Raw genomic sequence first — 72,089 nt, 5'->3', positions numbered from 1 at the left:
CGACTTGCCCAACGAATCATGGTAAAGCGCCTAGCAACATCGCCCCATGATTCCCTAGGTATCACTGATAGTGCTTACAAGAACCAGTAGATTTTGGTTAGCGTACAGTACGGTCCCTTCATCCATATATCCCGATCGAATCAACAACCATTGGTATATCGAGAGTCGCTCAAGATTCGATAACTATGCAATACATCTTGAAGATCAAATTAGTGACATCGCATGTGCTACTAAGAAACCATTTCTTAAATCACATCAAGTACTCTGGCCAGAGATTTGTCACACTAATATCTCCTCAGATCGCATAGGATATCCATACTCGCAAGTATGTGGTGAATCCTTGACAACAATGCATTGACTCCTATATGTGTCGTAACTGTACCCAATCTCGACACCTGATGACCCCCATAGAGTCGGTAAACGAGTCAAAGCACAGCACTAGCATATAGAGTCTCCATGATGTTTCAAGTCGTAAGGACTAATGGTGTACAACCAAAACCGCGGACTTTATCCACTCGATAAGTGATAACCACTTGGAAAGTCCGGATAGGGTAGTTCGATTATTCATCCTATGAATATCCATTTGCATGCTTCGAACATCTCCATGTTCCCTACCAATGAAACGTGGTACTCCGCATCGCAAATGCTAGTCTCAAACTCGAGCGATCCTTATCCTTATTATCGGACGGCTCAATCGACTAGGAACGGTTTTTAGAATATACAGTGACTATAAGATGTATTTCATGATAGACATCTCCATGTTCTACCACATCTTACATACACTATAGTATATTCAAGGTCTTTATCAAAACAACAATAGTATATCACAATATAACAATATGAAGTAATATAAAGTCATTGCCATAAAAGTGTAAATAATATTAAACAAAAGATTGTTTATACAAAGAGTCATCAAAGCCCATAGCCACACAGTTGGCTCACTGGGCACCCACTCTTACAATCTCCCACTTGCCCTATAGCCAACTAGTCATACTACGTAGACCCATTGCTTCGCGATGTTTGTCAAACAATGGTCCTGGCAAGGGCTTAGTAAGCGGATCAGCGATTTTGTCTGCAGAGGCCACTCGTTCGACAATGATGTCTCCTCTTTCCACAATCTCCCGGATTATGTGGTATTTCCTCAGTACGTGTTTGGATCTTTGATGAGACCTTGGTTCCTTTGCTTGAGCAACGGCACCCGTGTTGTCACAGTACACCGGGACTGGACCAACAAATTCAGGAATGACGCCCAACTCTTGGACGAACTTCCTCATCCAAACGGCCTCTTTAGCAGCAGCTGATGCTGCAATGTATTCAGCCTCAGTGGTGGAATCCGCTGTGGTGTCCTGCTTGGAACTCTTCCAAGAGACAGCACCGCCATTGAGCATGAACACAAATCCAGAGGTTGACTTCGAGTCATCCACATCACTTTGGAAGCTAGAGTCGGTATAGCCTTCCAATTTGAGTTCTCGTCCTCCATAAACCATGAACATATTCTTAGTCCTTCGCAAGTACTTAAGAATGTCCTTCACGGCTTTCCAATGCATTTGACCAGGATTAGACTGATATCTGCTCGTGACACTCAGAGCAAATGCTACATCCGGTCTGGTAGATATCATCCCATACATGATACTACCTATAGCTGACGCATATGGTACATGTGTCATATTCTCTATCTCTTCATCAGTCTTGGGACACATAGACTTGGATAGAGAAACTCCATGACACATGGGTAGATGTCCTCTTTTGGACCCATCCATTGAAAACCGTTTCAATATGGTATCGATGTAGGTTGATTGAGTGAGTCCTATCATTCTCTTAGACCTATCTCTATAGATCTGTATCCCAAGAATGTAGGATGCCTCTCCCAAATCCTTCATCGAAAATCTACCTGATAACCATATCTTTGTTGACTGCAACATCCCTACATCATTCCCAATGAGTAGGATGTCATCAACATAAAGTACTAAGAATGTCACCGCATCCTTAACTACTTTCTTGTACACGCAAGGTTCCTCCGGGTTCTTGATGAAACCAAAATCTTTTATTGTTTCATCAAATTTCTGGTTCCAACTTCTTGATGCTTGTTTTAGACCATAAATTGATCTCTGAAGCTTGCATACCTTATGCTCGCTTCCCATGGATGTGTACCCCTCAGGCTGCTTCATATAGATTTCCTCCTTAATGTCTCCATTAAGAAAAGCAGTCTTCACATCCATTTGCCATATCTCATAGTCATACCATGCAGCTATGGCAATTAGGATTCTTATGGACTTGAACATTGCAACTGGTGAAAAGGTTTCGTCATAGTCAACTCCTTGCCTTTGAGTATAACCTTTAGCCACCAATCGCGCCTTGTAGGTCAATACCTTACCATCAGGCCCAAGCTTTCTTTTGTAGATCCATTTACACCCTATCGGAACAATTCCATCGGGAGGATCTACTAAAGACCAAACTTGGTTTGTATGCATCGAATCCAATTCTGACTGCATAGCTTCAAGCCATAAATTCGAATCCGCATCAGAAATTGCTTCCTTGAAGTTTCTTGGATCACATCCAATGTCGGGTTCATCTTGATCCCCTTCAAGAAGAAGACCATATCGAACTGGAGGTCTAGAAGTCCTTTCGGATCTTCTAGGTGCAGGCGTGTCCAGCAATGGTTCCTGAGGTGTAGGATCGTTATTTTGTATTTCGGGTTCTTCTCGAACTTCTTCGAGTTCCATCATCTCGCCTTTCTTATCCAATAAGAATTCCTTCTCCAAGAAGGTGGCATTCCTAGAAACAAACACCTTTGTTTCAGCAGGATAATAGAAATAATATCCGATTGAATTCTTCGGATACCCTACAAAATAACATAAGCTGGATCGACTATCCAACTTATCTCCCACTGTCCGCTTCACGTAAGCAGGACATCCCCAAATCCTCAAGTACGAATACTTAGGAGCTTTGCCATTCCATAACTCGTATGGTGTTTTGTCCACTGCTTTAGTGTGGACGTTGTTCAACAACAATACCGCCGTTTCAAGCGCATAGCCCCAAAACGAAGGTGGAAGCTCAGTGAAGCTCATCATAGATCGAACCATGTTCAACAAAGTTCGATTACGACGCTCCGATACACCATTAAGCTGTGGTGTCATAGGAGGAGTCCACTGAGAGAGAATCCCATTCTCTTTCAGATAGTCCAAAAACTCGGTACTCAAGTATTCTCCACCTCGATCCGATCGAAGTGCTTTAATACTTTTACCTAGCTTGTTTTCTACTTCAGCCCTGAATTCTTTGAACTTTTCAAATGCTTCAGACTTATATTTCATTAAATATAAATACCCATACCTTGAATAATCATCAGTAAAGGTAATGAAGTAGGTGTGGCCATGTTGAGTCCCTACTCTAAATGGACCACAAACATCTGTATGGATCAAATCCAACAGATTCTGACTACGCTCAGGTTTCCCCTTAAAAGGAGATTTAGTCATTTTTCCTTTTAGGCAGGATTCACAAGTAGGTAGAGAATTAATATCAGACATATCAAACATGCCCTCTCCCACTAGCTTGTTCATCCTCCTTGAGGAAATATGACCTAGCCTAGCATGCCAAAGGTTTGCCGGGTTTTGACTATCGATTTTCCTTTTGTTTGTTGTCGCCGGTTTATCAACATAATTCACTGGAACGTCTTTTAGTTTTAAGTTGTATAGATCGTTTTCAAGTTGTCCATTTCCAATTAAACATTCATTCTTGTAAATATTGCAAATCCCATTCACAAAATTGCAAGAATAACCATCTCTATCAAGCATAGAAATAGAAATAATGTTTTTAATTAAATCTGGCACAAATAAAACATCTCTTAACAATAATTTAAAACCGTTCTGCAAAGTCAAACAAACATCTCCAATGGCCGTAGCTTCAACTCTGGAACCATTCCCGAGCCTCAGCTGGGTCTCACCCATTCTAAGCCTGCGACTTCTTGTCATCACCTGCAAATCATTGCAAATGTGAGATCCACATCCGGTATCCAATACCCAAGAAGTTGTATTAAGTGACATGTTTATTTCAATATAGAACATACCCTTTGCAGTTCCCAACTGCTCAAGATATTCCTTGCAGTTGCGCTTCCAATGACCCGGCTTCTTGCAGTAATGGCAAACATCCTTGGATTTTCCATTGTTTGAAGCCTTTGTCTTTTGCTTCTTCTCGGGCTCGACTTTCTTGGGTGGGGTAGAACGTTTCTTGCCCTTCATACTTGGCCCCTTCTTAGCAGAAGATGAGGAGCCCACCAAGAAAGCTGGCTTATCCTTCTTAAGTGTGGATTCATATGTAACGAGCATATTGACCATCTCTTCAAGGGTGGCCTCTATCTTGTTCATATTAAAATTTATCACAAATCCATCAAATGAAGAAGGAAGAGACAGAAGCAATAAATCCACATTGAGTTCATGCTCCAACACCAAATCTAGGGTCGCCAACTTCTGTATGAGCCAAATCACTCGTACCCCATGATCACGGACCGAAGTCCCTTCACGCATGCGGCACGTCATCAACTCCTTAACAGTAGCGAACCTTTCAGCCCTCGACTGAGCCCCAAAAAGTTCCTTGAGTTGCGTGTGAATGTCAGCAGCATTCACCGTGTCCTCAAATCGCCTCTGGAGTTCATCAGACATCGAGGCTTGCATATAGCATTTGGTCTTGATGTCATGGTCACACCATGCATCAAGTTTGGCCAATTCCTCCGGACTTATGTCAGCTGGTGCTTCCTTCGGAGGTGCTTTCTCTAACACGTAGAGCATTTTCTCCGAAGTTAAGACAATCTTCAACTTCCGGAACCATTCCGTATAGTTGGCGCCAGTCAACTTGTTTTGTTCGAGGATCGAGAATAATGGATTTCGCGAATTCATTGTATGAAATACTGAAAAGAAAAACAGACATATATCAATGATTGTTTAACAATTTACTAAGACATAAAATAGGCGAATTTAATTTTATGAATCTCACTCCCACTATTTTAACGATTTCACCACCCTCTAGTGAAAACGGGAAACTTTTTCCTTAGTGAGAACATGGAGTCCAATTGACAAACTTATGGTCCCGAATAATATCAGCCAACCATAATTCTCAAAAGGTAGAGCCCAATTGCTTCCAAAGCAACCCCCATGTATTTACCTCATGTCCAATAAGGGCCCAATAATATGACGCCGTTTAAAGTGACATGTCAAGATGACCCATCAATATTAAGTTGTGATGGACGGTCGCCATGTGGATCCCCCAATAATATGAGCCGATCCCATGGGAGTTCCACCCAACTTACAACATTTGTCGATCCAATGTACAGCTTTCCGACGGACGGGCCCCCCCAATAATATGAGCCGGACCGTATCCGCGGGTAGCATCACATACATTGACCGTTGATGGAAGGTGGGAACATTTAAACAAATTTAAATTTCCTTTATTTATCTTGATATAAATTTTAAATCATATTTAAAATGAGGGATTTTTAATTATAAAAATATTTGTCTCATCATATTCATTTTATTGCATGCTTGCCGGATTCACGCAATTTATGTCTAAACATGCATACAATCATAATATCAAATATTATATAGGATGATCGATTCCATTTCTAATTGACCCGTGGTTGCCAATCACGGGTCTTAGTCCAATCCTAGGTAATATGCAGTATGCAATGCAATCCTATTACATGTGCTTCCAATTTACATTTCTTCAGTCTTTATTGTCTGCTGGGCCCACCGTCTTCAAATCTTGATCTCCCACTAAATCTAATGTATTTACAATAAATAACAATGACAAGTAGGGATACATTTTTAGGGGTGGGAACGGGCTATAAACCAAGCCCACTTTTATTACATATGACATTCATATCGGGCCATAAACCAGGCCCATTAATAAAACCAACAACAATAAAAACAAAATGTAAATTCCTAACATACACCTACAAAATTGGTCATGGCAATCGATCATCCTTATCCAATAACATTTAATTCAAAATTAATTTATTGGATAACATGCAGTGGCAATTCAAATTTAAACAAGATAAAATCATATTTTATATATAAAATCTCATTTCACATATAAAATCATATTTTATCTCTATATCAAATAAAATCATATTTTATCTATAAAATCCAATTTTACCCGGAAAAAAAATTTTTTTTTTTTTATTTAAAAATATTTATTTTGTTTTCCAAAAACCGAGATTCAAAAATTTTGTACAATCGATTAATTTAATCGTTTGATCTCAGCAACCTGGCTTTGATACCACTGTTGTAAAAACTTGCGGTCAGATCAATCACGATTGATACCCGGTGCAGCGGAAGTTTAAAATTTTTATCATGGAACAATTCCATGGTGTGGGTATCAACCATTCAACGATTAAATTATTGTGTGTGTAAAATTCAAATAACAATTATTAAATTTTACCTTCAATCTCGCAACGAGATTACTGGACACCAACAGATTTTATCTGCTCTTGTTGTCTCTCCCTGGAACCGATGAACTCCTTCAATCAGGTCCACGAACAGAGGTTTAATCCCTCTGATAGATTGCACTAGAAAATCTATCAGAAGTTTTCTGCGAAGAGAATAAACGAATCTGATTCGTTATTCCTTACTGCGATTCAAAATCACAGACCGGAAAATCTCGGGCAGAGTATGGGGAGGGTTCGGCCGAAACAATCTTTGAGAGGAACTAGGGTTTTCGATTTTTGCTCTAAAAAATTATGACCTGTTGTGTGTAATTTCTGTACTGAAATAACTTATTTATAATGCAGGCCACTAACACCTTAGGGCCCATTAGTCATAAGCTAGGGCCCGACAAGCAAAGCCCGCACGTTCAGAAATTAATATAAAATTCATCGTGACTCCGATCGATGAACCAATTTCACCAATGTGCACAGAAACCATTTCTGCACATTTTAAAGTCAAAATAAATTTTCCTGAATCCGAATTCAGTGGTTTCCAAAAATGTCCATCCCTATGTCATTTTAGGAAATCCTACTCCCTAACTCTTATTTAAGAAGTCCAACTCCTTAGTTCATTAAATTTAACTCTTTAAATTTAACTATCTCAACGGGGATTAAAACTCCATTACACTGTGTGACCCTCAATGGTTCAGGGATACAGCTAGCCGTGGGCTCACAACTCCTTGTGACTCGGAACAACACTTTCCGACTTGCCCAACGAATCATGGTAAAGCGCCTAGCAACATCGCCCCATGATTCCCTAGGTATCACTGATAGTGCCTACAAGAACCAGTAGATTTTGGTTAGCGTACAGTACGGTCCCTTCATCCATATATCCCGATAGAATCAACAACCATTGGTATATCGAGAGTCGCTCAAGATTCGATAACTATGCAATACATCTTGAAGATCAAATTAGTGACATCGCATGTGCTACTAAGAAACCATTTCTTAAATCACATCAAGTACTCTGGCCAGAGATTTGTCACACTAATATCTCCTCAGATCGCATAGGATATCCATACTCGCAAGTATGTGGTGAATCCTTGACAACAATGCATTGACTCCTATATGTGTCGTAACTGTACCCAATCTCGACACCTGATGACCCCCATAGAGTCGGTAAACGAGTCAAAGCACAGCACTAGCATATAGAGTCTCCATGATGTTTCAAGTCGTAAGGACTAATGGTGTACAACCAAAACCGCGGACTTTATCCACTCGATAAGTGATAACCACTTGGAAAGTCCGGATAGGGTAGTTCGATTATTCATCCTATGAATATCCATTTGCATGCTTCGAACATCTCCATGTTCCCTACCAATGAAACGTGGTACTCCGCATCGCAAATGCTAGTCTCAAACTCGAGCGATCCTTATCCTTATTATCGGACGGCTCAATCGACTAGGAACGGTTTTTTAGAATATACAGTGACTATAAGATGTATTTCATGATAGACATCTCCATGTTCTACCACATCTTACATACACTATAGTATATTCAAGGTCTTTATCAAAACAACAATAGTATATCACAATATAACAATATGAAGTAATATAAAGTCATTGCCATAAAAGTGTAAATAATATTAAACAAAAGATTGTTTATACAAAGAGTCATCAAAGCCCATAGCCACACAGTTGGCTCACTGGGCACCCACTCTTACACTGATGGTAAGGTATTGACCTACAAGGCGCGATTAGTGGCGAAAGGTTATACTCAAAAGCAAGGAGTTGACTATGATGAAACCTTTTCACCAGTTGCTATGTTCAAGTCCATAAGAATCCTTATTGCCATAGCTGCATGGTATGACTATGAGATATGGCAAATGGATGTGAAGACTGCTTTTCTTAATGGAGACATTAAGGAAGAAATCTATATGAAGCAGCCTGAGGGGTACACATCCATGGGAAGCGAGCATAAGGTATGCAAGCTTCAGAGATCAATTTATGGTCTAAAACAAGCATCAAGAAGTTGGAACCAGAAATTTGATGAAACAATTAAAGATTTTGGTTTCATCAAGAACCCGGAGGAACCTTGCGTGTACAAGAAAGTAGTTAAGGATGCGGTGACATTCTTAGTACTTTATGTTGATGACATCCTACTCATTGGGAATGATGTAGGGATGTTGCAGTCAACAAAGATATGGTTATCAGGTAGATTTTCGATGAAGGATTTGGGTGAGGCATCCTACATTCTTGGGATACAGATCTATAGAGATAGATCTAAGAGAATGATAGGACTCACTCAATCAACCTACATCGATACCATATTGAAACGGTTTTCAATGGATGGGTCCAAGAGAGGACATCTACCCATGTGTCATGGAGTTTCTCTATCCAAGTCTATGTGTCCCAAGACTGATACAGAGATAGAGAATATGACACATGTACCATATGCGTCAGCTATAGGTAGTATCATGTATGGGATGATATCTACCAGACCGGATGTAGCATTTGCTCTGAGTGTCACGAGCAGATATCAGTCTAATCCTGGTCAAATGCATTGGAAAGCCGTGAAGGACATTCTTAAGTACTTGCGAAGGACTAAGAATATGTTCATGGTGTATGGAGGACGAGATCTCAAATTGGAAGGCTATACCGACTCTAGCTTCCAAAGTGATGTGGATGACTCGAAGTCAACCTCTGGATTTGTGTTCATGCTCAATGGCGGTGCTGTCTCTTGGAAGAGTTCCAAGCAGGACACCACAGCGGATTCCACCACTGAGGCTGAATACATTGCAGCATCAGCTGCTGCTAAAGAGGCCGTTTGGATGAGGAAGTTCGTCCAAGAGTTGGGCGTTATTCCTGAATTTGTTGGTCCAGTCCCGGTGTACTGTGACAACACGGGTGCCGTTGCTCAAGCAAAGGAACCAAGGTCTCATCAAAGATCCAAACACGTACTGAGGAAATACCACATAATCCGGGAGATTGTGGAAAGAGGAGACATCATTGTCGAACGAGTGGCCTCTGCAGACAATATCGCTGATCCGCTTACTAAGCCCTTGCCAGGACCATTGTTTGACAAACATCGCGAAGCAATGGGTCTACGTAGTATGACTAGTTGGCTATAGGGCAAGTGGGAGATTGTAAGAGTGGGTGCCCAGTGAGCCAACTGTGTGGCTATGGGCTTTGATGACTCTTTGTATAAACAATCTTTTGTTTAATATTATTTACACTTTTATTAATGGCAATGACTTTATATTACTTCATATTGTTATATTATGATATACTATTGTTGTTTTGATAAAGACCTTGAATATACTATAGTGTATGTAAGATGTGGTAGAACATGGGGATGTCTATCATGAAATACATCTTATAGTCACTGTATATTCTAAAACCGTTCCTAGTCGATTGAGCCGTCCGATAATAAGGATAAGGATCGCTCGAGTTTGAGACTAGCATTTGCGATGCGGAGTACCACGTTTCATTGGTAGGGAACATGGAGATGTTCGAAGCATGCAAATGGATATTCATAGGATGAATAATCGAACTACCCTATCCGGACTTTCCAAGTGGTTATCACTTATCGAGTGGATAAAGTCCGCGGTTTTGGTTGTACACCATTAGTCCTTACGACTTGAAACATCATGGAGACTCTATATGCTAGTGCTGTGCTTTGACTCGTTTACCGACTCTATGGGGGTCATCAGGTGTCGAGATTGGGTACAGTTACGACACATATAGGAGTCAATGCATTGTTGTCAAGGATTCACCACATACTTGCGAGTGTGGATATCCTATGCGATCTGAGGAGATATTAGTGTGACAAATCTCTGGCCAGAGTACTTGATGTGATTTAAGAAATGGTTTCTTAGTAGCACATGCGATGTCACTAATTTGATCTTCAAGATGTATTGCATAGTTATGGAATCTTGAGCGACTCTCGATATACCAATGGTTGTTGATTCGATCGGGATATATGGATGAAGGGACCGTACTGTACGCTAATCAAAATCTACTGGTTCTTGTAGGCACTATCAGTGATACCTAGGGAATCATGGGGCGATGTTGCTAGGCGCTTTACCATGATTCGTTGGGCAAGTCGGAAAGTGTTGTTCCGAGTCACAAGGAGTTGTGAGCCCACGGCTAGCTGTATCCCTGAACCATTGAGGGTCACACAGTGTAATGGAGTTTTAATCCCCGTTGAGATAGTTAAATTTAAAGAGTTAAATTTAATGAACTAAGGAGTTGGACTTCTTAAATAAGAGTAAGGGAGTAGGATTTCCTAAAATGACATAGGGATGGACATTTTTGAAAACCACTGAATTTGGATTCAGGAAAATTTATTTTGACTTTAAAATGTGCAGAAATGGTTTCTGTGCACATTGGTGAAATCGGTTCATCAATCGGAGTCACGATGAATTTTATATTAATTTCTGAACGTGCGGGCTTTGCTTGTCGGGCCCTAGCTTATGACTAATGGGCCCTAAGGTGTTAGTGGCCTGCATTATAAATAAGTTATTGCAGTACAGAAATTACACACAACAGCTCATTATTTTTGAGACAGAAATTTCAAACCCTCCTCTCTCTCAAAAGGTAATCGGCCGACCCCTCCCTACCTCTGCCCGAGAAATTTCGGTCTGTGATTTTGAATCGCAGTCAGGAATAACGAATCAGATTCGTTTAATCTCTTCGCAGAAAACTTCTGATAGATTTTCTAGTGCAATCTATCAGAGGGATTTAAACCCTATTCGTGGACCTGATTGAAGGAGTTCATCGGTTCCTGGGAGAGACAACAAGAGCAGATTAATTCTGTTGGTGTCTATTAATCTCGCTTCGAGATTGAAGGTAAAATTTAATTAATTGTTATTTGAATTTTACACACACAATAATTTAATCGTTGAATGGTTGATACCCACACCATGGAATTGTTCCATGATAAAAATTTTTTAAACTTCCGCTGCACCGGGTGTCAATCGTGATTGATCTGACCGCCAGTTTTCCCAACAACATGTCTTAGTTTGGGCGAGGCCAGTGGTTCGAGACAGGGTTGAGAACGGATCAGTGGCTGAAGTGTTGTGCTTCTTCTCCAGGGTTGTTCAATAGGTTTTGATACTGATTCTATTTAGTTGTATAACACTATTATTACTTTAGTTTTTAGTCACTGATTGCATACTGTCGGTTTGGGTTGTTAACTCGTTTTATTTTTCGCTGTTTGATTACTTTTTAAGATTATCTCTAATTTCATTCTTAATAAGTGATTTAGTAGGTGATCCGGGTTGGGTCCATACATTTATGATATCAGAGAATGCTTGATATTTAGGAATTAGTGAGGCAATTTCGGGTGCCATCCTATGGAAATGAAAAACATGATGTGTTGTCTTCGTTATCTACTCTAGCTAACTTCTGCAATTTAGGTCAGAAAATTGAGAATCTCTGATTTTTGTATACAATGATGGTTTGAATAAGAAGCTAGACACCAGAATACATTCCATATCTTTCTTGTGACAGAAATGAAATTCTAGCGAGCAACAAGCCTGAATGGTACTTGCAACCACACTGGTCTATAGAGCAGATAATCTTACCTTGCGACTAAGAGCATCCGTTGTAAGATTAGCTAATCCAAGATGGTACTTGATTTCACAATCATAATCGTTCATAAAATCCATTCATCTCCTTTGGCGCATATTCAATTCTTCTTGAGTAAACATATACTTCAAGCTCCTGTGATCCGTATTTCAAATCTTTCTTCGTAGAGATAATGTCACCAAATCGTTAAAGCAATCACAATTGCTGCCAGTTCTAGATCATGGACTGGATAATTCTCCTTGTATTTATTCAACTGTATGGATTCATAAGCAATGACATGGCAATTTTGCATCGGAACACCGCTCAATCCCAGCTTGGATGCATCGTTGTAAACAACATAACCTCCGGATCCTGACGATAGAGCTAACACTTGCGCATAATTGAGACGCCTACGAAGCTCCAAGAAACCCTCTTCACTGTCTTATGACCATTCAAATGGGTACATCCTTTCGAGTAAGTTGTGTTAAAGGCTTAGCCAACTAAGAGAAATTTGTGATAAATCACCTACAATAACCTTCTAGACCAAGAAGACTGTGGATTTCATCCACTGAAATTGGACGTAGCCAATTCAATACAACCTCTATCTTGCTTGGATCAACAAAAATTCCTTCCTTGGATATCACAGGACCAAGTAATAATACTTGATCAATCCAGAATTAACATTTTCTCAGCCTAACATAGAGCCGATTCTCCCTCAGTGTCTGTAGGACAATACTCAAGTGTATTGCGTGATCATTCATACTGTTAGAATATATCAGGATATTGTCTATATAAACTACAACGAATTTATCCAAGAAACCCCTAAATACACATTTCAGCAAATCCAAGAATACCGCTGCATGTTAGTCAAACCAAATTCCATTAGTAGGAACTCATAATGCCCAAACATGGTGCAAAACACCATATTAGGGATGCCTGGTTCACGAATCCTCATCTGGTGGTAACCGGATCTTAAATTAATCTTGGAATAGTCTGAAGTACCCTGCAACTGGTCAAGAAAATAATCAATACGAGGCAAAGGGTACTTATTCATTATTTTTACCCAGTTCAACTGGCAGTAATCATTGCAAAGATGCATATATCCATCCTTCTTCTTGACAAATAGATTAGTGCTCCCACGGAGACACACTAGGATGGATATACAATTTCTACAAAAGATCCTAAAGTTTTTGTTTCAATTATCGCATCTCTAACAATTCCATACGTTATGGGGCTCTAGAAATCAGGTTTGTACCTGGCATAAGCTCAATCCCGAATTCCATGCCTCTCGAACAACAAGAAAACCTGAAATCTCATCGGGAACACATCATGAAATTCACTAACGATTGGTATTTCTCTGGACTAACATTACCGATGGTTGCATCTTGTAGTAACCCGTACCCCGATTTAAGTAATTACATAACGAATCAAGGTTTAAATGGGTGTTTAAGCAATCGGAACTTCCGGTAGGAGATCAAAGCTTCTGGTAGAGAACGGAACTTCGATGCAGGATTGGAGCTTTCGATGGAGATCGGAGCTTCCGATGTAGAACGGAGCTTCCGATGACGTGCACCTATGACTAAGCTTCAGATTTTGACAAGTGTCGTGCATGCGGAGAATGGAGTTTCCGATCTGCACCAGATTTTGCCTATAAATAAGGGCATTCGGATGTTAAATTTGATAAGAAAACATTCCGAGTGTTCAGTCTATAGTAAGAGATACACTGAGGGCCCTATCGATTTATTGTAAGGTTCTGGAATAACCAATGTGTGGTTATAGGCATCTGGGACTAGCGACTCCAAAGGGCTTATTACGGACAAAGGTATGGTTCGATAATCTATTTAAGTTTTGGGAGTACTTATTAGCATAGTTAAGGCTTATAGAACTTGTGTAGTGATACGGTAAACTTTTGAATATAGGCTTGCAACCTAGGATCCTACTAGACTTGAACTAGCCTAGAGGTACGTACACATTGACTGAGATTGCCAGTGAGTATACATGTTTATATGTTGCATTTATTTGGCATTATTATGTGGCATGATGTATGTTTTACCCTTTTCTATATTCATATATCATGTGCACATACACGTTGAGCCTATACCTTGATATACCTGATTATAGAGCCGCTCAGCTCAATACTATATATTTTGTCACTGAGAGTACCGCGAAGGCGGGGACATGTATGTCTGACTACTCTGGTGTATTAGACGAGTGTGGTTGCACCCAGAGGTTGATCCGTGCGGTGGCAACACATATGTGGCGCCGGTACTGAGCATGACTTTTTCTAATGACCCTTTACCAGTCATCATGTTGCATGCATCATATATATATATGTTTACTCATGTTTATGTACTGGGCATTAGCGCTCACGTCCTAGTTATTATCTTGGACATCCTATTCCATGGGGCAGGTCGCAGGATGGACGGAGATGGTAGTTCAAAGCAGGACTAGGGAGCAGGAGCCTTGAGAAGTTTTTATACAACAGGATTTGATATAGCTGTATAATGTTTACTTTTAAGCTTTTCGATATGGTTGTATCACTACAATATTAAGTCTGGTTATGTTTTACTAAGCTGATATGTAAATTATGGATTATGTTTCCGCACGTTTTACTATGTTAAGCATTTTTGCTTTATTAAGTTTAATGCATGCTATTAGTTGTCAGTTAGTAGGTGATTCAATGCAGGGTCACTACACATCTACTGCATAGACTAGGCAGCATTCCTCTCCAGACTCCAAAGCACGAGAGGCTCAGAGAGGATGCCAATGACATCGGGGGTCGCGCTCCTTATCCGTAGAAAAAACAACTGTCACAATATTTCGGGTAGAAATGACAATTTTCTGGTATAATCCACTGTCACTCGGTAAACTGTCAATAGATCTATACCCAAGATGAAATTTGTAGTGACCCAGCATTGAATCACCTACTAACTGGAAACTAATAGCATGCATTAAACTAATTAACCAATTACAGGGTTCAATCGGAATTCAGAACTTAGAATTGGGATTCAAATAATTGGGCCAGTTTGGACTGTCCGAAGATGACTTCGGACGATCCGAACTCAGCAGTCCGGGGGCTCCGATTGTGCATTGTTAACTTCGGAGTTAAGGGATGATCGGGCTGTCCGAACATCCTTATGCCAAGCAAGCAGGATTACTCAGCAATGGATTTTGAAAAGTTTCGGATATAGAACACTTCGGACGGCCCGAAGTGGCGATCGGACGGTCCGAACTTGACATGTTTTGCATGCAGGCAGTGATTTGGATCGGACGATCCGAACCCTAGTTCGGAGGGTCCGAACTTGACCGGAAATTTTCCTAAAAATAGGGGTCTTCAGAATTCATTTTGACATATGAATTCCGAGTTTCCTTCTTCAGTTACATAGTGTGAGATATACACTTGAGGGCCCTATCGGTTATTATAGAAGTTCTGGAATAACCAAGGTGTGGTTATAGTCATCCGGGACTAGCGACTCCAAAGAGCTTACTACGAATGAAGGTATGGTCCAGGAATCTATTTAAGTTTTGGGAGTACTTATTAGCTTAGTTAAGGCTTGTGAGACCTCGATTCTAATCGTCTAATCAAGAGTTAATCCTATCGATAATCAAACAAGATCCAAAAGATAAGACATTAAATTATTATTATTTTTTAAAAGGGGTTGCGCTCGATCGCATGAACTCGCGCGATCGAGCGCAGCATCCAAGCCTCAAGTACTGCCGGAGACATCTCAAGTGTTGCGCTCGATCCATTGAACTCATGGGATCGAGCGCACCAATTCTTGAAATGCCACTGCCTCAAAAATTTGAAGGGCCGCGCTCGATCCTAGGAACTCGTGCGGTCGAGCGCGCCCTCTGCCCAGAAAAACATCAAAAAACAGGGCATGCTTTCTACAATTCAAACCACCATTCAAATCTAGAAATTACAACATGCAAACATCAATATAGGGTAGTTCTAGAGTTATACAATCTCAAACTATTAGAACATGCTTTAGTCTAGCTTATTCAATGCAATACAATACAATACAATACAAGTTCGAATACAATCTAAGTTCGATTTCATATTCGACTTCTAAAATGACAAGGCCTCACTCTATCAACTCGACCACCTAGCCATGCGATCTCTGACTCGGTCCTGTCCCACCTATTGCCAAGCACACATACAAAGACAAGACAACAGCCGGATAATCCGGTGAGAATAATATTCCCAGTAAAAGAGACTAACATGCAACATCATTCAAAACATCAACTAATGATATATAAACTCAAGAATGATACACAATTTCAGTCATGTACTTCAATAAGGAATCTAAAATGAAATGCATGACTTTAAATCTGGGATTATCAAGTCTGGATAATCAAATGGTAATCAGCTCTTCTCTTCCTCTATTGGGATCCCGAGGATGAACTATCACACAAATCGCACCGACCCTCCCCTCGGGGTGGATAGTGTATAAATCAATCCTCTAGACTCTGGAGCAACTATAGAGGGTTACGTCGGTCATTGCAGTAAATCGCCTGCCAATGCCCCCTACTATAATTCTCAGATCGTCTAACTCAAAATGAATGAATTCAAAAGGCTCAATATGAATGTAAATTCAAGCATAACTCATTAAATAATCCAAGTAAATCAATTAACATGCAAGTATGTGATTTCTTCGAAACACTCGAATCAAGTCGGATTCAATTTAATCGTTCCATTCAAGTCTAAGTCATCTTATACCTCTTTCAAACGTCGACAACGATTCCTCAATCAAGATTCATTCTAACATCAGATTGATAAAAGAAAGTCGATACTATACCGGCTTCAATCTTCAAAGTGATTCCACTCCTGAAAATTCGCAAATCAACAATCATCGAACGAATCTGTAAAAGAAGAAATAAAGGCTCGAGATCAATTTCGACAATCCAACTCGAATGAAAACGATTCAATTCAATTAAAATTAAACTATAGCCCAAAAACTCAAAACGGCGGCATAACGGCTATATACTGATCAAACTGAAATCGCAGACATCATAATATCAATCCAATAAACTCAAATCAACCAACATTCAACCGTAACAATCTGATTCCAACAAATCACAAAACTCAAACTTTCAAATAATCTTCCAAAAATCATAACAAATCCGAACGACGCTCTATTTCGAAACCGACAGAGAATAAACGATCAAAACTCTGTCAAGAACAACATAACCAAAACTCAATTGATTCTAACGACATCTGAAAATAGAAGTCTAGCTGATCGAAGAAAAACTTACTATAGAACGAAGCTCTTGCAGCCGTGATCGCTAATCTGCCTTCAGAAATAAATTCTAACGGACGGATCGAGCTCGGGAAGAAATCTGGAAGCTTGAAGAAATGTTGGAGGCGTCTTCAATGGAGGGAGGAGGCTTGAGGGAGGTGACGAAGTGAAGAGAAGAGTCAACCCTTGCTTAAATATCTAACAAAGTCCAAAATTGCGTTTTAGTCCCTGAAAAATCCAAAATTTGCAAAATGACCCTGCTCAAAATCAAGTCGGCTCTCGAACTCTGTAATTTTTTATTATCTCAAATAAAGTCAATTAAGATAAATTTGGGGTATTACAATTCTCCCCCTCTAAGAAAAGATTTCGTCCTCGAAATCAAACATTGTTCAATCTTAAAAGTAAAGGGATAAAACCCAAAACTGCAAGAGAATTCATCTCTCAGAATAAATTCAGTAAACACTGCCTCAAATCGGACTCTAACCCCCAAATCTCTTCTTTAAATCCGTAATGGCTCAATTGCACTGTTACACTGAATCGGTCTGTTTCGGAGCCGATTCAATTCCGATCTAAACTCTGAAATAGTCGTCTCAAGAAAGTCGGCATCTCATCAAATTCGGTCTCATCATCAAACAAATCTGGAAATTTCAGCAATAAGAGACGTGGAACACGTCGAGAAAACACGAAAAATACGGAACAACGCATGTCTAAAGGTAAGAATGCCTATATTCTTCAAAATAACCTATAACTCGATCAATCTCGAAGACGATTCCTCACTCTCGAATCCAAAAAAATCATCGAAAGAAGAATTCTTCTGAATTACTCGGTTTCTTGATCAAACACAAAGATCTGTGACTAAAAACTTCGAATACTCCAGTTGTCTAGTCCAAGTCATCTTCAATCTCGACAGACAATCTTCGTCTGTTCAAAAACCTCGAATCAAGATCTGGTCCCAAATCAAGTGACACGGAAAATCATCTCAATTCAAATGAGATTTTCATTTCTGTTCATACAACTCGTCGCAAGGTACCATCAAGAAAGTCAATTGATAGTTATCGCTGTACAAAATCTCCAAGAATAAAGAATTCTATCAACTAGTGCAAAGTCAAGCACTACAGGTCATGGAATCTTCTCTAACGCTCGACTCGTCTAATCTGCTGTCCATAGTTCTGAGGGTATTGAATAAAATACGTTGCAATCAACAACAAATGTCTCTTCGAAATCTATGCCGAAATGAAAGAATCGAGGATCTTTGTCTAAATTGACAGAATTAGGCAAAACATGACGTCTGACGACTTCTGACAAAATATCCATCCTCTGATCCTGACTAAAAGTCATTCTATACGTAATAAGGTAGCAGATTTCATCAATCTATCAATCATAATTAGAGATTAGATAAAATAAAAACGAAATTTTCGACTCAAAACATCATATGTTGCATTCATTTTCTTCAGATAGAACCAGGTTCCAAGTCAGAAGTTCCTCAATACCTCTAATCATCTTCTCTTCTTCATACTTAGTTCAACCGGTGAAACAAGTACTACAATTTTCCAAGATCAGGGAAGATTACGGAAATCTCCCCATAAGAAAATAGATACCAGATCTTCTAATCAATAAGATCGCTACGAGCCCAAGTCCAGATTCAGACAATGAGTCTCGAGCGTCTTCAGCTATGTAATGCCCCGATTTTACTATAATTGAGTTTAATTGAGATAATCAGAGTTTTCAGTAGTTGAGGGCCGTTTTGATAATTCGCAGGGGTCATTTTGCAAACTTTGGAGAACTGAGGGACTATAGTGCAAAACTTGAATTTTATATATTATATCTTGCAAGTTGAATTCACATCACTTCACCATCCCTCTCCTTCTCCCTCCATCCGTGCGTACTGAATCGAGAAAGCCATGGAAGCTTTTTCAAGCTTTTCTTCCGTCTGATTCGCACGATCCGACCGTCATATTTTAGTTCCAAGTTGAGATTCACGATCACCGCAACGAAGGCTTCGTTTTGACGTAAGTTTTGCTACGATCCTCGAACTTTGATTTTTTTTGGGTCGTCAAAATTTGATAATCTTCGAGTATGTTGTTCTTGAGCTAGCATAGATAGTGTATTCGAAGTCGGTTCAAAAAAAGAACGAATTTTTGATTTTATATGATTTTTGGAGCCTATTTCGAAAATGGGGTTTTGGATTTTGGTTGGATTTTGATTGTTTTGTTGGTTTAGAAGATGATATGGGTTGTTTGGAGTTGTTTGATGATGTTGGAGATTTTTGGTTTTACCATTTATAGCCGTTATGCCGTCGAAATCGAGTTTTGAATTATCGGTTGTATTGTTTCGGTTTGATTTCCGGGTTTGGTTGAATTATTAGATTGATATCGAATCCGTATATTCTTCATTTTCAGATTTGGATTGGAGTTTCGGGTTTGGATCAAACTTGGGAGTTGAATCGATTTGAGAATTGAAGACGGTATCTTGTTGAGCTTCTCCGTTTCGATTCATTTTGATTCGATTGATCATTGATTTGAATTCGTTGTTATTTTCAAATTTGAATCCTTGACGAACTTGAAAGGTAAAAGACGACATTGACTTGAATGGGGTTGAATACTCGAGTTCGATTGATTCTCGAGTCCCGAAAATCACATACTACATGTTTATTTGTTGGTGTGAACTTGATTGATTATTTTGTTTACACTTGCATTCATATTGAGCCGATTATTCGATTCATTTTGAAAATAGATGATTTAGGGAGATATATTGAAGTGGCTTTGGATTTCGAGTTTTTCCAAGTGCCAGAATACTTCTTATAGTTGCTCTGAAGTCTAGGAGTTTGAGTTGTGCGACATCCACCCCAAAAGGGAGTTTAGGTGTGTTGTTGTAATGACTTGGCCCCGAGATCCTAACCGAGTACTGATCGACATTTCGATTATCTGATTTGATAATCCCGAGTTTTGAAGTCATGCATACATCCACCCTCATTTTATTTATTGATGATTATTACATTTCAATATGAGGTCTTTATTTGATATTGCATGTCTATCTCTTTTACTTAGAAATTATATTTCTAACCGGGTTATCCGACTGTTGTTTTTGTTTGTATGTGTACTTGACAACAAGAGGATCACGAGCCGGACCGGGTCGTCTGGGTTAGCTCGGGGTGAGAATGATAGAAGTGAGACACCGTGTGTCGTAGGGTTGTGTCTTTTGGACTTGTACTATTTTGATTAGTCGAACGAACCCTATCGTCGAACTTGTTATTGTATTTTGAGTAGAACATTGTATACTGTATGTTGTATGTTCTTAATATGGATATGTATGTGTGCATGGGTTTTGAATTGATTGGTATTGCTTTTGGTGAATTTTTCCAGGTTCCTGCACCATCCTGTCCATTTGGCCTGCGCGCGGGCGAGGCTTGACCTCGCGCGCGAGCGGGGTCCATGGAGGGGCTCGGGAAATTTTGCCCGTGCGTGCGCGAGCACTCCCCTCATGCGGCCACGAGCATTTCCGTGAGGCTTCTGGCCCCTTAGCCTGCGCGCGCACGAGGCGACAGCTTGCGCGGGCGCGAGGCTCTTTTAAAAAAAAAATTTGATTCGTTTTTCCGCGGCTATTAGTATTCGATTTTGGTTAATTATTCGAGATTATATGATTAGAAACGGGGTCTCACATTAAGTGGTATCAGAGAGATAAGATTCTTGGATTTGAACTAGAGTGAGCGGGGTAGATCAAGTCCGCATGAATTGAATTCTCGCATGTGATTGATTTATTTAAATAATTATTTTAAATACGTGCGAGCATGTTTTATTGATTCTTGAATTAATTGAATTACATGAGTTGTGATTTAATTTATAAAGCATGAATTACATTTTATGTATCTACCTTGTGCTATTATCTGTTCTCGTATATCATTGAGATTTATGAGTACTCAGAGCAGAGTTTTGGACACCGAGGTTATGAGATTGAGATTGAGTTTGAGATATTGTGTCATAACCCTTTGATATCAGATGGCACCTCGACGATCTATGAGAAGGAATCAAGCACCTTTTGTACCTCCTTCTACTGAGAATCCGCAGCCAGTAGTAACTCCTCCGAATGATTAGGGTAGTACTGGAGTGGATCAGTTTGATGCAACCGCGACCCCTATGGAGACTCTAATGAAGAGATTTCGATCGTTCCGACCGCCTACCTTGATGGGTATTGAGAACTCCGTTGACTGTGAAAGTTGGCTAGAGGACATTGAATAGCTCTTTGATTCTCTCGACTATACCGATGATCGCAGAATCAGGTTAGTCATTCACCAGCTACAGGGTGTTGCTAAGAATTGGTGGACTACAACCAAGAGGGCAAACGAGAATCGAGGCACCGTTGTCACTTGGAGTTTATTCAAGACTGAATTCTACAAGAGGTTCTTTCCTGTCTCGTATCGTAAGGAAAAGGGTGCCGAATTTGCGAATTTTAAGCAAGGGAATTTGAGTATCGAGGAATATGTAAGCAAGTTTGTCAGTCTCTTTAGATTTGCACCTCACATCACAGATCACGAGGAAGCCAAAGCCGATCATTTCATCAACGGCTTGAATCCTAAGATCTTTACTTTGGTCAATACCGAGAGACCCAATAACTTCACAGATGCCATGGATCAGGCTAAGGGAGCCGAAGCTGGACTTTTGATGCAACGAGGAAATCAGATAGCTCCTCAGCAGCAACAGAGATCTTTTTAGAATCAGTCTGTTCAGTTTCAGCCTCAGCAGTCCCAGTATCAGTACCAACCTTCTCAGCAATCGAATCAGTCTCAGAGGGTTGAGGGAGGCAACAGTGGCAGAAACAGGAGAGATCAGTATAGACCGAAGGGGAAGCAATTTAAGAATTCTGGGAGCAATTCATCGAGTTCCAGTGGCTCTAGACAGTTCAGTTCTGGGCAGAATTAAGGGTTTTCAGGATCATCGTGCAATAAGTGTGGAGGACGTCCCCCAAGTGTTCAGTGTCGAGGCGTGTTTGGTAGTTGCAATATCTGCCAGCAGCCGGGTCACTTTGCTAGAGTCTGTCCTCAGCGAGGATCCGATAGAGCTCAGAGCAGCAGTTCTTATCAACCGCCAGCTCAGCCCGAGAGAGCAGCTTCTGTCGTCCATTCTTTTCAGTCCCAGCAGCAGTCTCGTCAAAGAGGTAATCAAAATCAGAACCAACCTCCTCGACAGCAGGCGAGGGTGTTTGCCCTGACAGAGGATCAGGCCAATGCAGCTCCGAATGACGTGATAGCAGGTAACTGTTCGATTTTTGGTTATCCTGCGTATGTTTTGATTGATACGGGTGCTTCTCAATGTTTTATTTATGAAAGCTTTGTCGTGATGCATGATTTAATTGCTGAGCCATTATCTGATGTCGTTTCTATCACTTCACCTTTGGGTGGGGAAACTGTTTCGGTGAGATTGTTCCGTAATTGTGTGTTAGAGTCCAAAGGGAATTCGATTGAGATTGACTGCATTGTACTTGGATTATCTGATTTTGACTGTATTGTCGGGATTCATGCTCTGACCAAGTATAGGGCGACAGTAGATTTCTTTCAGAAAGTGGTTCGATTCAGACCTGAGATAACAGATGATTGGAAGTTTTTTGGTAAGGGTTCTCGATCCAGAATTCCTTTGATTTCTGTGTTATCCATGTCTCGTTTGCTACAGAGAGGAGCAGAGGGATTCTTGATTTTTGCAGTAGATGTTCAGAGGTCTAGTCCTGAGTTGACTGAGATACCGGTGGTTAGCGAGTTTCCTGATGTATTTCCAGACAAGATTCCTGGTTTGCCGCCTATTCGAGAGATCGAATTTAACATCAAACTTGCACCAGGTACTCAGCCTATTTCGAAAGCGCCTTATCGAATGGCTCCGTTAGAATTGAAGGATTTGAAGGATCAGTTAGAAGATTTGATTGCCAAGGGATACATCCGACCTAGCGTATCACCTTGGGGTGCTCCAGTGCTCTTCGTGAGGAAGAAAGACGGTTCTATGCGACTCTGCATCGACTACCGTCAGTTGAATCAAGCGACGGTCAAGAACAAGTATCCTCTACCTAGGATTGACAACCTTTTTGATCAACTGCATGGTTCTTCAGTGTATTCAAAGATAGATCTGAGATCAGGGTATCATCAGCTGAGAGTTCACGACGAGCATGTGCCTAAGACAGCTTTCAAAACCAGATATGGGCATTTCGAGTTTATAGTCATGCCGTTTGGTTTGACCAATGCTCCAGTAGTTTTTATGGATTTGATGAATCGTATCTTTCAGCGGTATTTATATGAGTTTGTCATTATCTTCATTGACGATATTTTGATCTATTCGAAGAACCGTTCAGATCATACAGAGCATTTGAGGATTGTATTGCATATTTTGCGAGCCGAACAGTTGTATGCTAAGCTATCAAAGTGCGAGTTCTGGTTGGACCAAGTTGTTTTTCTAGGCCACATTATATCGGGAGATGGAATTGCTGTAGACCCCAGTAAGATCGAGGCAGTCATGAATTGGCCGAGACCGACATCAGTACCAAAAATCCAAAGCTTTATGGGTTTAGCGGGGTATTATCGCCGATTTATCGAGGGTTTCTCTTCCATTGAAAAGCTGATTACCCAGTTGACCCAGAAGAATGCACCGTTTTTTTGGTCCGAGGAGTGTGACGCAAGTTTTATTGATTTGAAGAAGAGGTTGACCAGTGCACCGATTTTATCTATTCCATCAGGTACAGGAGGTTTTTCCGTTTACTGTAATGCTTCTCACCGTGGTCTTGGATGCATTCTTATGCAGAGGAAGCACATCATAGCTTACGATTCAAGGCAGCTGAAGCCGCACGAGACTCGTTATCCGATCCATGAATTTGAGCTTGCTGCAATCATTTTTGCTTTGAAGATCTGGCGCCATTACCTTTATGGTGAGTCGTTTGAGATATTTTCTGACCACAAGAGCCTGAAATACTTGTTTTCTCAGTCCGAGCTGAATATGAGACATAGGAGATGGATGGATTTGCTTAAGGACTTCAATTGTGAGATCAAGTATTATCCTAGAAAGTCGAATGCAGCTGCAGACGCTCTTAGTCGGATGCTTTGCTCCTTATCTCTTACTACGATTGGTGTCTCTCAATTGATTAAAGACTGTTGTACTTCTAGTTTGGAGTTTGAGACCGATAGGAGATCCATACGAGTTTTTACAATTCATGCCGAACCAGAGTTGTTTCAGTTGATTAGAGAGGCTCAGAGATCTGATCGGAGCAGTCAGAGTTCGATAGAGAGGGTCAGATCAGGTCACCAGTCAGAGTTTCACGTCAGGGAGGATGTGTTATTCGTAAATAACCGTATTGTTGTGCCCGATGTTTCTGAATTGAGACAACGTATTCTTCGAGAGACGCATTGCAGTCAGTTCAGTGTTCATCCCGGAGGCCGAAAGATGTATAACGACTTGAAGACTCAGTTCTGGTGGAAGCAGTTGAAGGGAGACGTCACGAGTTTTGTGTCTCGTTGTCTGAATTGCCAACAGGTGAAAGCCGAGAGGAAGAAACCAGGTGGATTATTGCACAGTTTGCCAGTTCCGGAATGGAAGTGGGATCACATCTCTATGGATTTTGTCACGAAGCTACCGCGTTCAGTCAAAGGTTGTGATGCGATTTGGGTTGTGATTGACCGGTTGACGAAATCTGCTTGTTTCATTCCATACCGTATGACATACCGTCACGATCAGATGACCAAGTTGTATGTTAGAGAGGTTGTAAGATTGCACAGCGTGCCAAAGTCGATAGTATCAGACAGAGATTCAAGATTCACTTCTCACTTTTGGCACAGTTTACAGGAGGCATTGGGTACTCATTTGCACTTGAGCACAGCGTATCACCCTTAGACCGATGGTCAGTCCGAGCATACGATCCAGACTTTGGAGGATATGCTTCGAGCAGTAGTGCTTGATTTTGCCTTAGGATGGCAGGATTCTTTGCCTTTAGTGGATTTTTCGTACAATAACAGCTTCCAAGCGAGTATTGGCATGGCACCATTCGAAGCTTTGAACGGTACGAAGTGCAGATCTCTGTTATTTTGGGATGAGATCTTAGAATCACCTGAGTTGGGTGCAGATATGATTCGCGACATGGCAGAGCAGGTGAAGTTGATTCGAACCAGAATGAAGACAACCCAAGATCGACAGGCCAAGTACGTGAATGTCCGACGCAGACCACTGTGTTTTGATCAGGGAGACCGTGTGTTTTTGAAGATTTCTCCTTTCCGAGATACTGTCAGATTCGGGAAGAGAGGGAAGTTGTCTCCAAGATTCATTGGCCCGTACGAAATTATGGAGAAGATGGGCGATCTTGCCTATAGGATTGCTCTTCCTCCGTCTCTTTCAGGCATCCACGATGTGTTTCAAGTTTCGATGTTGCGGAAATATCATCCGGATCCGTCTCATGTTCTTCAGTCAGATGAGGCCGAACTAGATGAGACTCTGAGTTACTTCGAGAGACCGATTCAGATTCTTGACAGGAAAGAGAAGCAGCTCAAAAACAAGTCAATTCCATTAGTGAAGATTCAATGGAGTCGTCACGAAGTTGAAGAAGCAACTTGGGAGACCGAATCCGATGTGAGGCAGCGATTTCCAGAGTTATTCGATTGAGGTGAGTTCTTTTTCAGTATGATTCTTTCTTGTTTCATTTGTGATCTGTCTGATTTCGAGGACGAAATTGAATCTTAGAGGGGGAGAATTGTAATGCCCTGATTTTACTATAATTGAGTTTAATTGAGATAATCAGAGTTTTCAGTAGTTGAGGGCCATTTTGATAATTCGCAGGGGTCATTTTGCAAAATTTTGAGAACTGAGGGACTATTGTGCAAAACTTGAATTTTATATATTATATCTTGCAAGTTGACTTCACATCACTTCACCATCCCTCTCCTTCTCCCTCCATCCGTGCGTACCGAATCGAGAATTCCATGGAAGCTTTTTCAAGCTTTTCTTCCGTCTGATTCGCACGATCCGACCGTCAGATTTTAGTTACGAGTTGAGATTCACGATCACCGCAACGAAGGCTTCGTTTTGACGTAAGTTTTGCTACGATCCTCGAACTTTGATTTTTGTTGGGTCGTCAGAATTTGATAATCTTCGAGTATGTTGTTCTTGAGCTAGCATAGATAGTGTATTCGAAGTCGATTCGAAAAAAGAACGAAGTTTGGATTTTATACGATTTTTGGAGCCTATTTTGAAAATGGGGTTTTGGATTTTGGTTGGATTTTTCTTGTTTTGTTGGTTTAGAAGATGATATGGGTTGTTTGGAGTTGTTTGATGATGTTGGTTTGACCGTTTATAGCCGTTATGCCGTCAAAATCGAGTTTTGAATTATCGATTGTATTGTTTCGGTTTGATTTCCAGGTTTGGTTTAATTAGTAGATTGATATCGAATCCGTATATTCTTCATTTTCAGATTTGGATTGGAGTTTCGGGTTTGGATCGAACTTGGGAGTTGAATCGATTTGATAATTGATACGGTATATTGTTGAGCTTCTCTGTTTCGATTCGTTTTGATTCGATTGATTATTGATTTGAATTCGTTGTTATTTTCAGATTTGAATCCTCGACGAACTTGAAAGGTAAAAGATGACATTGACTTGAATGGGGTTGAATATGTTGGATAACGAGGCGATCAGATCAATCAAGATTGATACCCGGTGCAGCGGAAGTTTAAAATTTTATATGGAACGATTCCATAATAGGTATCAACCTTACGATTAAATTGTGTGTGTGTAAAAATTAAATAACAATTATAAATTTTTACCTCAATCTCGAATCGAGATTTTGGACACCAACAGATTGCTCTGCTCTTGTTGTATATCCCTGGAACTGATGGACGAACTGTTCTTCAATCAGGTCCACGAACGGATATTTAATCCCTCTGATAGATTGCACTAGAAATCTATCAGAAGTTTCTACGAAGAGAATTAACGAATTTGATCCGTTAAACCAGACTGTAATTCAAAATTCACAGGCTGGATTTTTTCGAGCAGAGGGAGGGAGGGGGCGGCCACTTATTAAAAACGCAGCTAGGGTTTTAAAAATATTTTGTGACCTATTGTCTGTAATTTCTGTACTGCAATAACTTATTTATAATGTAGGCCACTAACAGCTTAGGGCCCATTAGTCATAAGTTCAAGCCCGACAAGCAAAGCCCGCATGTTCAGAAATTAATATAAAATTCATCGTGACTCCGATTGATAAACCGATTTCACCAATGTGCACAGAAACCATTTCTGCACCTTTTAAAGTCAAGATAAATTTTTCTGAATCCTAATTCAGTGGTTTCCAAAAATGCCCATCACTATGTCATTTTAGGAAATCTTACTCATCTACTCTTAAATAAGAAGTCCAACTTCTTTGTTCATTAAATTTAACTCTTTAAATTTAACTATCTCAACGGGGATTAAAAATCCATTACACTGTGTGACCCTCAATGGTTCAGGGATACAGCTAGCCGTGGGCTCACAACTCCTTGTGACTCGGAACAACAATTTCCGACTTGCCCATCGAATCATGGTAAGAGCGCCTAGCAACATCGCCCCATGATTCCCTAGGTATCACTGATAGTGCCTACAAGAACCAATAGATTTTGGTTAGCGTACAGTACGGTCCCTTCATCCAAATATCCCGATCGAATCAACAACCATTGGTATATCGAGAGTCGTTCGAGATTCGATAACTATGCAATACATCTTGAAGATCAAATAGTGACATCGCATGTGCTAATAAGAAACCATTTCTTAAACCACATCATGTACTATGGCCAGAGATTCGTCACACTAATATCTCCTCAGATCGCATAGGATATCCACACTCGCAAGTATGTGGTGAATCCTTGACAACAAAGCATCGACTCCTATATGTGTTGTAACTGTACCCAATCCCGACACCTGATGACCCTAATAGAGTCGGTAAACGAGTCAAAGCACAGTACTAGCATATAGAGTCTCAATGATGTTTCAAGTAGTAAGGACTAATGGTGTACAACCAAAACCGCGGACTATATCCACTCGATAAGTGATAACCACTTGGAAAGTCCGGATAGGGTAGTTCGATCATTCATCATATGAATATCCATTTGCATGCTTCGAACATCTCTATGTTCCTTACCAATGAAACGTGGTACTCCGCATCGCAAATGCTAGTCTCAAACTCGAGCGATCCTTATCCTTATTATCGGACGGCTCAATCTACTAGGAACAGTTTAGAATATACAGTGACTATAAGATGTGTTTCATGATAGACATCTCCATGTTCTACCACATCTTACATACACTATAGTATATTCAAGGTCTTTATCAAAACAACAATAGTATATCACAATATCACAATATGAAGAAAGATAAAGTCATTGCCATTAATAAAAGTGTAAATTATATTAAACAAAAGATTGTTTATACAAAGAGTCATCAAAGCCCTTAGCCACAAGTTGGCTCACTGGGCACCTACTCTTTCAGAATACTCGAGTTCGATTGATTCTCGAGTCTCGAAAATCACATACTGCATGTTTATTTGTTGGTGTGAACTTGATTGATTATTTTGTTTACACTTGCATTCATATTGAGCCGATTATTCGATTCGTTTTGAAAATAGACGATTTAGGGAGCTATATTGAAGTGGATTTGGATTTCGAGTTTTTCCAAGTGCCAAAATACTTCTTATAGTTGCTCTGAAGTCTAGGGGTTTGAGTTGTGCGACATCCACCCCAAAAGGGAGTGTAGGTGTGTTGTTGTAATGACTTGGCCTCGGGATCCCAACCGAGTACCGATCGACATTTCGATTATCTGATTTGATAATCCCGAGTTTTGAAGTCATGCATACATCCACCCTCATTTGATTTATTGATAATCCCGAGTTTTGAAGTCATGCATACTATCGTCGAACTTGTTATTGTATTTTGAGTAGAACATTGCATATTGTATGTTCTTAATATGGATATGTATGTGTGCATGGGTTTTGAATTGATTGGTATTGATTTTGGTGAATTTTTCCAGGTTCCTGCACTGTTCTAACCATTTGGCCTGCGCGCGGGCGACTTTTACCTCGCGCGCGCGGGGGGTGCATGGAGGGGCTCGGGAAATTTTGCCCGCGCGCGCACAAGCACTCCTCTCGCGTGGGCGTGAGCATTTCCGCAAGGCTTCTGGCTTCTTAGCCTGCGCGGGCGCGAGGATCTTTTTAAAAAAAAAATTGATTCATTTTTTCGCGGCTCTTCGTGTTCGATTTTGGTTAATTATTCGAGATTAGAATATTAGAAACGGGGTCTCACAAGCTGTCTCGATTCCCAAGCTAATACGTGATCCTTCTGAACATGAATAAGCTTCAAATCTCAATAAGAAGAAGTGCAAAGCACCATAGATCATCAATCTAGAAGAATAAAAAAATACTGAAGCCCTAATCTCTCTCTTCTTTAATCAATATGATCTGGTCTCATAAGATTAAGTCCAAATAGAAGAACATATTCTGCTGAGTAATCGGCCGTACGAACGACAAGAATTCCTCGACAAATCAGGGATAGAACTCAAACATCTTCGAATCTCAGTAAGGACGTCGATCTAGATCAATACATATCGAATTTAGTCTTGAGGTAATCCATAGAAATTCCATCTTCAGAAATAAAAGATTGAGAAAGGCAACTCGATCCCATCAGAAATCAGACGTCGATAGAACAGCGTAATTGCTTGGCACGTGAATCTGCAAAAAACTCGTAAAGAATCTGAAATATCAAGATGACTCTTCAACGGATATGAATTCCACCGATATGAATACTCACGAATAACATCTCTGGAAGATTTGGCTTCCAAAATTCGTAAATGCTGTAGGAGCGCCTCTACTTGAGTGCGGTCTAAGGAACACTTCCTCTCTCTTCTCAACCGCGATGTCTTGTTGCCTCAAGGATTCGTTCATCATTTGATTAAATTCCCATAGATTCTGTCGTTGCGGCCGAAAGGATTGAACTGAAATGGCTTGCATCTCTGTCGGAGCTAACGACATAAAGATTTTCCCTTTGGAGATCTCTCAATAATATGATGATGGAAAACTCTGGCATAGTGACTGGGCTGATGACAGACTTGACAGCTTCTTCGGATCTCGAGGCACTGCTCAAACTCTTCAATGAGACAATCTTGATAATTCTTGATGATAGGGACACAATCATCTTCATCTCAAAAAATCCGGTGCCCTAAATATTTGTTCGATGAGCTCATTCTACTCCAAAGGTGTTGAATTTCGGATCTTAATCTGATTCTCATTCGCATCTCAAACAACTTCTGTTCTGCTTGCTCAAGCAATAGGACTTCGGATCCGAGATGAAATACAGTTCATATCTCAAATAATTCAAGCTTTACAATTCAAATCGCAAAATCATGTAATTCAAATAGTTCTCAATTAATAAATTATGCTCGCATGGTATTTAAATAAATCAATTTAAATAACTCAATCACATGCGAGAATTCAATTCATGCGGACTCGATCTACCCCGCTCGCTTCTAAATTCAGTCCAAGATCTTATGCTCTGATACCACTTAATGTGAGACCTAGATTCTAATCGTTTAATCAAGAGTTAATCCTATTGATAATCAAACAAGATCCAAAAGATAGTGTATAATTCACTCCTCTAGACTCTGGAGCAACTATAGAGGGTTACGTCGGTCATTGCAGCAAATCGTCTGCCAATGCCCCCTACTATAATTCTTAGATTGTCTAACTCAAAATGAATGAATTCAAAAGGCTCAATATATATGTAAATGCAAGCATAACTCATTAAATAATCCAAGTAAATCAATTAACATGCAAGTATGTGATTTCTTCGGAACACTCGAATCAAGTCGGATTCAAGTTAATCGTTCCATTCAAGTCTAAGTCATCTTATACCTCTTTCAAACGTCCATGCTCCAACCTAGAAACAACAACGATTCCTCAATCAAGATTCATTCTAACATCAGATTGATAATAAGAAAGTCGATACTATACCGGCTTCAATCTTCAAAACGATTCCACTCCTGAAACTTCGCAAATCAACGGTCTTTCAATGAATCTGTAAAAGAAGAAATAAAGGCTCGAGATCAATATCGACAATCCAACTCGACTAAAAACGGCTCAATTCAATTCAAATCAAACTATAGCCCAAAAACTCATACCAACGGCATAACGGCTATATACTGATCAAACTGAAATCGCAGACAACATAATATCAATCCAATAAACTCAAATCAACCAACATTCAACCATAACAATCTGATTCCAACAAATCACAAAACTCAAACTTTTGAATAATCTTCCAAAAATCATAACAAATCCAAACGACGCTATATTTCGAAACCGACAGAGAATAAACGATCAGCACTCTGTCAAAAACAACATAACCGAAACTCAATCGATTCTAACGACAACACATTGACTGAGATTGCCAGTGAGTATACATGTTTATTTGTTGCATTTATTTGGCATATTATATGTCAAGATATATGATTTACCGCTTTTCATATTCATATGTGATGTGCATATACACGTTGATCCTATACCTTGTTATACCGATTATAGAGCCGCTCAGCTCTATACTTGTTAGTCTATCACTGAGAGTACTGACACAACACGGACATGTATGTCTGACTACTCTAGTGTACTAGACGAGTGTGGTTGTATCCAAAGGTTGATCCGTGAGGTTACAGCACTCATGTGGCGCCTGTACTGAGCATGACTTATCAGATGACCCTTTACCAGTCATCACGGTTGCATGCATCATATACATATGTTTACTCATGTTTATGTATTGGGCGTTAGCGCTCACGTCCTCGTTGTTATTTTGGACACCCTATTCCACGGGGCAGGTCGCAGGATAGACGGAGCCGGTAGTTCGAGGCAGGACTAGGGAGCAGGAGCCTTGAAGAGTTATTTATACAGTAGGATTCGATATAACTGTATAATGTTTACTTTTTAATTGTTCGATTTAGTTGTATCACTACAATATTAAGTTTGGTTATGTTTTACTAAGCTGATATGTAAATTATGGATTATGTTTCCGCACGTTTTACTCTATTAAGCATTTTTTCTTTAATAAGTTTAATGCATGCTATTAGTTGCCAGTTAGTAGGTGATTCAATGCTGGGTCACTATACAATTGAAGTCTTCCATATATAGATCATCAATTTCACCATCAAAACATTACCCTCAAATTCCAACGCACAACCCAACACAAGTCGTTTAGCTAGAGTTGACTGACCTGTAGGTGTGAAAACAGAAAGTATTACGTCTAGGGAAATATTGGGTAATTGGTGACTCTTAGAAAAACGATGGGAAATGAAGGAATGCGATGCACTTGTATCAATAATTACAAATGCAGGTATACCAAATAGATTAAATTTATCTGCAATGATCTTCTCATTCCCAGCCAGATCCTAATCATGTCGGAGTGCAAACACTTGGCTTGGTACACGGGACTGATGACTAGATCCTCCCACTGATGGCTTAAACTGCCTTTGCTAAACTGTAGCCTGGGAACCAACACTATATGGTTGTCCTCCTCCTGTCTGTGGGCAGTATTTCTTGAGATGTCCAACGTCCCCACAACGAAAACAAGCTCCAGTAAACTTACGACACTTCTCAGTCGGGTGATTCTTCCCACAATGATTGCATTGCCCCTTCTTCTGACCAAATCGATGAATACCTCCCTATCCAAAATAAGTAGTAGAAGAAGGCTTTTTAAAAGATTGTGCCTGGGACCCCAAGTTACCAGAAGACCGAGTGGAATTCAAATTCTTACCTCGCTGCAGACTGATCTTAGATTTTCGGCTACGATTCACCAGACTCTCATAGGACTTAAGTTCATCACATACTGAAACCCGATCAAAAATTTCCTGATACAAACCTTGTAGGAAATGATAATACTTCGCCTCGAAACTAGAGTGCATGTGTGGACAATACGGTAAAAGCTCAAAGAACTTATGTCGGTACTCATCCACTGTCATGTTCCCTTGTTTCAGCGACAGAAGCTCTATGGATTTGGCCTGGCGAAGAGCTGCAGTAAAATAAAACTTTGCATATGCAGCACGGAAATCAGCCCAAGTAACCGTACCTTGCGCCTGCAGTAGTGGAGTAGAAACAGATTTCCACCATTTCCGAACACGTCCTTCGAGAAGGAAATTCACCGCTTCCATAAGATGTTCCTCAGTGGAATCAAATACTCAAAAAAAACCCTCCATGCGTTCCAACCAATCCTCTGCCACTTCAGCAGACTCTCCGCCCACCAGTGGCTTGGAACCCATCTGGAGGAACCTATGCATGCGACGTTCTCGGCGGAAATTGCAGCCCTCTTCATCGTCTCTCCATTGACCCACAGTGTCGTGGCTGCTCTCTTCACCTTGTACTACCATCTACAAAGAAAAAAGAATTTCAAATCCTAAAGGAAAGTTCCATTGTCCCAATTATTATAGCATGCTCTGATACCATAAATGTAGCGACCCGCACCGGAATCACCTACTAACAATTCTTACGCATGCAATTAAATCTTAAATAACAATAAACAGATAATCAGCGGAAAACAAAGCACAATCCCCAAATCTGAAATGATAGTCTAAAATGTTGTTTAAGGTACAACCAAATCGAATAACAGTGTAACAACCCAAAGCATAGTAATGTATGTTCTCTAGTGGTGACCTTGAGAGTCGGGGACGTCTCACATGAATTTAACTACTACTGAGATAGTTTGGTTACGATGGTTGCTCTTAGATCTGAGTGTTTCTTTATATCATCTTACCTTTGTATTGTGATAACAAAAGTGCTATTGAGATAGCTCACAAATCAGCTTTTCATGAATAGACCAAACATATTGAGATTGACTGTCATCTCACTCATCATCATCTCAACTCGGCACGCTTAGTCTGCCTTTCATCCCTTCTTCATCATATTTCCGACTTATTTACCAAGTCACACCCGCTTCCGCGTTTTTGGTTTTTGGTTGGCAAACTCTCCATATTTCTTGTCGCTGCATCGTGAGTTTGATGGGGATGTTAGATTTTAACGTAAATAAGTTTTATTGTAATCTTTATTTTATTCTTGAGGTTAGTTTAGTCTTTTCTTAACTTTGTAACCTAGTATATATGCTCTTTTTCTTTTTCTTCTTTCTCGTATTTTTCTATGCAGAAGTTCTTCTCTTCTCGTCTTTGTTTGGGTTCAAATTTATATCATGAAATCTAACAAAACCATCTCTATAGTCTATTCTCATCCCTTTTTATGCAATTAATTGGGATACCAAATTTTATAAACTACAGGTTGATTAAAAAAGAACAATAAAAATTAAAAAGACAAACGAGAAATTATAACCATCTCTATATATCTGCTCCTAAGACTCCACTGTTACTTACAATGCACTTGGCATGAGTTCCGTCAAAAAGATAAACTCAATCCTGTAAAGATATTATAAATATATCATCACAAAGCTATTAAATAAAAGGGCAATTATTTTATTTTATTTTAATATAAAACGTAGTCTGATGCAATTATTGATTTGTAGCAATACAATTTATCTTGAACCCATTGACTACATAATACATTGTTTTTAATAAATAATTATCTTCGATTTAGTTTAGTTGATTATGTGTTTGTCAACCAGTATCATGATGGCTAATAATTAAATCTAAAATAATTCAAGTAAGATATACAAAAACTTTTATAAAACTGTCTAACTCGTCAATTTTGTGAGAAAATTTTCGATTATACGAACACATTAAAAAATATTATTTTTTATATTAAAAATATTACTTTTTACTACAAATATTGATAAAATCAACTCGTCACACATATATAAATATATTATATCATCTCACAATTATGTTTATTCCATATATACACGTCTCTACAATTTAGATAGAGATGGTACGGGTTAAGGTCAATTTAATTGGATGACTTTTATTTTAAATTACGGTATAACGAAAAATGTCAAATTTTTCTTTTGCGTCCATTGGTACACATTCCGAGTATAACGAGGAAAGAGGAAATAAATTAATCTCAATTGACTTCATGATTATAACTAATTCGAAATTATTATTTTAATTTTATCATATATAAAAAGTAAATTTTAATAAAAAAAATAATATAAATTGTTAAATAAAAATATTTTTTTTGGTGATGACAAAAAGACTATCTGGACATACATAAACGTACATAACAAATTAACTCATGACAAGAAGATCAGATTGGTTTACAAGATCTAAACAACCTGAACATACACAAGCAGATACGATTGATTCTTCAAGATTGAACTTAATAATTGGACTAAATAGGAAAATCAATCTAATAAGTAAACTAGAGTTTTGATATGGTGAGCATCTATCATATGCACTTATGTGTCCACCTGCTGATGTATGTAGAGAATGTCACGTCAGCAGTGCACACAAAAGTGCACATCATGAGTGCTTATAATATTAAATCAGAAGTAAACTAATCCGGATTAAAGAAATCGATCTACATATATTTGAAGTAATCAGACTAGTTCAACTCTACATAAACGATCCGGACCAGATCAAATCTACTCAAGGACAAAGCAAAACCGTTTTAGTATTCAAATGTGATCCGAGTAGATAAAGATAAAGACAAAGCTTGAATAATGCCGTTGGATTCTGTATTTTGATTACGTTCAAGTGACCCGCGTCACTGTACTATTTTTGAAAAGAAGACAAAGACATGTGGCACGATCTGCTTCTTTGTCTGCTATTTTTGGAAAAAAGTTTCATCTTCTAATTTTTGGATGTTAGATTCTTTGCCTATAAATAATGTAAGTTTAGGAAGGACAAAGAATAATCAACAATTTTCTTCAAATTCATATTCTAAATTCTCAAGCATAAAAAAGGAATCCCGCTCAAAAGTTTTAAGTTGCAAGAACTTGCTTATTGAGAAATCGATCAATCTTGTTGTAGTGACCCTGCATGGAATCACCTACTAACTGGCAACTAATAGCATACATTAAACTTAATACAGCAAAATTCTTAACAGAGTAAAAACGTGCGGAAACATAATCCATAATTTACATAACAGCTTAGGAAAACATATCCAGACTTAAATCTGTAGTGATACAACCATATCGAAGAACTTAAAAGTAACCATTATACAGCTAAGCAAATCCTGCTGTATAAAATCCCCTGAAAAGCTCCGGCTTCCTAGTCCTGCCTCGAACTACCGGCTCCGTCCATCCTGCGACCTGCCCGTGGAATAGGGTGTCCAAGATAACAACTAGGACATGAGCGCTAACGCCCAGTACATAGACATGAGTAAACATATGTATATGATGCATGCAACATGATGACTGGTAAATGGTCATCTGAAAAGTCATGCTCAGTACCGGCGCCATATGAGTGCTGCCACCGCATGGATCAACCTCTGGGTGCAAACACACTCGTCTAATACACCAGAGTAGTCAGACATACATGTCCCCGCCATAGCGGTACTATCAGTGACAGACTATCAAGTATAGAGCTGAGCGGCTCTATAATCAGGTATAACAAGGTATAGGCTCAACGTGTATGTGCACATGATATATGAATATAGAAAGCGGTAAAACATACATCATGCCACAAAATAATGCCGAATAAATGCAACATATAAACATGTATACTCGCTGGCAATCTCAGTCAATGTGTATGTACCTAACACCGAAGTCTGAACTAAGCTGGAAAAAGACAACCCCTAGCTGTCCTAGGTCAACTCCCGACCCGACCAGGTCTCAAGCTTGACCTGAACTGGTCTCTTGGTCCGACCCCGAGCTCTTCCTTCCCGAGCTATTCCTTCCCGAATTCCCGACCTCCCGAGCTACTCTTTTCCGGGCAAAGATATGAAGTGAGATGGACGTGATGTGAAAAATAACTGAATCCCCAGCTCCTATTTATAGACAAATATTTGGGGTGATCGGCATTCTTGAGCTGACGTCGAGATGTCCGAGCTCCTATAAGCACGTCACGTATCAGATGCTTGAGCTGAGTCACTACCATTATTGACAGCTCATGCTTAGGCACCAACTGTCATTCATGCAAGCGTCCACACACTTGCCTGCCTGTCTTGGAGGGTTCGGGCTTCCCTATTAGCAGTTCAGGATTCCCTATCAGCAGGTCGGGATTCCCTAGCAGCAGGTCGGGATTCCTTAATAGCAGTTCGGGATTCCCTAGCAGCTTTTCAAACTTCCTTAGTAACGAAATTCCCTAACAGGCTAACAGTAGAATTCCCTAGCCGTAGAATCCCTAGCAAGAGAATTCCCTAGCTAAAGAATCCCTAGCTATATAATCCCTAGCAGCAGATTCCCTAGCTGCTCATGTTTCCTTAGCTGCTCATATTCCCTAGCTATATAATCCCTAGCAGCAGATTCCCTAACTGCTCATGTTTCCCTAGCTGCTCATATTCCCTAGCTGCAGTTCAGCAGCTCAACAGTTCAGCAGTTTAGACTGGACCCTTAATCATGATTATCATATTATTATCTTAAAATAGAATCTGGGTTACTACATTCTCCCCACCTTTAGATATTTCATCCGCGAAATAAAATCTAAAGACAAATTAAGATAATAATATGAAACAGAAAACAATGTCTTATTACAACAACGGTAATTACATCTTTACATGGTAATTAAAAGTACAAAGCAAACAACTCAGGATATTCTGCTCGCATATGGCTCTCGGTTTCCCAAGTTGCTTCCTCAATGCCTCGGCGCTGCCACTGTACCATCAGAAGTGGTATAGTCTTGTTTCGAAGAACTTTTTCCTTCCTGTCTAGAATACGGAGTGGTCGTTTAACATACGACAGATCTGGCTCTAGCTGAACTTCAGAAGGCTAAATCACATGTGATTCATCAGCTATGTACTGTCGAAGTAACGACACATGAAAAACATTATGTATACTGGAAAGAGATGGCGGTAACGCCAAACGATAAGCAACATCTCCGATCTTCTCCAGTATCTGGAAAGGTCCAATGAAACGAGGTGACAACTTGCCTTTCACACCAAATCTCATCACCTTCCTGAAAGGTGATACTCGCAAGAACACATATTCACCAGGCTCAAACTGCAATGGCCTGCGATGAATATTAGCATAACTGGTTTGTCTATCTTGAGCAGTTTTGATTCTCCGCTTGATCAAATATACCTTTTCTACAATCTGCTGCACCAACTCAGGACCCTCGACTTGTCGTTCTCCTACTTCATTTCAGAATAACGGAGTACGACACCGTTGACCATACAATGCCTCGAAAGGTGCCATATCAATACTACGATGATAACTGTTATTATAAGAAAATTCGATCAAAGGTAACTGATCCTGCCAAGATAAACCAAAGTCCATGACAGAAGAACGTAGCATATCCTCCAACGTACGAATCGTCCGTTCTGACTGCCCGTCAGTCTCCGGATGATATGCAGTACTTAAACTCAGAGTGGTACCCAACGCCTGCTGAAAACTACCCCAGAAACGTGAGGTAAATCGCGGGTCTCTATCACTGACTATGCTCACTAGACATATAAGTGTGTCATGCGATCATAAGAATACTCCCGGTTGTAAGGAATGAAATGTGCTGATTTTGTCAAACGGTCAACAACGACCCAGATAGCATCACCCTGACGTGACGTCATAGGCAAGTAGGTAACAAAATCCATAGTCACGTGCTCCCACTTCCATTCGGGAATCTCAAGATTCTGCAGTAATCCACCTGGTCGTCGGTGTTCAGCCTTGACCTATTGACAAACCAAACATCTTGAAACAAATTGATATACACTTCGCTTCATCCCTTTCCACCAGAATCTAGTTCGAAAGTCCTTATACATTTTCATGCTTCCAGGATGAATAGACAATCGACTCCTGTGAGCTTGAGAAAGAATATCGTTTCTGAGCTCCGCAACATCAGGTACAACCACTCGATTCGATAAGCATAATAAACCATCTGCCTGATAATGGAATCCAGATGTATTAACTCCATTGGCTAGACATGCCAAACGCTGAGTCTTAAAATCAGATATCTGAGTATCTCTGATCCGAGAATACAATGCTGGCTCAGATATAATAGTATACAATCGAATCCCATTCCTCCCTTTCTTGTGCTTGAGCGTAAAACTCAATGAACAGCACTCTTGAATCATATGAGATACTTCACTAGTCTGAAGTGCAAAAAATCTCACCTGCCGACTCAAGGCATCAGCAGTAAGATTAGCAGAACCTGGATGATATTTGTTTTCGCAATCATAATCCTTCAGAAGATCCATCCAGCGTCTCTGTCGCATATTCAACTCTACCTGAGTGAATAAATACTTCAAACTCTTGTGATCCGTGAATATCTCAAATTTCTCGCCATAAAGATAATGTCTCCAAATCTTGAGAGAAAATACAATGGCGGCTAACTCGAGATCATGTACTGGATAATTATTCTCATGTGTCTTCAACTGTCGAGATACATAGGCAATAATATGTTCATGTTGTGTCAGAACACATCCTAACCCCTGACCAGAGGCATCAGTATAGACAACATAACCTCCTGATCCAGAAGGTAGAGCTAGCACAGGTGCAGTAGTAAGACGTCTACGCAGCTCGTGAAATGACTCCTCACAATCCGAGGACCATATGAAGGAAACATCTTTTCGAGTAAGCTGAGTCAAAGGCCTGGCCAACTATGCAAAATTCTCGATGAACCGACGGTAATAACCCGCTTTACCCAAGAAACTACGAATCTCAGCAACCGTCGTCGGACAAGACCAGTTCAGCACTGCCTCTATCTTACTTGGATCAACAGATATTCCTTCACTAGAAATCACATGACCGAGAAACACTACCCGATCAAGCCAGAATTCACACTTGCTCAATTTCGCATACAACTGCTTATCTCGTAACGTCTGCAACACAATCCTTAGATGCTGTGCATGCTCATCCTTGTCATGAGAATAGACAAGAATATCATCAATGAAGACAATGACAAATCTATCCAGATATTCTCGAAATACCTGATTCATCAGATTCATAAATACTGCGGGTGCATTCGTCAAACCGAATGGCATCACCAGAAATTCATAATGCCCGTATCTAGTTCTGAAAGCAGTCGTAGAAATATCTGAGTCTCGTACCCGCATCTGGTGGTATCCCGATCTCAGATCTATCTTGGAGTAAACATAAGTACCCTGTAATTGATCGAAAAAATCATCAATTCGTGGCAAAGGATACTTATTCTTGATGGTGACACGATTCAGCTGCCTGTAATCAATACATAATCGCATCGATCCATCATTCTTCTTGACAAACAAAACAGGTGCTCCCCACGGAGAAACACTCGGACGAATATATCCCTTATCAAGCAGATCCTGCAACTGCTGTTTCAATTCCCTCATCTCTGACGGTGCTAGATGATAAGGTGCTTGGGATATAGGCGTAGTTCCTGGTACTAGATCAATACCAAATTCAACCTCTCGAACCGGAGGAAAACCAGGAATCTCATCAGGGAATAGATCAGAAAACTCGCTGACAACCGGTAGCTGATCGATACCCGGACTACTCGTGGACATATCAACTGAATAAATGAGGTAGCCCTCCCTACCTGACTCCAAGACATGACATGCCTTCAGAGCCGATACAAGTGGCATCGGAGGTCGCACACCCTCACCATAAAAGTACCAGCTATCACCCTCATCCGGATGAAACTGTACCAGACGCTGATAACAATCCACAGTAGCGTGATGCAAAGTCAGCATATCTATTTCCAAAATACAATCAAAATCTGTCATCGCTAATATCATCAGAATAGCCGATAACACATTACCCTCAAACTCTAGAAGGCAACCCATCACTAGACGCTTAGTTACTACCTCCTGCTCCAGCGGAGTAGATACAACTAAATCCATATCTAATGATACATAAGGTAATCTATGTCTCTTAACAAAACGACTAGAAATAAAGAAATGCAACGCTCCAGTATCAATTAAGACAAGTGCAGGAATACCACATAATAGAAAGGTACCTGCCAACATGCGACCGCTTCCCTCCGTAGCATGCTCCTGAGACAGAGCAAATACCTGCCCTTGAGTCTGTGGACGGTAACCAGAAGAACTCTGTGGTGCTGTCTGCTGACGTGGAAAAGTAGAAGCCTGAGATCCAACCTGTGATCCCGATCCACTAGCAGAACCCATGCGCTGAGTACAATCTCTCCGCAGATGTCCCTGCTCACCACAAATATAACAAGCACCAGTAGCCTTCCGACACGAAGCCGCAGGATTCTTCCCACCACATTGGCTGCAAAATTCCTCCTTCTTCTTCTTCTTCCCGAAACGGAAAGTACCTCGTGAACCACGAGAACCAGACGAAGTAGTAGTAGTAGTAGAAGAAGACATAGGTCCAGATTGCACAACAGATTGAGCCCTAGGCCCAAGAGATCCACTAGGTTGTCCTGGCATCATCAACAGTGCCCGCCTATTGCTGTTCTCCACGGCAACGGCTCACCAAAGTCTCATAAGATGTCGGATTATCACATACGACAACTTGTGAGTAGATATCTTGATTCAGGCCTTGCAGAAAGATATCATACTTGGACGCATCACTGTCATTGATATGAGGACTAAAAGGTAGCAGATCAAGAAATCGTTGCTGATATTGATCAATAGTCATTGATCCTTGCCTCAGAGTCAGTAACTCCATAGATCGTGCCTGTCGAACAGCTGGAGGAAAATATAGTTTCTGAAACTGCTGACAGAAATCCCCCCAAGTCACCTGTCCTCCCTCAGTACGTGCCTGAGTAGCTTTGGCATCCCACCATAAACGTGCTCGATCCTCTAGAACGAATTCTAGAACTTCCAGTTTCTGCTCCTCAGTGCAATCGAAAGCTCGAAACGCACTCTCGAAGTTTAGACATCCAACCTCTTGCCTGTTCAGGATTCTCATCTCCCAACAAGGGTTTCGGTCCTACTTGCATGAACTTATTAATAGAGTAACGACATCTACCCTCATGAGGACGATGTCGATCATCCTGATGGCGATGGTGACGATGATGATGACCACCTCCCTGGCCAACACTACCGTGACTCTCGTCAGCCATATCCTGAAAAAAATTGCACATTAAAATCCCAAATGCGCAATAATTACTTAAGATGAGAGTAAATCCAAAATACTAATCCCAAAATCCAAGCATGCTCTGATACCAAAAATGTAGTGACCTTGCATGGAATCACCTACTAACTGGCAACTAATAGCATGCATTAAACTTAATACAGCAAAATTCTTAATAGAGTAAAAACGTGCGGAAACATAATCCATAATTTACATAACAGCTTAGGAAAACATATCCAGACTTAAATCTGTAGTGATACAACCATATCGAAGAACTTAAAAGTAACCATTATACAGCTAAGAAAATCCTGCTGTATAAAATCCCCTGAAATGCTCCGGCTTCCGAGTCCTGCCTCGAACTACCGGCTCCGTCCATCCTGCGACCTGCCCATGGAATAGGGTGTCCAAGATAACAACTAGGACGTGAGCGCTAACTCCCAGTACATAGACATGAGTAAACATATGTATATGATGCATGCAACATGATGACTGGTAAATGGTCATCTGAAAAGTCATGCTCAGTACCGGCGCCACATGAGTGCTGCCACCGCATGGATCAACCTCTGGGTGCAACCACACTCGTCTAATACACCAGAGTAGTCAGACATACATGTCCCCGCCGTCGCGGTACTCTCAGTGACAGACTATCGAGTATAGAGCTGAGCGGCTCTATAATCAGGTATAACAAGGTATAGGCTCAACGTGTATGTGCACATGATATATGAATATAGAAAGCGGTAAAACATACATCATGCCACATAATAATGCCAAATAAATGCAACATATAAACATGTATACTCGCTGGCAATCTCAGTCAATGTGTATGTACCTAACACCGAAGTCTGAACTAAGCTGGAAAAAGACAACCCCTAGCTGTCCTAGGTCAACTCCCGACCCGACCTGGTCTCAAGCTTGACCCAAACTGGTCTCTTTGTCCGACCCCGAGCTCTTCCTTCCCGAGCTATTCCTTCCCGAATTCCCGAGCTACTCTTTCCTGAGCTCCCGAGCTACTCTTTTCCGGGCAAAAATATGAAGTGAGATGGAAGTGATGTGAAAAATAACTGAATCCCCAGCTCCTATTTATAGACAAATATTTGGGGTGATCGACATTCTTGAGCTGACGTCGAGACGTCCGAGCTCCTATAAGCACGCCACGTATCAGATGCTTGAGCTGAGTCACTACCATTATTGACAGCTCATGCTTAGGCGCCAACTGTCATTCATGCAAGCGTCCACACACCTGCCTACCTATCTTGGAGGGTTCGGGCTTCCCTATTAACAGTTCGGGATTCCCTATCAGCAGGTCGGGATTCCCTAGCAGCAGGTCGGGATTCCTTAATAGCAGTTCGGGATTCCCTAGCAGCTTTTCAAACTTCCTTAGTAACAAAATTCCCTAACAGGCTAACAGCAGAATTCCCTAGCCGTAGAATCCCTAGCAAGAGAATTCCCTAGCTAAAGAATCCCTAGCTATATAATCCCTAGTAGCAGATTCCCTAGCTGCTCATGTTTCCCTAGCTGCTCATATTCCCTAGCTATATAATCCCTAGCAGCAGATTCCCTAGCTGCTCATGTTTCCCTAGCTGCTCATATTCCCTAGCTGCAGTTCAGCAGCTCAACAGTTCAGCAGTTTAGACTGGACCCTTAATCATGATTATCATATTATTATCTTAAAATGGAATCTGGGTTACTACACTTGTGATCAAACCTTTCTAGACCGGTAGCTTTCAAAGCTTCAGAATTTGAAGTTTTGATTGTCGTAACATTATTTGAAAGAGTCTGTTTTTGACTAATTTACTATGAGTTCTAATTGAGAGTCGATTAGATTGAGTTTGTGCAAAATATTACTTAAATAAAAGTCTTTTAGTGAAAATCTTTCTGGATACAGAAGAAGAGGAGACGTAGAAGCTTATACTTTGAACTTCCATAAAAAATCCCTGTGTTATTTGTTGGAGTACCGCTTCTCTTGTGCCCAAGATGCAATGAAAGTTTTAAAATTTTAATTTTGACATTTAAAATTTCTTGGACACTCGTATGATTTATTCAACATACATAGGGTGTTATAGAATTTATAACTTTAGTGAAAAATTTACTTGACACCAAATATTCTTGAATTAGCGGAGATAGCTCTTGTTATAACTCCCTACAAATAATCAACTTGAATACGTCTTTCTTTAATCTCCGAATCAGATCCACGACCGGATTGTCTGTTCCTCTTCGAACTCGCACTAGAGAGAAATAAAGAAGTTTTTCGTTGAGATTTCAATCGGACAAGAAAATGCCACAGAAAATCCTCAATCAATTAGAGTAGGTGGCCGATTCTTGCATATAGAAATTAAGTTTGTCTTTTTCGAAAATCATACATGTATATATTATGTATTTTTTTTGGTGAACAAGTTGTGTGTTACGATAATAATATATCAACCATTGTATATTACTACCATATATAAATATATATCGTATATATACCCACACACTCACGGGTGATACATAAACATATATATATATATATATATATTATATCCACATATAAATAATTTCATACATATATACCAATTTATTAACATATATATACATATAACACAGGAAAAGATTTAAACGATCGTAACCCTATTCCTTCTTCCAATGGTGGCTCGCCGGAGGAGTCGAAACCGCCAGATGGTGGATTCAAGACCTATGCAGCTGCTTTCTTCACGTCCTCTCCTCGCACCCTAAGGAAGAGCTTTTTGATCGGAGATGAGCCGATCGCTGTCAAACCAAAGGTATTGTATAAAAACGTCAGTGATATTTTTCACGGAGGAGGAGGTGCATGATAAGATGCTCGAGGATTTATTATGGGTAAAGCCCACCTCTTTTCTTTGATAGAAAATTTTTCCAGAGGGTGGCCGAGTAAAGATAAGACGCTCGAGGCTTTTGCATTTGTGGGATTCTCTGGGCCGTACAACGTAAAAATTTTTAGGCCAGGGTTTTGATTAATCGATTTCGTGCGATAGAAGGTTATGGCTCGCTTCTGGGGGAAGGGTCGATGGTTTCTACAAGGCACTTGTTGCGGGTGTTCAAGTGGACTCCATCATTCGACTATCAGCGAGAAAGTTCTATAATTATAGTGTGGGTGAGGTTTCCTGACCTGCCAATATCTATTTTTGAGAAGAAACATCTGTACTTTGTGGCTAACCTCGCCGGTAAGCCTTTGAAGATGGATGAATTGGCTTCTAAGCGTAACGACTCACGTTGGCAAGGGTATGTATTGAAGTTGATTTATGGTTGAAAAGATATTAGAGCAGCGAATTATCTATGAGAATTTTCCTAAATATTGTTTGGAGTGTAGTCATGTTGGGCACGATGCAGATTCGTGTTATGCAAATGGAAAGAAACCGAGACCTGAGAAAAAAAATCGGCCGAAAGATCTTCTGGATTTGATTAATAACAAAAGAAAAGGGTGCTGGCTCTGCTAGTACAGCCCTTAAACAACATGAGGTTCCACGGTTGGAATTGGTTAAGGGTGGTTAGAAAAAGGGGGAAAGAAAAGGTGGATTTGGAGGTGATGCAAAGTCCAGGGAGGTGATCGCCGAGTACTAACAAGTTTGATCCTTCATTCGCTGATTTTAATGTTGATGATATTGATAATGATCTTGTGCTTGCAAGGGATGTTGTTATGCCTAATATTAGCAGTCTTAGGAAAAAAACTTATGATGGATTATGGGATGGTCATTGGGTTGATGGTGTTTTATTAAACATGGAATGGAGGATAAGGGAAGAAAAATCTACTTTGGGTGATGGTGATGCGATCATGGCTAGCTCGCATGTGGATCAAGTGGCAAGGAGTGTTCAAGATCCATTGGAGTTGCCACGTGGACCAATAACAAGGAGTCGAGCTAACAAATTAAAGAAAGCACTTCAAATGTTGATGTTAAATTATCAAGATGGTGTTGGAGTACTTAAAGATCAATTTGGAAGTTGCATATGCATCCTTGAAGTGTTAGAAATTGAAAAGAGTGAAGAAAATAAATTTGGGACAGAAAACATGCAAGGCCCGAAAATTTAAAGTTATTACTTATGGAATATGAGAATTAAATTCCGTATTTTGGGCAAATATTGATTTGAGAAGTTATGGAAATTAGAGATTTAATTTTCGAGCCGAAACTATTTAATTTGAGAATTTACGAATTTTGAGAATTAAATTCCGGGAATTCTTAAATTAAAAGAATAAATATTTGATTTGAATATTTATGGAATTTAAGATTAAATTCCAAGTTTTGGGAATTAATATGATTTAATTCGAAAGTGAAACCCGATCAGGGGTTGATTTGAAAATATCAAAGTTGCAAGGGCTAAAGTGCAAAAGGCCGGGATTATTTAATTTAATACAAACTTATTTAATTTGAATTCGAGTATATTTAATTTGGGAAATATTTAGAGTTTTTATTTAAATTCTAATATTCTTAAATTATTTAGGATTGAAATTGAATTAAAAAGAGGGTCGAGGACTGAATTGCAATTTACGAAGTTTAAGGGACTAAATTGCAATTTATGTAATGCATATCCGATTTTAATTAGATTATCAACATGGATACGTGTATTCACTTAGTTCATTCAGAATTGGAGAACAGAGTGCCAATGCGTTCTTTATTTTCTTTTGATTCTTGATTTTCAAAACCCCGTAACTTTTGATTCGATTGTCCGATTTCGATTCCGAAATTAGTTCTGGAATCCTTGCGAAGAGGACTTCGATTTGATGTAAGTTTTCTTGCCTTTCCAGCATGTTTGAAGATTGAGATATGCTACAGATCAGAATTCGGTTATGTATGCATGTTTTTGAGATTATTTGTTGTATCGTATCGACACCGGCTCAACGAACGATTATTGTTTTGAGTTCTTATGATTTTCAGCTGGTGGTTCGACCTATATAGTCTCTAATATGCTGGTTTATGCTGATATTTATGTTGATATGTTGGTTAGAAGTGATACATGAAGATAATTATGAGTTTGTTATCGTTTCGGTTATCGATTTTCAATCGCTACACCGTCGATTAATGTTTTGAGACCGTTTTGATAGCCTATGACTGAGCTGAGATCTTTTTTGAGATGTTATTGATGATATAGCAAATTTATTCCTCAGTTTCAGACTAGTTTTGAAGGCTAACAACTCAAGACTCTGATTTCGAACCAAAGAAGAATAAGTCAAGGTTTGAAGTGATATTGATTGAAGATATATTGCTGATTTTGAATCGATTTTGAAATGATAGACTTGAATAAATTTTGATATGAATGTTTTGATGTTATGTGTAATGCCCCAAAATTATCTTAATGGACCTTATTTGAGATAATCAGAGATTTTAGAAGTCGAGGGCCGATTCGATTTTGATCAGGGACTAGAATGCAATTTTCGGAATTTTCAGGGACTAAAATGCAAAAATGGGATTTGTTATATTGATTGGTCTTGGAATTTGTTTGACTTAGTCTCATTTGTTCCCTCTTCATCCCCTTCATCGGTTCCTCTCCATTGAAGGCGAGAGAAAAGCTTCCAAGCTTTTGTGATTTCCATTTTAGCTCGATCCGTCCGTTGGAATTTGATCTGATGTTGATATTTGCGATCGCAGCGACGAGTGCTCCGTTTGGAAGTAAGTTTATCTTATTTCTGAGAGGTTTGAATTTTTGGATGTCTTTAGAATTGATTTATATTCGGAGAGGATGATTTTGAGATAGCTGTGATAGTATATCTAAGACGGTTCAAAAAAATAACGACGATTGGATTTGATATGAATTTCGAAATTTGGGTATTTTGAGATGTGTTGGGATTGATTGGGAATGGATGTTTGTTGATTGGAATGAGTTTATTTGATTGATATTATGCTGTCTGCGTTTCCGGTTTGTCAGAATATAGCCGTTATGCCGTCAGTTTGATTTTTGGATACCATTGCGATGTTTTGATCGTATCGAGTTTGATTGAGCTTTTGATGTCGATATTGATCCTTATGACTTCTTTTGTTAGATTGAAGTGAAGTCAACAGAGTTGCGAGATAGCAGCTTTGGTCAGTTTGGAAGATTGAAGTCGGTACAGTATCGATTTTCTTATTTATCAATCGAAGAAGTTTGATTGTGTTTTGAATGAATTTGATTGGATATTGATTATTATCCTTCTTATTGATTTTCAGATTGAATTACCTTCGAAGCGAATAAGGTAAAAGATGAATTAGATTTGAATGGAACGATTAACTCGAATAGGACATGATTCGAGTGTTCCGAATAAATCACATACTTGCATGATTGAATGCTTATTTGAAATCTTGATTGAATGTTTTTTTGAAATCATGATTGAATGATTATTTGAATTGATGATTGAAATGATATTTGAATGCATGAGATGACATATGCATTCATATTGAGCCGATTAATTATTCATTTTGAATTAGACGTTCTGGTGATTATAGTTGAGTGGCCTTGTAGGCGAATTACTACATGTGCGGAAATAGCTCTCTATAATGCTCCGGAGTCTAGAGGATTAAAATATTCCTCTTCCACCTCGAGAGGAGTGTCGGTGCGATTGTAGGATGTTTTAACCTCGGGATCCCAAACCAAAGAAAGAAAGAAAGAAAGAAAGAAGAATTCCATTTGATTATATGAGTCTGATAATCCAGAAGTTTTAAAGACATGCATATCATTTTAATTCACTACTTGAATGGATTAATTGATTATATGAGGAATGAATTCATATCATGACTTGATATGTTTATTTGATATGCATGATAGTCTCTTTTACTGGGAATATTATTCTCACCGGATTATCTGGCTGTTGTTTTTGTTTGTATGTGTACTTGGCAACAGGTGGGGAAGGATCGAGTCAGAGACGACAGTGATAGAACGAGAATGAAGATTAGAAGTGAGACTTTGAGTTAGAATTGGAAATGCATGCCAATCTAGTTTATGTTTTGAAAGCATGTTTAGAACTCGAGCGTTGTTGAATATTAAAATTGATTGATGAATATTGAAGTTTGTATGTTGATTACATGTTGGATTTGGAATTGAGCATGTTAGATTGATATTAGATTGAGTTGAATTGTTGGATTGAGTTTGTTAGGAAAGGCATACCCTGTTCTGTAATTTTCTGGGCAGGGGGGGTGCGTTCGATCCTAGATTATGACAGGATCGAGCGCGGCCCCTGTGATTTCCGAGGCAGAGACTTGCACAAAATGGTGTGCTCGATCCTGGATTTTTGCCGGATCGAGCGCGGCACTTATTTTTTTTCTCGGCAGAGATTTCAGGAATATGGTGCGCTCGATCCTGGATTTTTATAGGATCGAGCGCAGTACTGTTCACAAGAAAAATAATTTTTTTTTATTTTCATTTGATGTCTTATCTTTTGGACTTTGAATGGTTCTCGATAGGATTAACTCTTAATTAGATGATTAGAATCGGGGTCTAAAATTAAGTGGTATGAGAGAGATAAGATTCTTGGACTGAATTTAGAAGTGAGCGGGGTAGATCGAGTTCGCATGAATTGAACTCTCGCATATGATTGAGTTATTTAAATTGATTTATTTAAATACCATGCGAGCATGCTTTATTTTTTAGAATTATTTGAATTACATGATTATGTGATTTAAATTTTTAAAGCATGAATTACTTGAGATATCAATTACTTGAATTCCTGGATCGAACTCGAATTTTTCTCGAGATGGTTGAATTATTCGAGAAAGAGGTTTTGGACACTGAATGTTGGAAGATCGAGGTAGTTGTGTCCTAACTCGTTTGAGTATGAGATATATGTTCTTGATGTATATTGAAGAAGAATCGAACTGCATAGAATTCGGACAGGATAGAGTGATACTGTGACTGATCAGATGGTTAGCTATTCGGCACTGATTGAAGAATTTTCGATGAGTTTCAGTAGTTTTTACCGTTGACTCTGAATAATTCAGGGAATGCATTTCTTGTGTAAATGATGGTTAGAGGAATTTGATCAATTGTTTGATTCGCGAGACTACACCGACGAACGACCGATTCAGTTAGTTGGTTACCAACTGCAAGGTATTGTAAAAAGTTGGTGGATATCGAAGAAGAAAGCCTTAGAGAAACAAGGTTTGGTCGTTTCGTAGAGTTGGTTAAATCCGAGTTTCTGCGTCATGCTTTAGTACTTGCTCTTAGCGAGAATTCACAAACTCTAACTGCTTCTGTCGATGGCGAAGCAGGTAACTGGTTGATTTTAGTCTTTCGACTCTTTTGTTGTTAGATATTGATGCAACTTTTCTTCTTCTGGAGAAGTTAGATTGATGCTTTCTCTACTTTTGTCTATCTGAATTAGTTGCGGTGAAATTAATTCGAAATTTTGAATTTTGTTTCGATGGGATTTGATTGTACTGAACAGTACTATATTTTCGGTAATCATTTTTTGATTATATTATCGGTGTATTATATTAACCGAGTACAGGGCAACCGAGGTTGATTTCAGATTGTTGCCGAAGTCAGATCCGAGATGATAGACGAGTGGATTTTTCCTCCGGTAAGAATTCCTGAGTTAAGAATTCCTTTTTTATTGTTTGCCGATTGCAGTTGTTACAGAAAGGTGCGGAGGAATGTTGGAAGTATGCAGATGATGTCTTCAATAAGCCGTGTTGGTTGATTTATCAGAGTTGTTGAGTTTATTGATGTTATTCTAGTTGAGATTCCAGATTTACCTCCGAGTCGAGATGATGAGTTCAACATTAATTTTAGATCAGACATCATTGACTGATAATCTGAATGGAAGAGGTTTCAGAAATTGAATTTGGAATGAGGTACGACCGATTTGAATTTTTCTGTTGTACATATTGAATTAGAATTGCATCTGCATTGTTTATGAGTCCTTTGAACCGAATCTTTCAGAGATTTTTAGATGAGCTCTTGAGTATTTTTATCGATGAATCTCTTATCCTTCGAAGAGCCGTATTGATCTTTTAGATTCTTTAAGAATTGTTCGCAGATTTTCATGTCGATCAATTATGCTATTCTTTTGACGTCTGAATCTTGTGAGACCGAGTTGTATTTTCCTCGATCTTTTATCTAGGAAGATGGAATTTTATTGAATACCTCAAGACTAGAGTTGTTATGAATTGATCTGGATCGACGTCCTTATCTGAATTTGAAGATTTTTGGATTTAGCGAATTCTATCGCGAATCCTTTGAAGAATTCTTATTGTTGAGAAGAAGATTACTCAGTAGATTATGTTCTTCTGTTTAATTTGTATTTTGAGACCAGATCTTATTGAATTGAAGGAGAGATTGATCAGCACCTCAGTATTATTGACTTTTTTGGTATTGATGACCTTTCGGTGCTTTTCACTCCTTCTTATTGAGAGTTGAGACTTATTCTTGTTCAGAAGAACTCCTTGTTATCTTGGGCATCGAAGAAGTTGAAGACGCTCGAGATGCGATGTTAGTTTTTGATTTGAGTCTCACAGAGATCTTCTTGCTTGGAAGATTTAGCATCATTTTATTTTCTTGGAATATTTCAGTAATTTGTTCTGATCTTGGAAGATAGAAGTTTTGATTTTCGCAGTTTGAACTGATTTTGAGTTGGGAAAGAGAGTTATAGAGGACGATTAATCTGAATGCGAATTCTATTATTATCCGGAGAATTGATTGTAACAGCTAAGATTTTAAGCTGAATGATCTGATCTTATTTTATCTACTTCAGTTGTTATCTTTGACAGATGATTGCTGCACTTCTGATAGAGTCTGGAACAGATGGAACGTTTATCTTGACTCCTTCATTAGACTTCGAACCAGAGTTGATTGAGAAGATTGAGAATGCTTTGGAATCTGATTCGACCTTTCAGAATCCGGTGAAGATAGATCAGATACGGGTATAATCTGAGTTTCAGGTTTATATTGATTCGTTATTAGCAAATAACTTTTGTTGTGCCAGATGTTTCGGTTTGAGACAGAGTATCAGGAGATTGGCACTTTGAAGTTTATTCAAAATTCTTCCAGATGATCGGAAGATGTTTGATGAATTGAGGAATCAGATCGAATAGAGGATGAGGAAGCATGAAGTTCGAAGTATGGCTTCTGATGTCTTGAACTGTCAACAGTCAGAGAGAGAACGATCCAATTTTCTGTTGTACAGTCTATTCTGATTCAGAAGGGAATTGGGGTCACATTTTGATGATTTTCGTAGCAAGGCTACTTTGTTGAGTCTGAGATGAGATGTCATCTGAGTATCGTTGATCGAGTGATGGAATCTTCCGTTAAGAATTCTCGATTCTAAGAATTCTTGATTTATTCTGTTGAATGACTGTTGTTACATAATAGTATGAACGAACTCTCGAAGCTTTATAGTTGATGTATTGGATTGTAACCTGAACTGGTTGATGTGCCAGTGGTTATTGAACGACTGAAGTTGTTCGGAATGAATTCCTAGATTTATCTCGATTGTCAGAACGAGTTCAACACTGAATGGGGATCCGAATTTTATCTTCAGGAAGTTCGTGAAGAGAACTTTCTCATAATCATTTCCGAATTGAGGTATGGCCGTTTTGAACTTTTGACAGGCCGTTTGATTTGACGAATACTCCTGTATTGTTGAAGAATTTTAGGTTGACCGAATCTCTCAGAATTATTAGTTGAAATTAGGAATTCTTATTGATGAATTTCTTGTTTTCTGGTTATGAGAATTGTACTGATCGTACAGAGCTTTCGACAATATTTTCAGAATTGTACGCCGATCAGTTGTATACTAATCTCGATGTTTGAATTCTGATCGGACCGAATGAATTTTTTTGATCGTATTATCTGATGATGAAATTTCTGATTATCCGCTCTTTTGTATTCTGAGTTTCAGTACTGACGATCTTGCAGTACTTGGTTTTCTTCTTATTGAGATTTTTGATTTGAATCTTTGTAACTAAAGGAGTGAATGCAGCAACTGATGTTTCGAATCGAAGAATTTATCCTTTTTTTATCGGCAGTCTGATTTTTATTGATTGATTGATGGAATCCGTTACAGTTTTCTATACAGAATGATTTTGATGAAGAAGAGAGAATTGATATCTTGTCAGAGGATGGAAGATGTCATGAATTGCCTAAGTCTGTCAGTCTAGGCAGAGATCTTGATGTAATTGTTCTTTTGACATAAACTTCGAAAAGAATTTTGTTGTTGACTCCAACTATTTTCGATTCGATACCCTCAGAACGATGTACAGCCAGATCAGATGAGTCGAACTTTAGAGGAATTGCCATGAGTTGTAGTGCTCGACTTAGCACTAATTGGCAGAATTATTGATTTTGTGGAGAATTCGTACAATGGCAGCGATCAGATGATTTATGAAAGCACCTCTCAAGAAGTTGTACGAGGAGAGATGAAGATCTCCTTCCTTTTGATATGAACTTTCTGTGTCACATGAGTTAGAACGAAAGAAGATTCGAATTGTGACTGAAATTAGAAGGATTTTCTGACGAGGATGAGTTAACTTTTGATAGACGAACGGAGTGTTGATGAAGTAATCGACTAGAGTTTCTGACTTTCTCTTTTTGTTAAGATGTCGAACTGATTGAGACGAACGATTCAGAGTTAGATTGGAAACAGATTCTGAAATTAGTTCCGAGATGTAAATTCTTATTGCAATCCTTTTATTCAAGCCTCGACCTTGTGATAGAATCATGTTTGATTTCGAGGAAGAAATTGATTCTTAGAGGGGGAGAATTGTAACGCCCCAAAATTATCTTAATGGACCTTATTTGAGATAATCAGAGATTTTAGAAGTCGAGGGCCGATTCGATTTTGATCAGGGACTAGAATGCAATTTTTAGAATTTTCAGGGACTAAAACACAAAAATGGGATTTGTTATATTGATTGGTCTTGGAATTTGTTTGACTTAGTCTCATTTGTTCCCTCTTCATCCCCTTCATCGGTTCCTCTCCATTGAAGGCGAGAGAAAAGCTTCCAAGCTTTTGTGATTTCCATTTTAGCTCGATCCGTCCGTTGGAATTTGATCTGAAGTTGATATCTGCGATCGCAGCAATGAGTGCTCCATTTGGAAGTAAGTTTATCTTATTTCTGAGAGGTTTAAATTTTTGGATGTCTTTAGAATTGATTTATATTCGGAAGGATGATTTTGAGATAGCTGTGATAGTATATCTAAGACGGTTCGAAGAAATAACGACGATTGGATTTGATATTAATTTTCTTATGAATTTTGAAATTTGGGGATTTTGAGATTTGTTGGGATTGATTGGGAATGGATGTTTGTTGATTGGAATGAGTTTATTTTATTGATATTATGCTGTCTGCGTTTCCGATTTGTCAGAATATAGTCGTTATGCCGTTAGTTTGAGTTTTGGATATCGTTGCGATGTTTTGATCGTATCGAGTTTGATTGAGCTTTTGATGTCGATATTGATCCTTATGACTTCTTCTGTTAGATTCAAGTGAAGTCAACAGAGTTGCGAGATAGCAGCTTTGGTCAATTTGAAAGATTGAAGTCGGTACAGTATCGATTTTCTTATTTATCAATCGAAGAAGTTTGATTGTGTTTTGAATGAATTTGATTGGATACTGATTATTATCCTTATTATTGATTTTCAGAGTGAAGTACCTTCGAAGCGAATAAGGTAAAAGATGAATTAGATTTGAATGGAACGATTAACTCGAATAGGACTTGATTCGAGTGTTCCGAATAAATCACATACTTGAATGATTGAATGCTTATTTGAAATCTTGATTGAATGTTTTTTTGAAATCATGATTGAATGATTATTTGAATTGATGATTGAAATAATATTTGAATGCATGAGATGACATATGCATTCATATTGAGCCGATTGATTATTCATTTTGAATTAGACGTTCTGGTGATTATAGTTGAGTGGCTTTGTAGGCGAATTACTACATGTGCAGAAATAGCTCTCTATAATGCTCCGGAGTCTAGAGGATTAAAATATTCCTCTTCCACCTCGAGAGGAGTGTCGGTGCGATTGTAGGATGTTTTAACCTTGGGATCCCAAACCGAAGAAAGAAAGAATGAAAGAAAGAAGAATTCCATTTGATTATCCGAGTCTGATAATCCAGAAGTTTTAAAGACATGCATATCATTTTAATTCAGTACTTGAATGGATTAATTGATTATATGAGGAATGAATTCATATCATGACTTGATATGTTTATTTGATATTCATGATAGTCTCTTTTACTGGGAATATTATTCTCACCGGATTATCCGACTGTTGTCTTTGTTTGTATGTGTACTTGGCAACAGGTGGCGCAGGATCGAGTCAGAGACGACAGGGATAGAACGAGAATTAAGATTAGAAGTGAGACTTCGAGTTAGAATTGGAAATGCATGCCAATCTAGTTTATGTTTTGAAAGCATGTTTAGAACTCGAGCGTTGTTGAATATTAAAATTGATTGATGAATATTGAAGTTTGTATGTTGATTACATGTTGTTGGATTCGGAATTGAGCATGTTAGATTGATATTAGATTGAGTTGAATTGTTGGATTGAGTTTTTTAGGAAAGGCATACCCTGTTCTGTAATTTCCTGGGCAGGGGGGGTTGCGTTCGATCCTAGATTATGACAGGATCGAGCGCGGCCCATGTGATTTCCGAGGCAGAGACTTGCACAAAATGGTGTGCTCGATCCTGGCTTTTTGCCGGATCGAGCGCGACACTTATTTTTTTTCTCGACAGAGATTTCAGGAATATGGTGTGCTCGATCCTGGATTTTTATAGGATCGAGCGCAGTACTGTTCACTAGGAAAATAATTTTTTTTTTATTTTCATTTGATGCCTTTCCAGCATGTTTGAAGATTGAGATATGCTACAGATCAGAATTCGGTTATGTATGCATGTTTTTGAGATTTTTTGTTGTATCGTATCGACACCGGCTCAACGAACGGTTATTGTTTTGAGTTCTTATGATTTTCAGCTGGTGTTTCGACCTATATAGTCTCTAATATGCTGTTTTATGCTGATCTTTATGTTGATATGTTATTTAGAAGTGATACATGAAGATAGTTATGAGTTCGTTATCGTTTCGGTTATCGATTTTCAATCGCTACACTGTCGATTAATGTTTTGGGACCGTTTTGATAGCCTATGACTGAGCTGAGATCTTCTTTGAGATGTTATTGATGATATAGCAAATTTATTCCTCAGTTTCAGACTAGTTTTGAAGGCTAACGACTCAAGACTCTAATTTCGAACCAAAGAAGAATAAGTCGAGGTTTGAAGTGATATTGATTGAAGATATATTGCTGATTTTGAATCGATTTTGAAATGATAGACTTGAATGAAGTTTGATATGAATGTTTTGATGTTATGTTTCAGGTTTGAAGCGTTCAAAACCGAGGAAATACGAAGGTATAAGACGACATCCCAAGTCAGGGATTTGAAACTCGAGAATGAAGTTTCTTGAATTGTCCCGCCAAAATCACATACTTCTTTATCGTTTTGATTTGATTTGATGTTTTTGATCCATCTCAGGTAGTGGATCTTTGAATTTGATATGATGTTGATATGATATTTATGTAATTGATTCTATTTCCAAGGTCTGAGGCGACCTTATTTTTGAGTCAAGAATGGCTACGATAGATGGATATTCATGTCAAGATCGTTTACGAATCTTGATGGCAACGACGATATATGAATAAATTCTTAATTGAGATAAGCGTTATTTACTCTATTGTTGAGTCTATTATGATTATAGTTGATATGATTTATTTAACGCATTTAAATGTTGATTATACTGGGAATTATATTCTCACCAGAGTTTATTCGGCTGTTGCTTTGTTTTGTATGTGTGCATGACAACAGATAGGGCAGGAGCTAATCAAAGACGACATTGATAGCTCGGGCGAGAGATGTAGCAAGTGTGGACTCCGGTTTAAGCTGAATAATGGTATTTAGATAGCATTGAACTTGACATGAAACTTTGTTTTAGAAGCTCACGTTTGAGACTTGGTGTAGCTTGTAGTTTCGTGCTTTTTATGCTATTCGTTTGATGTAATAAACGCATGATTTGATACTTGAAACTTCATATATATATATATATATATATATGCATGTTCACGAATTGATAAACCAGGACTTGAGTTGGTATTTGATTGATTTGGATTGAGATTATTTATGCCATGAACTGAATTTGGACAGCAACAAAAAGTCTGCAATTTTTTTTCAAAAAAATAATGTCAGGATCGATCCTATGAGTTCGTAGGATCGATCCTGGCACAAAAATGTATTCTGGTAGAAACTTTTGAAAAGTTCCATGATCGATCCTCGGAGTTCACAGGATCGATCCTGACCTAGATTTAAAAAAAAAAACATTTTTTTTCTTATGCCTTGCTTTGATTAATCTTTGATCAAGTATGATTAATTGTGTTTAATTATATTTTGCCCCTAAGATAAGATTAGCAACCCGAGGTCCTCACAAAACATCTCGCCCGAGCGCCACATTAGTCCGCTCGAGCGAGCCCTTTAATACTTTGGAGTAGAGTGTTTCTCGCTCGAGCGCGCATATCGTCTGCTCGAGCGAGCACAGGAAAAGTTGCGGGGCAGAGTCTTCCTCGCTCGAGCGAGAATTTCTTCCGCTCGAGCGAGTGAGTTTTTTCGGGAAAAACACACACTTCAGCATGTTGTGTGTGTGCGTTGGTTTTTGATAACTTTGGCCTATTTTGAGTATTTTAGACCTACTAGGAAACTTTTAGTTGATATCTTTTGATATCTTTGATATTATTTTGCATTATCTTTTATTTTTTATTGTAAACTATAAATACTTTGTTTATTTTTATTAATAAAAATTCAAATTCAGTTTATACACAAATCATTGAAATTCTCTCTAGAATTTTATTCAAAGCTTTGCTTTGACTTTTCAAATTAAACTTTTTCCAATTTAATTACTTGGAAGCATTTGTCGATTAATTTTCACTGAAGATTGTCAGATACAAGTTATCTGAAGGCTTTCTTTGGTTTCGATTGTCGTGATTTCTGTTGTTAATCGTCCCGTCGATTAAAGGTGTAAATCCAAAATTCTATGAATTTTACTTGTTTCAAAGATTGAGAAAAACTCTTTGGATCTTTTGATTATTGGTTAGAGTGTGCGATTTAATTTATAATCGTGTTTGCTAATCTTACTCATCAAGATTCATTTCAGATAGTGGGCTTCATAATCGTGAGGTGATCCCTTCTGTTTCTCGGGAGGCCAGTATTGAGGATGTGCATGTCAAACTTGTAGTGCATGTTTGTGGTGATGTTGCTGCGGTTTTTAATGAGGAGAGTCATAAGGTGGGAGAGTTGCATGTGGGATAATATGCTGCTCTCGAGGGTGAGAATGAAGAGGAATTTGAACATGTTGGTGAGCATAGTTTGGAAGAAGGGATGTTGAAATGTGTTACTATTGTTGAATATGTGGCAGAAGAAAACCCAAGTTTGCAGGGAGAAGCCTCGTAGAAGTGGAAGACATGTCGTCCGCCAAAACGACATAAATCTGTGCCACCCTTGGGGTCTCTAGGTGGACAAAGTAAACAAGTTACTGACCCGAAAAATATTTCTCAATGATTGTTCTGATTTGGAATGTGCGAGGGGTCGGGAATAAATCAGCACAGCGTCAGATTAAATTCCTAAAAGATTCTAACCCCCTGTTGTTTCTAGCGGTTCTTGAACCTATGCATCTGCTAGATCAGGAATGGAAGAATAAAAATTCGGTTTCTCTTCTGTTATTGCTAATATAAATAACAATATTGGTTCTACAGTGTTGATGATATTGTTGCTATAGTAATTTTAGATCATAAGCAGTTCTTAAATTTGAAGATTTCGTCTGGGTTTTTTCCGACATATATTTTCCTGACTATTGTTTATGCTAAATACAATAGAAATCTGCAGAGAATTTTGTGGTAGAGTTTTCTTGAATGTAAACCTCTTGATGGTTGTCCTTGGGTTGTTGGGGGAGATTTTAATATCATTGCTGACCCTTTGGATCATTCTCTCGGTGGTGTTAACCATCGAGGAGGTATGCATGAATTTTATAATTTTATTGTTACTGCTGGTTTGGCGGGTGCAGGTTTTGTTGGTTAGAGATTCACTTGGACGAATACGAGGATCTGGAAACTCCATGATAGAGTTCTGATCTCATCATCCTGGGCGAACTTCTATAACTCCTTCAAGGTTGATCATATGCATCGTTGTTCATCTGAACACTGTCCGTTACTTATCTCACTCCTTTCCTGCCTAAACCAATGGGTTCCTTCAGGTTTCAGAATATGAGGTTTCTTCATACCAGTTCTATGCAGACAGTCTGATTAAACTGGAATAACCCTAGTGCTGAGAGGGGTCTCATTCGCTTGGTGATTAGATTAAAGAGGCTTAAGAATCATCTCAAATGGTGGAATCAGGAGGTGTTTGGCAATATTTATGAAAAAGTCAAGGCTTTGGATTTTGCGGCTGCCCAAGCGGAAGAGAGCTTTGATTTGGTTCATTCTGAAGAGAATAGGGTTGCGTTGTCCTTAGTTCAATCTAACCTGTCGCTCTGTTTATCTATGGATGAAGAGTTCTGGAAGAAAAAAGCGTCGGCCAAGTGGATTGTGGAGGGGGAGAAAAACACTAAACTCTTTCATAATATGGTTAATCGGAGGCTGTCCTGAAATAAAATTTTTAGGATTTGATAGGAAGGGGGTGCTATGGATTCCCCTTCTCAAATCATGGAGTCTGGTGCTCGGTTCTTTGAGAATTTATTAACGGGTGAGCCTTCTGTACTTAATAGGCCTTCATACTTTAATCACATAATTGCTAATGCTAGTACGAAGTTGCAAGGGTGGGAGACGCAAATATTATCCTTTGTTAGTAGGCTGGTGTTGATCAAGAGTGTTCTTTGTTCTATGCCTATTTATTTATTTATTTCAACTCTTAAAACCGCCGGGAACAGTCATGCATCGCTTTGAAATGTTGTGTGCTAAATTCCTATGGGGTTCGAAACAAGGGGGCAAACAACACATTGGATTTCTTTGGAAAAGGTCTGCCTTCCAGTTTCTGAAGGCGGATTGGGTATTCGTAGACTCAAAGATATGGTGACAACTTTTTCCATTAAACTCTGGGTCAGGTTTAGAACTATGGAGTCACTTTGGAGCCGATTTCTTAATTTGAAATATTGCTGAACTTCTCTTCCTGTAGAGGTGCAAACTATCCAGAACATGTCTCCAACTTGGCGTAGAATGATGAAGATTAGGAGTCGAGCAGAACCAAAAATTGGTTGGCGGATTGGTGATGGGAATATTATTTTCTGGTTTGATTCTTGGCTACTAGGTGGCCCCTTATCTTTGGTGACACCTAACCAGGGGCATTTGTCCAAACTAGTTAGTTGGTTCCTGATAGAGCGTAACTGGAATTTAGATCGGATTCTTCTGGTGGTTCCTCAGGAGATTGACTATCGTATAATGGACGTGCCTATACAACCATTTTCTAAGAATAATGCTATTTGGAAAAAAAATCAAATAATGATAGGTTCTCTGTTAAATCTGCCTGGGAATTGGTGAGAAGTATATAGACTGTAGTTGGTTTGTTGAAAGGCTACTGTTCTAAAATTTTTAGGCCATCGATCTCTATTTTATGATGACAATGGTTTTACAAATGACTTCCTGTTGATGATATTCTAAAGACCAGGGTATTGCTTTAGCCTCGATGTGTCAGTGATGCCGATATAAGGATTCCTTTGATCACTTATTTCTCTAGAGCCCCAATGCTATTAGTGTCTGACAATTTTTTTCTACACGCTTAGGAGTTCAGAATTTTCAGAATTTTTCGAGCTGGAAGGTGGCAGATGAGTGGCGATGAGGTGGACATATAAAAGAATTAATGTCGTTTCTGATAATCTGGTTCCTTCTAAAATCTAGGAATAACCATAAACATAGGGGTGTTCGCATCCTATCGGCTAGAATTATTGTGCATATTAATGAGTTCATCTTATTTATTGGCCGTGCAGGGGTCCTGAGGGTTGTTCATTGAAATGACTGTGAGGATGTGGCTACATCGTTGGGGCTGGATCTTCGGGTCACTCATACCACTCAAGTTCAGGTGATTCAATTGTTGCGGCCTACTTTTGGTCATTTTAAATCGAAATCAGATGGATGTTTGAAAGTTGGAGGGGAGTCGGGGATTGGTGGTTATCAGAGATCATACAGGAAAGCCGATCCTTGCGTACCATGATTCTATTGGTTATGAGACTAAAACGAGGGCCGAACTCTGTGCAATTTTGAAGGGGATGCAGCTTTGTTTGCTTTATAAAGTGTTTCTGTTGTGGCTTGAAGTAGATTCTATGGTGGCTTTGTCCATTATTGTTGCGGTTAACACGAGTTGGGAACTTAGCAACATTCAGACACAAATTCAGGGGATCTTATTGTCTTCATTGGTCAGGAAATCTCATGTGTATAGGGAATGCAATGCTGCTGCGGACGAATTGGCTAACCTAGGATTGGTTAAGGGTGCGGCCATCTTACATCCTGAGGATATTCAAGGGAGACTTAAGGGGATTTGCATACTAGACAGATCTGGTCTGCCTTATATTAGAGTTAAATCTAATTTTTGTATATAATTTCTAGTATTTTCGTTTGGTCTGGCTTCTTTTATTTGCTTTGAGCTCTTGTAATTCTTGAGAGGTTTTGGTCTAGTTCCCTCTCTTGTATTTTTATTTTTTCTAATAAACTGTTAGAAGTCCGCATAACCCCCCGCCACAAGAGGTGGCTTTTGGAAATATATATATATATACATATATATATATATATATTTATGTACACGCACACACACATATATTAATATATATGCATATATGCGTTTATTACATATATGTAAATATATATCCATATATATATATGTATGTACATGCATTTATATGTATGCATTATGTGCCCTTTTAATTCAAGTCCAACTAGAATAAAAATTAATTAAATCTATTTAAGACTTTAATTATTTTTCATTATGGGCTTGTACTCTTACAAGTCCTTAATCATGCGCCCATTACAGTGCTCTCATCATAATCCCGATCGATGATCCAACATCACCGATATGACAACCTTAACTTTCTTGTCATTATGATGCACATTTTTATTTTCGAAATCACTGAGAGACAACTGCTAATTTTGGAACACTTACTAAAAATTAGTCAAGTGCACTAAAATTTCTATATGGTCTTATAAACTCATTTATAAGCTTATCGTTTGATCCTATCAAACTTATTTCTTGTAAATTCAACTATTTGAATTTATTATCTCAAAGGAAACAAGGAAAAAAAGTGCTTGTGTGACCCTCAATAGTCCAGAGATACAGCTAGCCGTGGGATCATGACTTTTTGTGAAACAGGACATTTTCCTTTATGCGGGCTTATCCTAATTCGCCCTATTATATGTATCAACACTTTGATCATAAGAATGTTAGAATTCATTTCTAATTCGACCCATCTAATCATGGTAAGAGCGTCTAGTAGCATCACCTCATGATTTCTTAGGTATCACTGATAGTGCCTGCAAGAACCAATCGATTATGGTTATCGTACAGTACGGTCCCTTCATCTCATATATCCCGATCGAATTTGAAATGATTGGTTCATCTAGATTTACATGTGAAGTTCGATAACGATGTGATGCATCGTTGAGTGTATATAGTGGCATCGCATGTGCAACGAGGGAACCACTTTGTCATAATCCATATTTTATACTCTGGCCAGAGATTCCATGCACTATTATCTCATAAGATAACATAGTGTATCCACACCCACAGGTGAGCAGTGAATTCCTAACTACAATACACTAGTTCCGACATGTGTCGCAAATATACCAAATATCACCACCAAACGACCATCATGGAGTCGGTAAATGAGTCAAAGAGGTGTACTAACATGTATAGCCTTAGTGTTGTCTCAGGTCGTAAGAACTAATGATGTACAACCATAACCACAGACTTATCCACTCGATGAATGATAACCACTTGGGAAGTCCGAGGGAGGGTTGTTCAGTGAACTCATTGTATGAGCACCAATCTGTATGATTGAACATCTCTATGTCTATACCAATGAAACGTGGAACACAATATCACATATTCTAGTCTCGATCTCGAGGGATCCTTATCATTATTTTGGATGGCCCAATCAAATAAGATCTCGATATAGAATATACAGTAATTTAAAATATGTATTTCATGATTGTCGTCATATGTACAATTTCTTATTTATTTACTATAGTATATTCAATATCTTTATCTATGCAGCTTGCATGAGTATTCAGATAAAGTAAATTCCAAAATTGAATGAAAGAGTAATTATATTTAAAATAAATTTTATTTATTACACTTGAGTCAATAAAATACCTATCCAACAGTTGTCTTGCAGGACATATACTCTAACATTATTTATTGTATTGCAATTTTCTATCTTCTCACAATCATAAGATCAATTTTTGATTGCAATAATTTTCCTCACTAACCAGTTCAGTTCTTGCACCAACTTATCCGTTAAGAAAAATTTGATAATCGAGCTGTTAACTTAGCTTAATTGTAACAAATTGAAATTATTTTAAAAGTATGTATTCACCCCCTCTACAAACATTTTTTCAATCCTAACAATTGGTATTTAAGAGAGGATTTTTTTAATCTGAGTTGTGTACTTGATTACTGATGCGGTCATGGATAACTCACAAATTGATCAAGTTGCTAAGAATTCTTGGGATCTGCTAGAGTTTCCACAAGACCAATAATAAGGGGACAAAACAAAAATTTCAAGGAGATGCTACAAGGAATATAGTAACCTGATTTCCATTATAGTAATAGTGAAGACTAAGCATGTTTAGAATGGTTAAATATGATTATTGGATTCTCTAATGGGTTAAAAGAGTGGAAAATCGGATTCAGGACGTTCAAATGGTCTAGGAGGAGTTCCAAGTACTTGGGAATTCGGATGATCCGAACCAAGCAAGCCTTAGAGATCGGACCATACGAATAGTTCGAAATCTTGAATTGAGTTTGGAATCTCCAAAGCGATCGGACGCTCCAAAGATCGGACGATCCGATCGCATGCAGATAAGGCGATAAGGATTTGATGTGATAGCACCAGGAGATTGGACGATCCGAATGTGAGGGTCGGACGATCCGAACTCTGTTGGCATCCAGCTATTGGATAAGAGGATACGTGTTTGGAGGGGGTTTCTTGGGGGAGAATAGACGATCCGATCTCAGAGATTGGACCTTCCTATAGATGCCTATATATACGGGTGTCGAGACCTTCATTGCTCATTTCCAATTCCTCTCCTCTCTTTTCTAGTTAGCTTTTAGAGGCTTTTAGGAGTTCTTCTCGAGGGCCAGGAGACGACGGAGCACTGCCAGGACTGTAACAGAGTTGTGCCCCAGTTTTGGAGCTATCGCCATCAGTGGGATGATGATGGACGCAGATATTATACTAGACTCAGACTAGAATAAGTGAGTATATGTTAGTCTAGTTAAGGCTTTTTAGTAAACTATAAGTAAAATAGTGATTATATACTTATAGGCTTGTACTTGAGTACCCTGATGGCTAGGTTTTTTGAGTTGACTGATTTGAGGTACCGACGTACTATCCGAGATACCCTGGTTGAGTATGCTTATTATATGATTGTATGTTTTATGTGGCATTGATTATATGTGAATTTATTATGTCACGAATATTATGTTTCATGCATTGGAACGTTGAGCCTGTAATTTTCATTGAGATAACCAGTAGAGAGGTCGCTCAGTCCCATGATATTTTGTGGATGGATGCCATAGTTTTGGATCCGGATATGTCCATGTTTTTATGATATGGGTGCCACCTCCTGATGCGACAAACCAGCGTGCTACATACCATGGCGCCTTTGATTGAGCAGTGTTCTATCTATGATAGGTTCCCGGTACTCATTCATATGGATTTGTATTTGCATTCATAACATGTGTATACTCATACCTTCGTGCTGAGCATTAATTTCTCACGTCTGTATATTTTATTTGGACACCCCATTCGACGGGGAAGTGGCAGGTTTCCCAGGTTCGAGATCAGTGAGTAGTTAGGCTTGACCCTTTTGTATTGGATGTTCGAATATTGAGTTGTATTATTTCTTTTGGGTTTCAGTTATTTACCGGTTGTATTCTGCCGGGTTAATATTTGATTTAAGTTTCCGCAGTTTTTCTCTGATTTTTTTATTTAAGTTTTAATTGCATGCTTAAGATTTGGTTACATAGTGATTCTGGGACGGTTATTTACATTTATGGTATCAGAGCATGCAATATGAGTCTTTGGTACATAGTGCTTGAATTTTTGGGTTATCCTGTTAGAGTGACGATTGGAACATCAGATGTGGGGATGACGAGGTAGCTAGGTTTTCTCAGGGTTGTCGTCATCAAGATGATCGTTAGAGACCTGATTAATGTAGGTTCCAACAAGATGGGACCTGAGAGAAGGATCGTGTCCGAGATGAAAGGAGTAGTAGAGGATTGGTTGGAGCGCATGAGATGCTCATGTTCATTCCACTTTGATCTGGGTAGAATCCTTTGAAGATTATCCACAAGCAGTTGGAGAGATTGTCATAAAGATCTTGTCTCATCTACTAGATAATGGACCCAAAAATATTGTAAGGATCCAGGTAGATTAGTAAGAGATTGTGCGGAAGATGTTCTGCCAACATGCTTGTATTGATGCTTGGGAGAGGCAGACGAGAAACTTCACGTTCAAATCAGTAGATATCATGGTGTATAAGATAGTTAGTTGTATGAGGTACCATAGACAAATCGTAAGTTTTGTATCAAAATTTGTTGTAACAAGTACTTTGGATGTAATTATTTGAATCATTGGTATTATTGATTCTAGACTCTTGGAATTTCTTAGTGGTTGTAACTAAGAATTTGTAATAAGAATTGTGTTAAACCTGGTTCAATGGTTTAATATTTATTATTAGTGATGTATCATTCGGGTGATCTACTTGTTATTATTTTACTAATGTTCAACTACTGCGACTCATAGATTGTTTGAGTAAATCGATTGTGAGTACTTACCATGTGATTAGTTCTAGGAATTTTCTAGAATGGTGTGGTAAGTATGTGACTTTTAATTTGTTTTCAGGGATGATGTGTTTCATCAGGGGAATGATTCATACTCGTTGTTGTATGATTTGATCTGGGTAGTTTCCTAGACCAATTGATTTAAATTGAGATCTTGATTGGTTGTTGCCATGGATGATGGATTTCATCAGGGGCATGATGGCGGTTTGTACCAGGTGTTGTGGACTGTGTTGGTTTTAATTGAGACGAGTGAGGAGGCACGAACCTATGCCGGTGTTTTTGGAAGTATTTTTTCAGATGGTCTTGTAGGGAACGCTACCTCAGTCTCGATGTTTTATGCAGTCGCAGCAAAGGGTATGACTATCAAGAGGATTTCAGTGATAGCTGAATTATTTTGATTTAGTTTTGGTACTGGGTTAGTAAGGGATTTAGTGTACCTATTATCTGATTTGGTCAGAGATTTAGGTTAAGGAAGTCTTTTGAAAGGATTGTCTTAGACATGAGATTATTATTTGAATAGAATAAGTTCAGAACAAAGTATTCAATGCAGTGCCTATCGCATGGGATTGGGATAGTTCTGGTGATTTGATTCAGTCTGGTAAAGGATTCGTGTCAGTGGTCAGTTGTGATTATCATCTGAATTTGTCAAAAAAAAGAGGGTGAATCTTGATTTTTATGATTCTAGTAGTCTTGGGAAATAGTAATTTCTCGATTGAATTGAGATTCCATGAATTGATCAAATAAAACTCTATGTTCGGAGTATGATGATCAATAGTATTAGATTCCAGTACGAATTAAGGATCGGAAGCTGTTGGCATCACTTAAATCAATATTTTGAGGCTGCGTATGAGCCGCAATCAATGGTTATCAATAGATGAGACAGTTGTTTTAGCTTACCACACAGTCGTATTGAAATGTAGATACTAGTGACAAGGGTAAGAGTTCTGGGAGTCAGTTGTGTTATAGGACTTGACAAGTGAAGATTACCCTTGGGAAACCGTTCATGAACATTGTTAGAGTGGTTACACTCAGGATTTCAAGTAAAACAAATAGGTTGGAAGAATGAGAATATCTCCAAAAGGGAAAGATATGTTTGATTTTGGAACCTGAGTATGATTAGTTGAGATACCTAAGCTTCATGTGGTGGAGTGGGACTCTACGAGTTGCAGTAGTGTCTTCCGCTTTGACATTAATTAGGATTAGTACTCTGTTGAAAAAAAATAAAATAAAAGAGCTGGGTCTTTTAAAAAAACTAGCTATGCGGCTTATTGATCCGTTCTAGATATGATTTACTCGGTGATTGGGATTGGATTTTGCAGTCTCTTGGGCGACTCAGAGTTGCGGTACTATTAGAATAAGTGTGACTGTTGCCAATAGGCTTTAGCATAGTCACAATAGTGATCAGACAAGGGAAATGACGGTAGCTGAGAACTACAGTCTTTTGGGTCTGGCAGGATTGTCGTCATTAATTTTCCGGAGTACGTTTGATGCACTAGACTATTGCCGTGATTGTTTCATGGGAGTAGATTCGGGTGATAAATATGTGCGACGAGTCTTGAGGATGTAACACCATTGGATATCACAGTTTGTGATTATATAGACGAATGGGTTAGGAATTGTTAAGACTTACTCTTGCTAATAAGGAGATAAATCGCATTCTTGTTTAGAATATTGGGAATGCGGTTTCAAGTATTGAGATAGGTGTAACAATTCGATTTGGACTGTTAGTGCCAGGATTTGTACTAACCAACATTGAGTATCCAATAGATTTTGAGATTTTAGTTTTCAGGAGTTGAGCCTGGAATTTTCTATACTGAGAAGACAAGTGGATGTGGACAACAACATTTTCATATTGTGAAGGACCTGGCGGATTCTTTGTCGTTCTCCTGATAGTAGTTATTTATGGGGCCTAATGATTTAGCCTATAGTATTAAGGACAAATCGGTTATGTCTTCTGGGAAATAGTTTATTCAGATATTTTCACTCCAGGATAAGAGTTTTGGCATGGTAAGCCAATAGGAAGGATTGTAGACATTCAAGCCGTGAATTTACATGGGAGATATCAGGATTAGTGACATATAAAAAAAGTGATACAATGGAATTGTTTCGGGTCTATTTATTTGGTATTAATAGATGATAGTTGAACATAGATCACATTAAGGATTTTCGCTGAATTAATGTGTTTTCCTAAATTTAAATTATGACTAGATGCAATTGGGTAATTGCGAGTCCGCAAGGGTGTTCGGTGGCTAGTAGAGTTGTAGTAACTCAGAATGCCAAGCCAGTATTGTTTCCTTCAATACTAGTCGGTACCAAGAGAGTAGTTAGCAAGAATACTTGTAAGGCCCGGGATTATTTGTTTTAATCTAAGATTAATTAATTTTAATCCGAGTATATTTAATTTGAGAATTTTTAGAGTTAAGATTTAAATTATAATATTCTTAAATTATTTAGGATTGAAATTGAATTAAAAAGAGGGTCGAGGGCTGTTTTGCAATTTTTGAAGTTTCTAGGGATTAACTTGCAATTATGGTAATACATTTCAGAATTCCACTTGCTTAGTCAGCCCATATACGTGTGTTGGTGATATTTCATCAGAAATTCAGAGAGAAAAACTGATAGCACCATTTTCTTTATTTGGAATTGATCTTCAAACCTTCGTATCTTTTGATTTGATTGTCCGAATTTAATTTCGATCATAGTTATGGAATCCTTGCGACGAGAGCTACGATTTTGTGTAAGTATTGTTTTGTTTCTAGCATGTTTCGAAATCAGAATATTGATGACATCAGATTATGAGCATGAATAAGTGTTCTTGAGCTTTTATATTTTGTATAATCGAAACCGGATCGAAGAACGAGCATCGTTTGTGTTTGATATGATTTATAGTATGTAATTCGAAGTTTGTAGCTGCTGATATGTTGGTTTATGATGATATTTTGCTGATATATCATGGATATAAGATTAGTTATGAATTCGATATCGTCTCAGTTACCGATTTTCAGTCGTTACGCTGTCGATTTATGAATTGAAGCCATTTTGGTATCTTGTTGAGTGAGCTGACTTTGAAGTGTGTTGCTGATAATTTTAGCTTAAATATACTTCCTTTCAGATTCAATAATAGCTTAATCGACTTAAGAGTCCGCCTTCGAACCGAAGAAGGAGTGGAGCTAGGTTTGCAGTTGATTTGATACGGAAGATTGAATTTTGAGGTTGAATAGATTATGATATATGTGTTCTTGATGAATATTTGCAGATTCGAAGAACTCAAGAACCGAGAAGAAACGAGAAGGTATAAGACGACATCGATTGAAAGGGATATGATACTCGAGATCGATGATTTCTTGAGTATTCCCGAAGAAAAATCACATACTTGTTGTTTATATGTTCTTGTTTTAGCACTAGAATTGTTGATCCATCACAGGTGGATCTTTGATTATATTGATTATCTTTGATGTCGTATCGGAGATGAATTTCTGGATATGGATCCATCCAAGGTTCAGATGTGAATCTTGAGGCCTTGAGCGGCTCTAAATCTCTATCCAAGATTAGGTACGAGTCTTGAGGCCTGGAAAGGCTTTAAATCTCAAAACCAAGGTTGTATACGAATCTTGAGGCCTGAAGAGACTTTAAATCTCATTGAACGATGTTTGTTTACAAGTTATGCAATTTACTTCCTTATATCTTGAAGTTGATATATGTTAATTCCATGTACATGTCTTTTATACTGAGAATTGTATTCTCACCGGATGTTTCCGGCTATTGTCTTGTTTTGTATGTGTGCACGGCAACAGATGGGGCAGGAGTTGGTCAAGGTCGATGTGGGTAGCTCATGAGAAAAGATTAGACGTGGACTTGGGTTGTTGTAGCTGAAATGGTGTACTTAAGTCCTAGCAAGCATGTTAGAAAAAACTTGAGTTGTTGTTCTTGAAGTATATAGTGAACACCTTGTGTCGTGTAATGTTTTTGTTGGATTCCAAACCTCAACTTGAATGCATCAACTACTTGTAAACATGGTTAGATCTTGCTCTATGTATATATACATGTTTTGGGACTTGAATATGATGGATTGGATTGGTTTGAAGGATCAAACGTTAGCTGCTAGAAAACATACACTACAAGAAAAAAGGTCATAGACAACGCTTTTTCCGCGTTGTCTATGTGGCTAAAAAGCGTTGTTAAAGCCAGTGTTGTAAAAAAGTCCGCTCAACGACAACGCTTTTTCCGCGTTGTCTTTTCTAAAAAAGACAACGCTTTTTCTCAACGACAACGCTTTTTATGCGTTGTCTTTTTAAGAAAAACAACGTTTAAAAAGCGTTGTCTTGTTTCAAAAAGACAACGCAAAAAAAGTGTTGTGGTTGAGCGAACTTTTTTACAACACTGGCTTTAACAACGCTTTAAATTCCATATGACAACACTTAAAAAGTGTTGTCTTTTTTCAAATAAAAAACAAAAAAAAATGAAATTTAATTCACAAATTTTCAATATTATAAATCACTCAAAATTCAAAAAATTATAAAATAAAATTTAATATACAATCTTCCAATATTATAAATCATTCAAATATAAAAATAATCGAATTTTAAATTAATGAACACTATGAAAAAACTATGCATTAATCTCGAAAAACATTGATTCTTTCCTTCAGCACATGTTAGCATCCCGAGCTTTCATAAAAGCCGCAACAATCTCGTTTCCTTTAATTCGTATCTCCATACTGTAAATTATTAAAAATAAAAACAAACATAAAACAAATATGAATAGATCAAAATGAAAAATAAACTTAAACACATATTTGGCAGCAAAGAACATGAACTACGAATTACGAAATTCAAGCCACAAGTTGCTAAAAATGAATGGTTAAACAAATTACATTCCCAGTTATAGCCCCATTACTTTATGCATTAAATAACCATAAAAATCATAGTCAATACGAATTTATTTGATATACTAACAAAGTAACAATTACTGGGATGCATGCAAAACACCAAATAATACACTCTTGTCATTAAAAGTGATGAAAAGTGTTCAACACCCAAGCACGAAAATCACATGTAAACTAAATTTCCTCATGGCATGTATTCAAATAATAATCGAAAGAATTTTTTTTTGCTATTTTCATTTTATTCATCATAATTTGCTTGCATTTATACAAAAATTCTGACCAGATAATAGAAAGTTATCCATAGACTTAAGACCCTAAATTATTCGATTATAATGGAAGATTTCCAAAAATCAAAACTCCTTTAATCTCCTACCTAATGTATTCCCCGAATCATAGTCAAATATCATTATTTGAAAGAAGAGAAATAAATACAAAGTTTATCAAGAGAAATTTACTGGGATTTTCCTAAACTTTCTCCTGCTGATGAGTATCTTTTTAATGCGCATGGGCCTTTTTATTTTCAACAGGAGAGGCACTCTCGCATTGGAACACATATATGTCAAATACACACAATGCCAACTGCCACTTGGGTTTCCCATGCCCTAGGTGAAAAATCCACGTGCTTATAAAACTAATCTTGTCTACCACTTCCATGGAATATAGTTTCTCATTACCACCAAGAGCTTCTCTGTCTTCTATAACTAAGATCCAAAATTTTCTTTATCTTAAATAAAATAAAAATAAACTGATATCACCTGAAGCTGCACATAACACATACAATCATCATATATGAACCCAAAAACTCTTCAGTTTGAATAGGAATAGTGAACTGGACCACATACAATTTGAAATATAGGTATATAATGTGAGTATCCGTACCTTTTCACAAGAAACTTGCATCACTT

Source organism: Henckelia pumila, chromosome 4 (assembly GCF_033568475.1).
Source record: "Henckelia pumila isolate YLH828 chromosome 4, ASM3356847v2, whole genome shotgun sequence".
Lineage (NCBI taxonomy): Eukaryota > Viridiplantae > Streptophyta > Magnoliopsida > Lamiales > Gesneriaceae > Henckelia > Henckelia pumila.
This window is presented reverse-complemented; position numbering follows the sequence as displayed.